We start from the raw sequence: 66,325 nt of genomic DNA on the forward strand, positions 1-66,325 counted from the left end.
GTACCTCTGAGGGCTACTGACATGAAATACATGATACATACATATATATACATAAACTTTTAAAACATACGCCTTTGTGGGCATCACCATCATCATATCGTACCCGGCCATAATAGGCTCGGTAAAACGTACCCGGCCATCATAGGGCTCGGTAGAATCGTACCCGGCCACGTGGAGCTCGGTAAAACCCAACTGATCAGTGGTTGCACAATAGGTGCCATACCCGGCCAACTATAGCGCGGCTCGGTAGAGTAAAATAGATACATATATATGATGCATGCTGGACTCATTGGAATCACATTTTGAACCTTTCGGAGTGACGTAAGGTCGGTATCCTTCGTACACGTTATTAGGATTAACTCTTCATCAAGAAACTTATAAGAATCAGGAACTACCAACAACATTGATAATATAAGAATAAGAGAAGTAACATCAATACCAATCGTTTCATAAGAAGGGCAGCAATGTAAGTACTGCTAGCTTCTAAGAGTAGAGTATCTTTGGGAGCTCGTTCATTACATTATGTACAATCGGAGTCGTGCAAAAGAATGAAGGGGATAGACTCACATACCTTGTATATACTGCCCAACCTCAAGCTATGCAAATATCACGACTCATTAGTCTACAATAAGACAAATGACACTATCATTATCGTTTAAGCGTCGTAACTATTATGTATCGACCACAACCTATTTTACGATGAAACGGACAGCACCTCCCCTATTTATATGACTTCCCACAAGTCAATACAATCACCAAACAGCCCAAACAACATCATTAATAATCATATTGAGCCTCCAAAACAGTCCACCAACCAACAACATTACTACGAAGCTTTTCGATATATATTTCACAAGTTCTAGCTTCAACGACTTAGCTGCAACTTGGATAATCTTAAATATATATAGAGTAATAGGTTCCTTACCTTTAAACAGAAAGAACAACTCCAATTTGACCTTAATTTTCCACGAAATATCCCTTCAATTCTGCCACAAGAACAAGGAAGCGAAACTAGCAATTAATTCGGGTTTTTCGGCACTAGAATTACTTTAGAAGACTTGAAATCACCTAGGGTTGATATTAAAAACTTGAAGGTGTATTTACAGGACATAAAACACTTAAAACAACCTCCCACACGAGCTGGAACAACACAAAAATCAGCAACAACAAGAAGAACAAGAAACTTACTAGCGCCACGGGATTCCCGACATTTGATTTGTGTTGTTTGCCCTTTGTTTGGGTCTTGGATCATGAGAGAACCTTGAGAGACTGTTTTTAGGGTTATAAGGTCTGAATATACTGAAAAATAATGACTTAAAACGGGGTTGAGGTATCTTATATATGTCCATATGTCTTAAACCGCCTTTGTGGGCCCCATAGAGAGCAGCTTGGCGCACTCTCGCGAAAACGCGAATATCTCTCTATTCCGAGATCGTATCAATGAACGGTTTAATGCGTTGGAAACTAGACTCATAGATCTTCAATTTGATAGGTAGATCACCTCATAATTCCAAGCACATTGGGAGAAAAATGCAGTAACATTTGACCTAAAGTTTAAGTAAAATTATAAACCTAAGTTGCGACAACTTTTATCAACTTTTGTTTCATAACTCGCTTGACTTCAAGACTTATGATGCGGATATTATATGATTCAAATACATTAAAACAAGACCTCTTGGGACAGTTAATCACCTCTAGTGTTACCCGAAAATACGGGTTACAACATCCTTGATTCGTTTAACTTCTAATATTTGTTAACCACTCTTATACACCCTTGTATCGTTTAAGACCAATAGGATTAACTTCTTATCATCTCAAAGATACTCTCTTCTTGGATTTACATCGACTAACTTACGACGTGATCTATGGTATGCGAATTTGGGTTGTAACAGTATCAGAGTATGCAGTTCGCTTCAGTGATTTGGACTGACATGCATCAGCCTTGGTTGCCACAATTCGAGAGAGGGTTCGTCTGTTTATTGCGGGACTCCACCCCAGTATCAGGCTTAGCATGGCCTGGGAGTTAGAGATGGATATTTTTTACCAACAGGTTGTGAGTATTACTAGGAGATTGGAGGGTATGCTTGCTCGGGAGAGAGAGGAGAGGGAGGCCAAGAGGTCTCGAGAGTTTGGCACTTACAATGGTACTCGTGCCCCAGCTGTAGTTCATCATGGAAGGGGCTATGTGCCCCATTTACTCAGCTCTTCCAGCCGTCAGTGATATTCTGGCTCATTCTAGGCCCCGGGAGCCTTGTTATTCACCGTGAGTATCTAATGCACCTCCTGCACGGGATGCTCTTAACGGTCAGTCTAACAGACCTGGACCGAGCTAGTCACGGCAGCCACGCCCTCCGAGAGCTTGTTTTGAGTGTGGCGACACTCGCCATAGGGATTGCCCCAAACTTAGAAGGGGTGCACCTCCACAGACTTCTCAGCCACCGCGTGCTCCACCGGGTCTTCAGGCTACGATTACAGCACCATTTACTACTCTACCTGCTCAACCAGCTTGAGGTGGAAGTCGGGGAGGTCGAGGTCGCCCTAGAGGGGGAGGCCAGGACATATATTATGCTCTTCCCGCTCGTATAGAGGTAGTTGCTTCCGACTCTATCATTACAGGTATTGTTCTTGTCTGTCAGAGAGATGCGTCGATTTTATTTGATACAAGCTCCACTTATTCCTATGTGTCATCTTATTTTGCCTCGTATTTGGGCGGATCTCATGATTCTTTGAGTTCCCCTATGTATGTGTCTACACTTGTGGGAGATTCTTTTGTTGTGGACCGTATGTATCGGTCGTGTTTGGCTGCTCTTAGTGATTTTGAGACCATAGTTGATTTATTATTGCTCAGCATGGTAGACTTTGATATTATTTTGGGCATGGACTGGTTGTCGCCCCATTATGCTATTCTTGATTGTCACGCTAAGACCGTGACGCTGGTTATGCCAGGATTACCGCGATTAGAGTGGAGAGGTACCATAAAGTATACTCCTAACAGAGTTATTTCATTTTTTAAAGCTTAACGAATGGTTGAGAAGGGGTGTGACGCGTATCTAGCTTATGTGAGAGATGTCAGTATTGATACCTCTACAGTTGAATCAGTCCCAATAGTGAGGGATTTTCCATATGTATTTTCAGTTGATCTTCCGGGCACGCTACCAGACAGAGATATTGACTTTGGCATTGATTTGTTACCGGGCACTCAGCCCATCTCTGTTCCTCCATATCGTATGGCTCCTCCTAACTTGAAGGAGCAGTTACAGGAGTTGCTTGATAAGGGCTTCATTTGTCCTAGTGTGTCACCTTGGGGTGCTCCGGTCTTGTTTGTGAAGAAGAAGGATGGTTCTATGCGTATGTGCATTGATTATCTCCAGTTGAATAAAGTCACAGTGAAGAACATGTATCCGTTGCCTCGCATTGATGACCTATTTGATCAGTTACAAGGTGCCAGAGTGTTTTCCAAGATTGACTTACGTTCAGGCTATCATCAGTTGAAGATTCGGGAGCCAGATATCCCAAAGACTGCTTTCAGGACTCGGTATGGTCACTACAAGTTTCTTGTGATGTCGTTTGGGCTGACCAACGCCCCAACATCATTTATGCACTTGATGCACAATGTGTTCTGACCCTATCTTGACTCTTTCATCATTGTGTTTATTGACAACATTCTGGTGTACTCCTGGACTCGGGAGGATCATGAACAACACCTGAAGACTGTGCTTCAGACTTTGAGAGAAAAGAATTTATATGCAAAATTTTTAAAGTGCAAGTTTTGGATAGACTCAGTGGCATTCTTGGGTCATGTAGTATCGAGTGATGGGATCAAGGCGGATCCGAAGAAGGTGGAAGCAGTGCAGAATTGGTCTAGACCGTCCTCAGCTACGGAGATCCGGAGTTTTCTTGGTTTGGCGGGGTATTACCATCAATTTGTAGAGGGTTTCTCATCTATTACAACACCTATAACCAGGCTGACCCAGAAGGGTGCTCCGTTCAGGTGGACAGAGAAGTGTGAGGAGAGCTTTCAGAAGCTCAAGACAGCTTTGACTACAGCCCCAGTATTGGTATTGCCTACAGGTTTAGGGTCTTATACTGTATATTGTGATGCGTCGCAGATTGTTCTCGACGTGATGTTGATGCAGGACGGTAGGGTGATTGCCTAAGCGTCCAAACAACTGAAGGTGCATGAAAAGAACTATCCCGTCCACGACCTTGAGTTAGCAACTATTATTCATGCCTTGAAGATTTGGGGGCACTATTTGTACGGTGTCCCTCGTGAGATCTACACCGATCACCGGAGTTTGCAACATCTGTTCAAATAGAAGGATCTTAACTTGCATTAGCGGAGGTGGTTGGAGCTAGTTAAGGATTATGATATCACCATTTTGTACCATCCCGGGAAGGCCAATGTGGTAGTCGATGCTTTGAGTCGCCGGGTAGAGAGTTTTGAGAGCTTAGCATATCTACCAGCAGTAGAGAGGCCATTGGCGTTGGATATTCAGACCTTAGCCAGCCAGTTTGTTAGATTGGATATTTCTGAACCGAGTCGAGTGTTAGCTTGTGTAGTCTCTCGGTCTTCTCTTCATGATCGTATCAGGGAGCGTCAGTATGATGACCCTCATCTGCTTGTCCTTAAGGTCACGGTTCAGCATTGTGATATTAAGGAGGTCACTATTGGAGATGATGGTGCACTGAGGATGCAGAGCAGGCTCTGTGTGCCCAATGTAGACGGTTTGCGTGAGTTAATTCTCCAGGAGGCTCACAGTTCGTGGTATTCCATTCATCCGGGTACTACGAAGATGTATCAGGACTTGAGGCAACATTACTGGTTAAGGAGAATGAAGAAGGACATAGTGGAATATATGGCTGGGTGTCTAAATTGCCAGCAGGTAAAATATGAGCATCAACGTCCAGGTGGATTGCTTCAGAAGTTAGAGATTTCGGAGTGGAAATGGGAGCAAATCACTATGGATTTCGTTGTTGGGCTTCCAAGGACTCAGCGAAAGTTTTATGCAGTTTGGGTGATAGTGGATAGGCTGACCAAGTCAGCTCATTTCATTCATGGATGACTACCTATTCTTCCGAGCAGTTGGCTCGAGTTTATATCCGCGAGATCGTCAGACTTCATGGCGTACCGGTATCTGTCATCTCTGACCGGGGTACGCAGTTTACATCACGGTTCTGGAGGGGCCGTATAATATGAGTTGGGTACTCGAGTGGAGTTGAGCACATCATTTCACCCTCAGACGGACAGACAATCCGAGCACGCTATTCATATATTAGAGGATATGCTATATGCGTATGTGATGGAGTTTGGAGGTTCGTGGGATCAGTTCTTGCCACTTGCGGAGTTTTCTTACAACAACAGTTATCAGTCGAGCATCCAGATGGCACCGTATGAGGCTCTGTATGGTAGGCGGTGCCGGTCTACGGTGGGTTGGTTTGAACCGGGCGAGACTAGGTTATTGGGTATAGACTTGGTTCAGGATGCTCTCGAGAAGGTTAAGGTGATTCAGGATCGACTTCGCACAACCCAGTTCAGACAGAAGAGTTATGCGGATCGGAAGGTTCGCGATGTTGCATTCATGGTTGGAGAGCAGGTCCTGCTCCGGGTGTCACCCATGAATGATGTTTTAAGGTTTGGAAAGAAGGGAAAGCTGAGCCCAAGGTTTATTGGACCATTCGAGGTGTTGCGACGTGTTGGGGAGGTTGCTTATGAGCTTGCCTTGCCTCCCAGCCTAGCAGGAGTCCATCCGATATTTCATGTTTCTATGCTCCAAAAGTATCACGACGATCCGTCTCATGTGTTAGATTTCAGCTAAATCCAGTTGGACAAGGATTTATCTTATGTTGAGGAGCATGTGGCTATTTTGGACAGACATGCTCGAAAGCTGAGGTCGAAAAACATTGCTTTCGTGAAGGTTCAGTGGAGGGGTCAGCCGGTCGAGGAGACGACTTGGGAGACCGAGCATGATATGGGCAGTCGTTATCCTCATCTTTTCACCACTTCAAGTATGTCTCGATGCTCGTTCAAGGACGAACGATTGTTTTAAGAGGGGGAGGATGTAACAACCCGGTCGATTGTTATGAGAGTAATAGCCCTGATCCCCTATTTATTATTTTCCCCATACCCTTTTTCTACTTATGTGACTTGCCGGGAGGTTTCGTTTGTAATTTCGGAGTGATTTGGGACACTTAGTCCCTAAAACGGAAGCTTAAGTCCTAGGATATTGATCAGAATGGAGTTTCGTCGGTTCCGTTAGCTCCGTTGGGTGATTTTAGACTTAGGAGCGTGTCCGGATTGTGTTTTGGAGGCCTGTAGCTGAATTAGGCTTGAAATAACGAAAGTTGAATTTTTGGGAAGTTTGACCGCAAGTGGACTTTTTTATATCAGGGTCAGATTCTGATTCCGGAAGTGAGAGTAGGTCCGTAATGTCAAATATAACTTGGGTGCAAAATTTGAGGTCAATCAGACGTAGTTTGATAGGTTTCGGCATCGGTTGTAGAAGTTTAAGGTTTCAAAGTTCATTAAGTTTGGATTAGTGGGTGATTCGTATTTTTGTCGTTGTTTGATATGTTTTGAGGGTTCGACTAAGATCGTATGGTGTTATAGGACTTGTTGGTATATTTGGTTGAGGTCCCGGGGGCCTCCGTTGAGTTTCGGATGCTTAACGGGTCATTTTGGACTTGTGAAGAATTGCAAAAAATTTTGGTTTTCTAGTTACTGGTTTCCTTCTTCGAGTTCGCGAGGGGAAACCCGCGTTCGCGAAGAGAAACTGGTGGCAGGTGGGATTTTGTACTTCACGTTCACGATGGAGGTCCCACGTTCGCAAAGCTCTGAGGCAAATGGTCTACGCGTTCGCGATGAAGGTCCCGCTTTCTCGTTGAGGAATTGGTCACCTGAGTCTCCCGGTCACTTTTTACCTACGCGTTCGCGATGTTGGTCCCGCGTTCGTATAGGGTCGAGCTGAGTGGCCTTCATGTTCGCGATTAGTCCATCGCTTCGCGATGAAAGATTTCGGGTTGGAGTAAGTGTGCTTTGCGAACGCAAGGGTTCTTCCGTGTTCGCAAAGAAGGGATGCCTGGGCAGAATATAACATTCCCAAATCGAGGGTTAAGCCATTTTTAGCATAACTTGAGATAGAGGGCTCGGATTTGGACGAGATTTTGAGAGATTTTCATAGATATCGATTGGGTTATGATTCTTCACTTGTTTTTGGTTATATCCCACTAATCTATCATTAATTCCATCCTTTAATTTCGGATTTGGGTTTAAAATTTTGGGAAAAATGGGAGAAAGTTCTTCAACTAAGTTTTTGGGTTTTGATTCGGATTTTGATGTCGGAATTGGATAATTTTGATACGAGTGAACTCGTGAGAGAATGGGTGTTCATATTTTGTGACTTTTACCCGATTACGAGACGTGGGCCTTGGTCGACCTTTTAGGGTGATTTTCGAAACTCTTATTAAAGTATTGATTTCATTAATTAGATGAGCCTATTATAGTTGTATTTATGATATGTAATTGTGTTTGGCTAGATTTGGGCCATTCAGAGGCGGATAATCGAGGAAAGGGTATTCTTACGGATTGATTGAGCTTGATTCGAGGTAAGTGGCTTGCCTAATCATGTGTGGGGGAAATCCCCTTAGGATTTGGTACTGTTGTGATATGTGAGCACCGTTTACGTGAGGTGATGAGTGCGTACACGAGCTATTTGTTGGAAAACCCGACTTTTACTGAGTAGCAACCTATTTTCATCTTAATTGAGTTATACCAGCATGTGTACTTTAACTGCTTATTTGAACTCTGTGCAGCATGCCTAGTTGATTTCCTATTTTTCCTTGATCTTTATTAGTTTTAACTGTAGAATTTTTGTTGTTAACTGTTGTATTTATCGGTTGAGCTGTGTATTTACTTTTAAGACTAAGAGGCAGTACCTCGGGAGTTCTCCCTGTATATTTACTTTTGAGATTACGAAGCGGTACCTCGGTAGTTCTCCCTGCATATTTACTTTTGAGACTACGAGGTGGTACCTTGTGAGTTCTTCGTGCATATTTACTTTTGGGACTACGAGGCGGTACCTCGGGAGATCCCCATATGTATTAACTTTTGGGACTACGAGGCAGTACCTCGGTAGATACCTCTGCACATTTACTTTTGAGACTACGAGGTGGTACCTCGGGAGATCTCCTCGCGTATTTACTTTTGGGACTACGGGACGGTATCTCGGGAGATCCCGTGCTGAGTATCTCATTGTACCCATGTTGTTAATTCTCTGTGAATTCTTTCTGTTAAATTCTCCGTTTTCTTCATTTTATATTTATCATATGTCTTATTATTATATCCTAGTGGGGCTTGGACCTGACCTCATCGCTACTCTACCGAGGTTAGGCTTGGCACTTACTAGGTACCGTTGTGGTGTACTCATGCTACTCTTTTGCACATGTTTTGTGTGCAGATCCAGATGCTTCTTATCAACCCCGCTATTAGCTGAGAGTGCTTGCTGTTGTACGGAGACTTCAAGGTACATCTGCCGCGTCCGTAGACCTCGAAGTCCCCCTCTATTCTCTCCCATGTCATTTACCTTTCGTACTTCTTTTATTAGACTCTGGAGAGATACTAGTTTCCTTCTGTAGCTTGTGACTTATGATGTTTTGGATTTTGGGAATACTATGTATTTCTAGAGTGTTGGTTATTGTACATGCCGAGCGGCATTGTTACCAATTATTTAGTTATCTCTTGCAGTTAGTTGTTAAGTTTTACTTCCATTTTTGTAATTTCCGCAATTTGGTAGGCTTACCTAGTCATAGAGACTAGGTGCATTTTCCAGAATTCTTGTCGAGGTTGACATAACCAAAGAACTACTGACCACAATCAAAGTCTAGGATCATAAAGGAAAAATGATCAATCAAGAGGTATGGTATGACTGGAAGCCTATCTACCGTCCGAAATGTATGCAAGTGGGTCATAATTGCCAAAAGGTTCGCAAACAACAAATAGTACCTCCTAACAAAGGTGCTCAACCAGAACAAGGGAAAATGCCACTAGCCAAAAACAAGCAACAGAAACAAGGGTGCAATGGAAGCCTACATGGGTTGATGGATATAGATCTCAAAGGGTGGAAACTAGTAACAATCAGCTAACTGAGAAGGCAAATGATGCACCACCACCAAATACTCTGCCAGTACAAAGAGGAGAGGAAGGTTGCATGGAAGTGAATGGTAGGTATGTAGCTAGGGACACTCAAAGACATGGACATGACAAAATGGTAGTTGTGGTACATAGTCCTACTGTAGTGCTTGGGTGTATGTTCGGGTGGAGTATCATATCACCCGAGAGCAATTCGACGCTTATTATGGAAGGTTGGTATTTTAAAAGTTTAAGAAATTCTTAAGTTTGACTTGAAGTGGATTTAATGTTATCAATGTCCGTTTGGGATTCTGAGCCTTGGAATATCTTCGTTATATCATTTATGACTTGTGTGCAAAAATTTGAGGTCAATCATACTTGATTTGATATGTTTCGACACAAGATATAGAATTTGAAATTTTGAAAATTTATAAGTTTAATTTGAGGCGTGATTCATGATTTTGATGTTGTTTGACGTGGTTTAAGGCTTCGACTAAGTTCGTACTATATTTGTGGACATATTGGTATATTTGGTTAAGGTCTCGAGGGCCTCGAGTGGATTCCATATGGTTAACGGAATTAATTTGGCCTTATGAAAATGCTGAACCAACTGACATCTGGTGTAACCGCACCTGCGAGGTTTTGGTTGTATGTGCGGAGCCGCATAAGTGACCAAGAGGGTCACAGAAGCTTCCAGGCACGAATAGGGTTGGGGCCGCAGAAGTGAGAAGGCGGACCACAGAAGCGGAGTCGCACCTGCGACGGATCGATCGCAGAAGCGTAAAGTGTGAGAGAGGGCTGCTTCGCAGAAGCGGCAATGTTGTCGCAGAAGCGAGTCCGCAAAAGCGGACCTTTTGACCGCAGAAGCGAGGGAAACCACAGAAGCGAGGAAGAGCATCGCATCTGCGGAGCCACAGAAGCGGCTAATGGACCGCAGATGCGAGAGGCCGCTGGGCAGTGAAGTTTTTATAAAAAAAGGGACTTGGCCTATTTTTCTTCCATTTTTCACTTGGTTGGGGAGATTTTGGAGAGCTTCAAGGGGAGATTTTCATCGAGCAACACAAGGTAAGTGCTTCCCACTACAAAAAGTTAGATACATGGTTTGTATATGTATTTAAACATAAAAATTTGTTGAAATTTGGAATTTTGGTAGAAAACCTAGAAATTGGTATTTTTAGATTTTGGCCACGAAATTGGACATGAAATTTGGGATAAGTTATATATTTTAGTTTGTGGTGTTATGGGTATAGTTTATCTTCGAAAATATTCAGCATCCGGGCATGTGGGCCCGAGGGCCGACTTTATTGACTTTTAGAGCAGAGTTGAGAGTTGGAAATTGTTTGAATTGATTAATTATGGGTATTAAAGTATATTTTGATTGGGTTGCACATTATTTGACTAGTTTTGGATCGACGTGCATCAGTTTGAGGTGTTAGAGAGGCTTTTGGAGCGAGGTAAGTCTCATGTCTAACCTTGTGAGGGGGAAACTACCCATAGGTGATATTTATTGTTATGTGCTACTAGTTGTGGGTGCTACGTATGCACGAGGTGACGAGAGTCTGTACGTAGCTAAAGCATATTTATGTTCGGGTAGACTTAGGATCTTATCATGAAATGTTTAAATTACTTGAACTCATTATGCTGGCTTAATTAATTGAAGTTATAATTGAAATTGATTTAGAAGTAAATATATGTACACTAGGCTAAGCCTTAACACTTTGAGTTGTGGGCGAGTTATTTGGGAAATGGTAAAGATTAAATTCATTTTGTGCTCATGTGCTGTATTGTAAATACGTGCCTCGTAATTTGGTAACTTCCTTCCTTTTCTTGTGGAGCAGGCCGAATGCCTCGGCAGTATATAGATACATCTATGGATCATGTCGCACGTCTCTTGGCAGTGTACACTTTATTCTGGATCGGGCCGAACGACCTCGACAGTATTATGTGTTATATCGCTAGTAGTCTGAATATTTACGAGCTAATCTTTCCACTGATGCCCGGCATTTTATGATATTTCCTATTTATTGGGTATTGACACTTGGCATGTTCTGGGATATTAAGAAAGAATACAAGTTTGAGAAAATTTATACTTTAAATGAAATAATTGGGAAAAATTATGAAAGTACAAACTTACTCCACTATTGTTGTGCACTCCACATATGTTATAATTTATTATATTATTTATTTGGACCTCTAGTAAGTATCGATGTCGGCTACTCATCACTACTTCTCCGGAGTTAGGCTAGATACTTACTGGGTACACGTTGATTTACGTAATCATGTTGCACTTCTGCACTAAATGTGCATGATCTGATAGGTTCATTCGATGACCATCTTAGCGCGTGGGCGCATATGTTGTGGACACTTTACGTGAGCTGCAACCTACGCTACACATCACAGTCCACCGAGTCTCCATCGTACTAATTATTTTATCCTGTCTTATTTATATTATGGACAGATGTTGTATTGTTGTTGTGCTTCTTAGAAAAAGCTAATGCACTTGTGGCACCGGTTTTTGGGGGTTCCTTCAGGTTATTCATTATTATGGTTCGTGTAAATATTTTTATTTACTCTGTAAATTCTATTTTATATTGTTCAATTAAGGAAAATTATGATTTCAAAATACAAAATGGGTAATTAAGTTGATCAATCACCGTTGGCTTGTATGACGGCGATGTTAGGCGCCATCACGACCTTTAGTGGATTTTGGGTCGTGATAGCTTGGTATCAGAGTGTTAGGTTCATTTAGGTCTCACGAGTCATGAGCAAGTCTAGTAAAGTCTTGTTGATCGGTACAGAGACGTTTGTACTTAACTTCGAGAGGCTACAGGACTGTTAGGAGCACTTCCCTTCTTGATTCCTCATCGTGCGATTTGATTCCATTGAGGCTAGTGCCTTTATTTCCTTCATACTCAATCTCATGCGACGTGAAGCGCTTGTTATCAGTTGGGCATCGAGAAGTTGTAGTAGTACTACATACGTGGTGCAGGATGTTTTTCCTACATGTTCGGGCAGGCTATTATCGTCGCCTTGCAGAAGGATGTTCTGTCATTTTAGCTCAGTAGTTGTATTTCCGTTGGTTTGAGGTTATGCACAGATTATTATGATATTCATGCATCGTTATCGCACAGTAGTGATGTAATGATGGGGCGCTCGTTTATGTATTGAGGCAGTGAATGACTTGAAAGGAGGATTTTTCAGTGCATGATTTAGAGGTTCAACATTTAATTCCAACAAAGGAAAGGCAATCGGACTATGGATGTTCAGGCTTTGGTTGATGGAGTAACGAAACTTGGTATTTTTTTGCGTGGTTGAATTTTTCTTATGATGCAGTGTCATCGTCCTTGTTTGAACACATTAAGATTCACCGGTGGTATGGTCTTCTTGATTTTGCCTTCGGGGCAGGATATTGTGAAATGGTGCATGAGGGGCAGTTGTCAGAGATAGAGAGGTGTAGCAGTTTCGGAATCTAAGGAGTGTTTCTAGTGTTGATGGCTCGAGAAATATGATCTTCTAGGAGGTTTAGAGTTGGTAGCAATTCATTAGTTTCGATGCTACAAGTATGGATTTGATTTGAAGCAACATTGGGGGAGCGAAGTATGAGGAAGGACACGGCGGAAGGTGTCTCGCGATAGTTGAATTACTAGCAGGTCAATTATGGATAACAGAGGTCAGGAAGTTGCTTAAAGGAGACGGTTTGACCGAAATGGGAGTGGCAGAGTAGCATATGGATTATGTGATAGAAGAGCCACGTACCTTGAGAAAGTGTATAACAGTTTGGGAGTCGTGATGAAAGGTGCTTTGGTCTACGAATTATAATTTGAATGATGGTTACTGTGCGGAGCAAGATTGAATATGGCAGGAAGAAGTTTGCTTGAAATAAAGAGGGGTGTGAAGATTTGATTATCGTTTCTGATGCAACATGGCTTTGAAATTGGAAGGTATTGTTGAACTTTCAGTGGACGTCAATGGGGAAGGAACATATTTATACAGTCTGTGGGCGAGCATGGGCTCAGGATAGTTTACTAATTGCGTGGTTGTTGTATCCAGTGCAGCGTTGTTGGAGGATGTCGGTAAGGAACTCCACAGGTAGGTAATTTTCTGTGAGCAGGTTAGCGGTTGCGTGACGTTGATGAAGCTTCTACGAAGAATACTACTTGCTACTCGGTATGAGGTCGAATATGTGATTGTGACTAATGATTCAGAATGTTCATGAAAAGCTTAACAAAGGACTTCTAAAAAGAAAATTGGCGGGTTAACGGTACGGGATCATGGTAAATAAGAAAGGGAAATCGTTGTGGGCTCTACAGTATGTGATGGTAGCTTAAAGCTAAATGGGGGAGCCCCACCGCTCACGATTGGATCTCATGGTTGTCTGCTTGTGCGGTTTATGGTTTATCGGTGTATTGATGGATTATATACGACTAAGGAAAAGGAAATGTCAAGAGAAAGTCGAAAAAGGAACTCGATGAATGTGTGCTATACTTCGCCTTATCGATTGAGGTGTAGGATTTGGGAAGACTCCGAGTCTATGCTTCTTATGGATGTAATGTACAGAGAAAAAAATTCAGCTGGTTACTTCTTTGGGAGTGTATTCATGTGCTAGCAAAGAGTAGATTAAGCACCATTTTAAGTTGACTATATCTTGAAAGGCATGTTCTGTCTGATTACATCTTCTCCAATATTTCTTGAAATCTAAATCGTTTTCATTTTTTGAATTTGGTATAGATCGATTATTCACCAAAGAAAAGTTCAAAGGAGTCCAATGAGTGAGGTATGTATATTAATCTTGAGCAATAACAACTCCCTGCACCTATATAGATTTAAGAAATGTGCTATGTGGCAAGTGTCTTGAAGAGTTTGTACTCTTAACAAATAATTATTTGGTTTCTTTGAATATCTGGCTTATGGAACTTTAGTTTGGTACTTGTAGTGTTATGAAGTGGAAAAAGATAGGTTCTATTGCATTCCCATTTTTCCTTTCTTTTTGTATCTTGAAGACTGTGTACTCTTAACAAATAATTATTTGGTTTCTTTGAATATCTGGCTTATGGAACTTTAGTTTGGTACTTGTAGTGTTATGAAGTGGAAAAGGATAGGTTCTATTGCATTCTCATTTTTCCTTTCTTTTTGTGATGAGCAATAAAAAGATGATAATGCTGAGATGATATTAAAAAAATTATTATATAGGTCCATATTTTATTTTTATAGTGGTGATGGAAATCGTATAAATGTATCTACTTCGTAACCGTGTATGTTCTTGATAACTAATGGACTTTTTAGTCATTTGCTACTTATATGATTGAGCTTATTTCTTTCTTTTACTCGAGGGTAAGTAAAATGTATCGAGTATCGACCAACGTTTTTGAAAACTATTTGCATTAAATTTCGGCATATCCATATAGTTGTCAGAGTTAGCTTATCAAAGAAAAAACAAGAATTAGCATTCCTCCAATTTTTTTCGTAATTGTTGACGACCGGTTTAATCTTAAGAATAGGGGGATCACATACTCTTTAATTTATGATGCCTCATTAGATTGTAATAATAGTGTCTTGGCCTTCAATGACATTGTTCCGTCTTCTTTAAAGCGGTGTAACTTGACACTTGGGTATAGTACTCTAGAGTAGTAATTTGTTTGTCCCTTGGGGTCTCTCTCTCCCTCTCCCTCTCCCTCTCCACCTCTCTCTCTCTAGCTTATCTTTATATCATGATTTTTTTCAAATTCTTGATGTGAGACTTGTATTAATTAATATTTTTGATATGAGGTTTAACACTAGTACCAGGATGGTCTTGAGTAGTTACTGTGATCGGAAATGGTGTTGCGAGTTGTGTAATATGTTATGTGACTATATGTGGGGTTATGGTCATGGCTTGTGTCACGACCCGAAATTCCCTCCTTCGGACCGTGATGGCGCCTAATATTTCAATTGCTAGGCAAGCCAACGTTAGAATAATATTAATAAATTTTAAATTATTTTTAAATTATTAATAATCAAGGAAACAAAAGCGAAAGCAAAGTTTATAACATAGTGAAATAATCCATAAAAATAACGGTGTCTAAATACTATCCCAGAATTGGTGTCACGAGTGCACGAGCTTCTAGAATAAATATAAATAAAGGTCTGAATAAAATAAAACTGTCTGAAAATAAACACACAGCTAAAGTAAAATAGACGGGGACTTCAGAACTGCGGACGCCATGCAGTTATACCTCAAGTCTCCTCTGAATAGCTAAAATCTGAGCAAGTCTATGGCACGCCGCTGGGACCAACTCCAAAATCTGCACAAGAAGTGCAGAGTGTAGTATCAGTACAACCGACCACATGTACTGGTAAGTGTTGAGCCTAACCTCGACGAAGTAGTGACGAGGCTAAGGCGGATCACTTACATTACCTGTACGCAATATTAGTAACAACAATAATAGAAATAAATGAGGTAACTCATTTATAATAATTGAATCCAACTCAACAGTCATAACCAATTATCATTTCCATCAATTTTGCTGCAGCGTGCAACCCGCTCTCACAATATATTCACATTCAATTCTGTTGCAGCGTGCAACCCGCTCTCATAATATATTCCTTTAATCAAATCTGTTAAAGCGTGCAACCCGCTCTCATAATATATTCCTTTAATCAAATCTGTTGCGGCATGCAACCCGATCCCCCAATATATATATGTATGTCGACTTTTTAATAAGTCTGTTGCGGCGTGCAACCCGATCCTCCAATATGGACTTTTCATAAGTCTAATGCGGCGTGCAACCCGATCCTCTAGTATGGACTTTTCATAAGTCTGTTGCGACGTGCAACCCGATCCTCCAATATGGGCTTTTCATTAGTCTGTTGCGGCGTGCAATCCGATCCTCCAATATGGACTTTTCATAAGTCTGTTGCGGCGTGCAACCCGATCCTCCAATATGGACTTTTCATAAGTCTGTTGCGGCGTGCAACCCGATCCTCTAATATATTCATTATAATTAATTCTGTTGCGGCGCGCAACCCGCTCCTCCAACATATTCATTTACCAATTCTTATAGAAGAAATTTCTCCAATAAATACAACAATTAATATAAAATTATAAGACAACAAACATACAATAATTATAATTTAATTATGAAACAAACAATGACAAATAGCAGATTATTATGGAAATCAGGGAGAAAATAGGCAGTTTAATATTTAATATGCTAAATGTCAAATAACAATTAAAACACATAATTCAAATAGTATTTAACAATTAATGCATGAATTCAAGAATTAATATTTGACAAAGAATAGGAGAGAAATAGTTATTATAATAATTAATTTATGATTTAAAACAATTTATGATTTTTCAAGTAAGCATGCAAATAATTAATTTGACGACGTATAGACATTCTTCACCTCGCCTATACGTCGTTACCTTGCAATACACATAACAATTAAATTAAGGATTCTATTCCCTCAAGTCAAGGTTAACCACGACACTTATCTCGCTTTGTAAATTCCAACCAATTACTCAACCACAACTTTTCCATTTAAATTTGACTCCGAAAGCTTCAAATCTATTCACAAATAATTTGATATATTCAATACTAATCATAGGAATTAATTCCATATGAATTTATAAATTTTGGATAAAAATCCAAAATTCATTTAAATATTCGACAGTGGGACCCACATCTCAAATTACGGAAAAATTAACGAAATCCGAACACCCATTCCGAGACGAGTCCAACCATACAAAAATTATCCAATTCCGATGTCAAATGGACCTTCAAATCTTAAATTTTCGTTTTTGGAAGATTTTATAAAAATATGATTTTTCTTCCATAAATTCACGGATTCATGATATAAATGAGTATGAAAACATGAAATATAATCAATATAGGATAAGGAATACTTATCCCAATATTTTTCCGTAAAAATCGCCCAAAAATTGCCTTACCCGAGCTCAAAAATGGAAAAGGGTTGAAAATGGGACGAATCCCATTTTCCAAAACTTAAGTTCTGTTTCTGGGACTTTTACCCTTCGCGAACGCGGTCAGTGTCTCGCGTTCACGAAGCACAAATTTGTGTTGTCCCATTTTACACTTCATGAATGCGAGGGCTACTTTGCGAACGCGAAGCTTGCCCACCTTAGCCTTCGCGAACGCGAGATGCCCTTCGCGAACACGAAGGCAATAATCCTAGCCAGCCTCTTTCCCTTCGCGAACGCGAGGCTTCGGTCGCGAACGCGAAGCTTTGAACCTCAGGCCTTCGTGAACGCGTTCACTCTGTCGCTAACGCGAAGTACAAAATGTGCCAGCCCCAATTTGTTCTTCGCGTTCGCGAGAGTATCTTCGCGAACGCGAAGAAGAACACACCAGAAGCCTGAAGTCTATAGAAAACTAGATTTCCTAAGTCCGTAAATGATCCGTTAACCATCCGAAACCAATCCAAGCCCTCGGGGCTCCAAATCAAACATGCACCCAAATCCTACAACATCATACAAACTTGCTTGCACGATCAAATCGCCAAAATAACACCAAGAACTACGAATCGGACACCAAATCAAACGAAATTTCCAAGAAAACTTTAAAACTAATATTTTTACTACCAGACGTCCGAATCACGTCAAATCAACTCCGATTCTCACCAAGTTCGGCATACAAGTCATAAATATTATAGTGGACCTATACCGAGCTCCAAAAATAAAATACGGACCCGAGGTCAATAAATCCAATATCAGTAATTTCTTAAAAATCATTAAGCTTTCAAGCTTTTAATTTTTCTTTAAAATTCCATATCTCGAGCTAGGGACCTCGGAATTCGATTCCGGGCATACGCCCAAGTCCCAAATCACGATACGGACCTACCGAAATTGTCAAAATATTGATCCGGGTCTGTTTGCTCAAAATATTGATTAAAGTCAACTCAATTGAGTTTTTAAAGCTCTATTTCACATTTTAATCTATTTTTCACATAAAAACTTTCAAAAAAATTTTACGGACTGCGCACGTAAGTCGAGAAATGATAAATAGTGCTTTTCAAGGTCTTAAAGCATAAAATTACTTATTAAATTTAAAGATGATATTTTGGGTCATCACAGCCTGATACAACTTGTTCAAAACTTATATAGTGTGTAGATGTGAGACTCGAGTCTTGTAAGAAATTCTGGATGTTGGAAATTGGGTTCTAAGTTTTACGGACTAAGGTTAAAGTAATGATCTTCAATTATGTTGTGTTGTTAGGCATATATGGAATAGAGTGGCGTGGTATCACCCCCGAGTATGTGCGTGGTAAGATGGAATAGTGATGTGATGGCTTGGAAATAACTCTTAGCACGTTCGAGGACGAACAAATGTTTAAGTGAGAGAGAATGTAATGACCCGGCTGGTCATTTTGAGTGTTGCAGTCCCGTTTTCCCATTTACTGCTCAATTTATGCTTTACAGTTATTATGTCACTTGCTCGGATAATTGGTTCGGGTCCGGTGAGGTTTCTGAATGAATTGAGACACTTAAGGCCCGTTTGGACATAAGAATTTTTTCCCCTTTTCCAAAATTGTTTTATATTTTTTCGAAATTAGTGCTTGTTCATAAAATTTCCAATTTTCACTTGAAGATACATTTTGAAAATTTTCAAAAATTTGAAAAACTCCAAAAACAGCTTTTCAAAATTCACTCAAATCACTCACAAAATTTTAAAAATAACCCAAAATTATATTCATGTCCAAACACAACTCTAAATTTCAAATACCATTTTCACTTGAAAAATATTTTCGTCCTATTTTGGAATTTTACAATTCTTATGTCCAAACGCCTACTTAGTCTCGAAGATGAAAACTTAAGTTAAAAATATTGACCGAATAATTGAATTATGTGTAAACGACTCCAGAATAGAGTTTTGATGATTCTAACAGCTCCGTATGGTGATTTTGGACTTAGGAGCGTGTCCGAAGAATTATTTGGAAGTCCGTAGTTAAATTAGGTTTGAAATGGCTAAAATAGAAATTTAAGTTGGAAATTTGACCGGGGAGTTGACTTTTTAATATCGGGGTCGGAATCTTATTCTGAAAATTTGAATAGCTTCGTTATGTCATTTATGACTTGTGTGCAAAATTTGAGGTCAATCGGACTTGATTTGATAGGTTTCGGCATTGAATGTAGAAGTTGAAAATTGTTAGTTTTGAATAGGCTTGAATTGGGGCGCGGTTCGTGTTTTAGTGTTGTTCTATATAATTTGATTCATCGACTAAGTTTGTGTCATATTATGGGACTTGTTAGTATACTTAGTTGGGGTCCCATGGGCTCGGATAAGTTTTGGAAGAGTTTGGTGATTTGAGCATAAGCATGTAATGATCCAAAGGTCCATTTTTAGTTCTAGAGATCGAAATTCGATTTCGAGACTTCCGGGATTTTGATAATGAATTATAGGAGTGATCTGAAAAGTTTGGTCTAATTTCATCAAGTCGCGATTGTGTTTTTAGCGTGAAACACAAGTTAATTGTTTAACGAGCGAAATTGGTATCGCATTGAGCAAATGAGCTTCGAATTGAGTTTCGATTAAACGACTAGGTTCGTATTATTATTTGTGACTCATAGGAACAAGAATCGTCGAATTCTGAGTTCGTATGATGGAGTTAGAGCCTTTTTAGTGAAAAATATAACTGCTGGTGCAAGTACTTCTGGTGTGGACTTTTAGTGACGGAAAATGGACTACAGAAACTTAAGAACAAAAAATGTTCATTTCCTTCATTTAGTTTTGGATTTTTGGAGCACGTTTTTTGGGCGATTTTGGGGATTTCTTCACGACTTCGACTTGGGTAAGTGTCCTATATCCAAAAGTGATTATATTCCATAAATCCATGGTTATATTCATCATTTATTTCGAATTTAAATGGAAGAAATCAAGATTTTTGTAAAACTTTTCAAGAGAAAATTTTAGATTTGGAGGTCGAATTGTTATCGGAATTTGATAAAATTGATATGGTTGTACTCATAATTGAATGTGTTATCGGATTTTGTGAGTTTCGTCGGATTCCGAGACGTGGGCCCCACAGGCGACTTTTGGGTGCAATTTTGATTTTTTATTGAAAAATTAGTATTTTCATATGAAATTAATTTCTATAATTGTATTGACTGAAACGAATTATTTGTGGCTAGATTTGAGGCGTTTGGAGGTCAATTCGCGAGGCAAAGGCATAACGGAATAAAGAATTACACAGTTTGAGGTAAGTAACATTACTAAATTTGGTCCCGAGGGTATGAAACCCTGGATTATGTGTTGTATGATTGGTTTTGGAGGTGACGCACATGATAGGTGACGGGCGTGTGGGCGTGCACCGTATGAATTGTGACTTGGTCAAATTAAATGAAATTGTGTAGTTGAATAATCTGTGGTTATCTGTACATTTTCCATATAGTAGAGAAATTGAAACACAAATCATGTTTAAATTATGTGTTGGCACTGTAGGGACCCACAAAGGTCATGTACATATTGAATTATTTGCTAAATTATTGTTTTGTACTCAGTAACGTTTACTTGTTTAGTTTATCTCAATCTCTATTGATATTATAGCACGTGAGTTGTCCGTGCGGATCCAGATATTATACTATAGCACGTGAGTTGTCTGTGCGGATCCAGATATTATATTATAGCACGTGAGTTGTCTGTGCGGATTATAGCGCTTGGGTTGTAGGAGCCCCTTCGGAGTCTATACTCACCCCCAGTGAGCGCAGGTACCTACTGAGTGTGAGTGCTGAGTGAATGGAATGGATGAGTGACTGTGGTCATGAGAGGATGCATTTGATTTCATTACTGTTGCACTTCAGCTGTCATATATCATTGTTTTATTTTTTGAAATTTTTGAGAGATATTATCTTATGATTCAATTGAACTTGACATGAAATTACTGTTTTGGCCTTAAATGTTGAACTTGAAAGCATGCCTACCTTATTATGTTGGAAATTACTGTAATTGGACTCAACTGTATAGCTCGTCACTACTTTCAGTTCTTTATTTAGACATGGTGAATCTACCATTTTGCACTTTGATCTCCATTCCTCATTACTTCTTCCTCTTCACTTTAATATTTTCCTTCTTTGCCAACTCCTCCACTCTCTCCATTATTTTCTTCGGTATCCCTTCGACCACAGCCTTTTCTGAATTTTCCATCGGATTACCTGACTCGTTGAATAATCCCGAAAGGTTCAATCCCGACGAAAATAAAATTAAATCGAACACGTTCATTGATGTTTTCTTAATATCATCATCATCTTCCAGCTGCTCCTCATATGCAATATCCTCTTGAAAGAATTTAATACGTTTAAGACTTTTTCTGAACCAGGGATCTTTGATGATTTCATCAATTGAGCTAATATAAACATCTCATATTTTTAGGTAGCAGACTTCTTTCACTTTTCAATCCTCTAGTTGGTTTAAGCAATGACAACAATTTAGAATATTGATAATTTATATTCTGATATAATTGGTCATTGCTTTCAATCAACATACTCTCGTAGCAAGAAAGTCAAGTAAACGTAACAAAAAGTATTAACTAAATATGACAACTTGGACAGTAAAATAAACCTCAAACGTAAAACATTCTTTATTTACAAGGTAATGTAAATTCAGAAGTCTCAAACATGAAGACACAAAAACTGAAAAGTAAAATACCCGCCATGTAAATCATACCTCCCAAACATTAAAGTTGCAAAAACAAAAGAAGTCCAGTGCTTAGGGAAATAAAGAGCGAAATATTTTACTTTACAATCACATAAATCAAGCATCCAAGCTACATCACATATATTTGAAGCTTAGGAATTCAATCTGAAATAGTGAACAATAACAAATATCTAGCTCAGACAAAAAAAGGATGTCCACATACAATGGACAATGACAGAGAGTCAAAGTGCACTTAACATTTCTGCAATGTTTGGAAAATTACCAAGCTTGAGAAGAATGGTCTTTTGAATCGGTTGGCGTCCAAGTCGAAAATCATTCGTTTTCATAACAAGCCAATCTCCTTTAGCATTTGTACCAATCATTGTGTATTCGCACAAAGTCCTGCATATCAACAATATATTATCATTAAAATCTTAAAATATTTCAAGTGGTAAAAGCTAAATCCTATAAGTCTTCATTGAAAATAACTTACAAGCTGCTGAGAAGCATCACAAACGTTACTGTAAAAGAGAAGGTGAAAATGCAAATTAGAGTCTCAACTGTGGTACTGATATGTTCCAATTCCAAAATATTTTCAATAAACTGGATTCCATTAAAAAATTTAATAACTAAATAACACACAGAAAGTACAACATTACATAAGTGGAACACCTATTCAAATTTTTATGACAGATCTTGCGCCATAGGACAAAATTTTCAAGTCCATCGTAAGAATCTAAGTTAGACATTGGATTAAGGCAAGTCAATTAAAGTAGAGACTTCGTATGGCTTTGAGCTTCAAGAATGATAATGTGAAGTAATAATTTATCAAAATAATCTTAATGTGCAATCACCATGTATATTAGCCAATAACATAATCAAAGTGATTCCGTACTGGAATCTTATTTTGAAGACAAGCAACAATTACAACCATACTTTATTGGCTGCATGCAGGGATCACTTTATTCAAAATTTAACATATATCAAGTAATATAACCTTTTCATTGTGAAACTATTCATAAATAAGATATCATGGCCAGCACCATAAACTCGAATAAATATTGCCTTTTAATGTCCATGTTGTTTGTTATTGCTTACAATTGGTGTTTCATCTATGATTGTTTCACAGTGTCTCAAGGTGAAACTTGTTTGAACCATTCAAAAATCATATCTATCCCCATTGATCCCAAATTGCTGACCAAATTGAATTTGAAGATCTAAATGATGCAATTGAATGCAATCATGTAGAAGAGTCTCTGTCAAATGATAATAATAAAAGGACTCGACAAAGATAAAAAGGACTCATTACAATATTTTTCAGATCTTCCAGTAAAACAATATATACACCAAACATACAAAAATTAAATTAAAATCTCATAATGTATTTAAGTAAAAGGGAAGATAACAGATAAACCTCTTTAATTGATAAAACAGACGTATCACCTATAGATCTGGTGCTTTTGGCACTTCTTGGTCTAAATTTGAAGTTGTACCCTTCTTGCTCTCTTCTTGCTGCCACCACGCAATAAGAACTTTTAAGAACAAACCGGAAAAAATGGAATAAAATATAAAAATGAAAGTTTCAATTGAAAATATCTTAGCAGCTTTGGGTGGTTAAGGACCAGAAGCAGAGGGAATACAATTTTTGGGTTTGACATATCTATAATAACTGAGATTATCTCTTGAAACCACTAATAGCTTGTGAAACTAATCCATAATTCGTCAACCTAATACGAGAAATAATAATCCCTAAATTAGTAGAGTCTTAATAATAATAATAATAAAATAAATAAATAAATAAATAAATAAAATTTAAAGTTGTTAATAGAAGAAACTTAAACATTCTAAAGGATGTGACGTTAGTAATGGAAGGTCACTATCATTGTTCCTATGTGACCACCTCAAATGCTCGGAGAAAGAAATGAGAGTGTGTTGGTTTCCCAAGTACACGCAAGTATACATAATCGTCAAGTAATAAAGTGACTTCGAAAGTCGGATATCAAACCCACAGAGACTTAGATTGATCGTTAACTAAGCAAACTAAAATCAATTAATTGTCCAAATTATTTAAGAGTGACGTTTTTCTATTAATCTACTATTGCGAAAATTAAACAAGTAACAACTAATTTATCAAGAATGCAAATGCGTATGATGAGATTTTACTTCAGAGGAGATGAAAATTTCAGGGTTGTGGTTGGTTTATCAATCCTAGTTAAATTAGAATTGGACCTAATAATATCTCAATCAAGTATTGGTCGTAGATTGAAGATCGAAATAAGGGTATGTTTGAAAAGCCACCAGGTAATTGGAATTGATGTAATTATTAGGGTAGTAGTTGCATAGCCTAGACGATCTATTTATTTGTCATAATGTAATTAATTACAAGTGTACTGTTTGGTTGCGCAAGTGTAATTATACAATTAGATTACATTTTAAATATAAAGTTAATTATCAAAAATTAAAATTTAAGATCAAATATATGCCTTTATAAATGATATTAAATTTGACATTTAAGATACATATTGTTTCTTGAAAATATTTTAATTACTAATCATATATTTGTAACTAATATTGTAAAAATAATTGACATATATTTTTTAAATTAATAATATTTTACTTTAATTAATTATAAAAATTAAATGTACATTTTTTGTAAGAACATCATGGACTGCATGTTTGATAAAAAATTAATATTTAAAAATATAATACCATAATATTACTTAATATTTTTACGAAAAAATAATCTATCAATTCTAGCTGAAAAATGGATGGCATGCAATTTGAATTTATAAGTCATTAAACATGGTAAGTGAAATTTATTACCCAAGATTTAATTTGTTCAATGGCGGTAAACACAAAAATTGCAAAAATATGATATTTTTTTTGGGATGGTCTTTAACTTTTGACTCTGCTCACCCAATGGACAAAAGTTGAACGTCAAAAGTTAAAAGTGTTGCTCATGAGGCAAGCGAGGAACAACACTAGTTAAACTTGAACTTCTGCTCATGACAAGCGGGGATAAAAATTCAAGATCATCCATTTTAAAATTATTTGTGTGCTTTATATATTCGTTTGAGCTGTGAGAACTGAGAAGAATGAAAGAACGAAAGTAAAAAAGAAGAAAATAGGTGGCATTACAATAAATAACAACAACAACAACCCAGTATAATCCCACTAGTGGGGTCTGGAGAGGGTAGTGACCCCTACCCTGGGGTAGAGAGGCTGTTTCCAATAGACACTCGACATCTTTCCCTCCAAGAACTCCCACCAACTTGCTCTTGGGGTGACTCGAACTCACTCACAACCTCTTGGTTAGAAGTGGAGGGCGCTTACCATCAGAGCAACCCACTTGTCATTACGATAAATGAGAAGGTTAAATCCGAATATAGGCGACTTTTCCAAAATCAAACTTGTTATATCAAACAATCTTCTTTTTTCATAGGCACGTAATTTGAGTGAATGATACAGGAAAAACCTTGGTATAATGTAGAGCGTTCGAAGTCTCCCGCCGTAAATCTCAAAAGCAACATCGTAGTCCCCAACTATCGATTTTAACATTACCGAATTTTCTTTTTCTATAAAGATAAAGTACTTTTTTTTTTCCGTCAGAGCTTTGGTATGTATAGAGCTCTCCTCAAGACTGTTCTATGGAATAATATTCGTCTTACATTGACTTCAAAAAATCTCCAGTATTTCATCTTTATTTAATTAATAAAAGAATAAAGTCACAATTGTTTCATAATACCGATTCTAAACTCGCAAACTAACATATAAGTATGCTATTTTAAACTAAGTTCAGATAATCGGATGTACTCCAATAGTAACAAACGAAAATTAGAGTTCATTATCAAAAACTGAAAGCCCTAAAGTTTAAAATTCATTTCTTTCATAGCGCACATAATCGATGCCATAAACCTAAAACCACGATATAAAGGTCAAATATCACATAAACAGTGAAACACACGCAAAACAACTAGAAAGCGGAAACAACAATATACGGGAAACCTACCATTACTTTCAGGGAATACGAAACATATCGTGATCGTGGGGAATGAATAATGATGTGGATGTGGATGTTGATGTTGATGGAGTAGTCGCAAAATTATATTAATCTAATTTGATCCAACTCCGAAAGCTTCTGACGGAGCTGCCAAAAGAAAGTTGCTTATAAAAGGAATTTGTTCAAAGAATTGGAAATAATAACTTCCTTTTGACCATGGGAACATTGATCTGGAAAAAAACTGTACAGTCTGGATAAATGAGGCTAAAAATCAAAACTTTATCAACATTCTGTATGTGTGCATCTACTCAATGATGTCCACGTCTAAGGGCTGAAAAGAATCCTCCAGCTGACTTCTCCTTGCAACGATCTGCTCTTTCATCTCCAACCTGACCCACATGTCGAGTGTTGCCGAGTTAATAAACTACTTCCTTTGTTACAGTTTATGTTATGAGAGTACTATTTAAATCCATCTTTGTGTGCAGAGAAATTATGAAAATTAAAAGCAAAGCACAAATGAGGATAGTTATTATTCTAGGGAAGCTGAAGAAGGGACTGCCAACTCTTAAGAAGTTCAAGGAGAGTGAACTCTTTTTTCCCCAGCCATTAATACAATTTATATTATCGGCATGAGGTGGCAATTTGACAGAAAATTGTAAATCGTGACCAAAAGATGTTCGGCCAAAGAAAATCAATACCCTTTTAAATCCCAGTAAATCCAATTTGTGACGTGTACTGTACATTTATCACCAAGAAAAATAATTATTAACTGGCCAATGCCTGAGCAGAGACAAATACCTCTTTTGCTATTTGCTGCAAAATATCTACTATTTCAGAAAAGTCAGGCCTGGATGTCGGGTCTTGTTGCCAGCATGTCTCTAGCAGCTCAGCAAGTCTGGGAGGAGTGTGCTTGGGTATAGTTGGTCGCAAACCCTGGCAGCAATTAGAAAATTAATATCAAATCATTTGTGCATATCTTTTCTATGTGCGCCCGCATGCATGTGATGAGCGCGCAATATGCAATCAACCATTATGGTCATACGATATTACAAATAAAATAAAATCAAATAAAAGAAGCATTACCTTCTGGACCACTCCAATAGCAGCTTGCAATGGGGTCAAGTACTCATATGGAAGCTGGTTAAACAAAATCAAGTGAATATAAGTATATACCAAGAAAACAACCAACAAAAACGGGCTAACCCAAAAATTTCCAATCACATATCAGTACCTTCCCTGTCAGCAACTCCCATAGCACAACCCCAAAACTGAATACATCTGCTTTGTGATCGTAGGGCTTGTGTTCTATTACCTTCAAGAAGAAAGATCTGAAATAAGCCAATGCAGCCATGCTAACTGCACAACTAGTTATATAAAATCTCATTGAGAAAATAACGGAAGTAACTCGCACATTAACTGATTTAAGTAACTGTCACAAATAACTAACTGATTGTTTTTGGCCGAGTTTCTATAACCCTTCCCATGCTCCATCTAGTTCAATTACTATTCAAGCAACTGCAGTGATGCTTACAATGACACAAATCTTATACAAAATAACAGGGAGTTTTTAACACAAATCTTATACAAGCAGTCATAAAATCATTGATCAGCATTGCGTGTACCCACTAAATAAGCTCAACCTCATTAAATTTCATCAATCACCACTGACACCTAGGAGTTACCTAACACATCTGGATCCTCTTGGCCAGTAACAACCAATGAAATACCTCAATTCTAAGCCACTCCAAACAACAAAAACACAAGATATCACCACTATAGTCAACATATTAAGAGCCAGCCATACGATGAAAGTTTGGGAGAGGATGGTTGAAGTGAGGGTGAGGAGAGTTGTATCTATTTTTGAGAACCAGTTCGGTTTCATGTCGGGTCGTTCGACTACGGAAGCCACTCACCTCGTGAGGAGATTGGTGGAGAGGTATAGGGAGATAAAGGACTTGCATATGATGTTCATTGACCTAGAAAAAGTATACGACAAAGTCCCGAGGGAGGTGCTATGGAGATGCTTGGAGGCTAAAGGGGTCACGGTAGCCTATATTAGGGTGATTAAGGACATGTATGATAGAGGTAATACCCTGGTTAGGACAACGGGAGGAGACTCGGAACACTTTCTGGTTGTGATAGAGTTGCACCAGGGATCAGCTCTTAGCCCGTTTCTATTTTCCTTGGTGATAGACGCACCTACGCGACACATTCAAGGGAGGTGTCATGGTGTATGTTATTTGCTAATGACAAAGTTCTGATTGATGAGACGTTGGGAGGTGTTAACAAGAGACTGTAGGTTTGGAGGGAGACCCTGGAGTCTAAAGGTTTCAAGTTGAGCAGGACCAAGACGGAATACTTAGAGTGCAAATTCAACGACGTAACCCAGGAAGCGGACATGGAGGTGAGGCTTGATACACAAGTCATCCCCAAGAGAGTAAGTTTTAGGTATCTTGGGTCAATAATACAAAGAAATAGGGAGGTTGATGAGGATGTCACACATCGTATCGTGTCAGGGTGGATGAAATGGAGTTCGCTTCCGGTGTCTTGTGTAATAAGAATATTCCATTAAAACTTAAAGGTAAGTTCTATAGAGTGGTGGTTAGACCGACTATGTTGTATGGAGTAGAGTGTTGGCCAGTCAAGAACTCTCATGTCCAAAAGATAAAAGTAGCTGAAATAAGAATATTGCAATGGATGTGCGGGCATACCCGATTTGATAAGATTAGGAATGGAGTTATTTGAGAAAAGGCGAAAGTGGCCTCCGTGGAGGATAATATGCGGGAGGCGAGTCTGAGATGGTTCGGACAAAGGAGAAACATTGATGCCCCAGTTATGATGTGTGAGAGGTTAGCAACAATGGGTATGAGGAAGGGTAGTAGCATGCCGAAGAAGTATCGGGGAGAGGTGATTAGGCAGGATATGACGCAGCTGGAGCTTACTGCGGACATGTCCCTTGATAGGAGGTTGTGGAGGTCGAGTATTAGGGTAGAAGGCTAGTGGGTAGTCGAGCGCGCTGCTCTTTCTTTTCCAGACCTATAGCATTAGTATTAGTATGGTATCCCTTTTACTCATAGACTGCTATCTTTACTTGTTGTTTGATTGGCATCTTTCGCTTTGGTTTTTTAATATACTGTTGTTGTTACTACTTGTGGCCTATGCTTCTTTATGTATATGTGATATTCCTATAAAGCGCATTTCATCTACTCTCTAGTCGAGGGTCTATCAGAAACAACCTCTCCCTCTCTGACCTTCCGGGGTAGGGGTAAGGTCTGTGTACACATTATCCTCCCCACACCTTCACTGGGTTTGTTGTTGTTGTGCATCAATCAACTGGGCAGAGAGTTGATATCAGTGCTTGTATCTCACAACACTCCAATGAAACAAAATTCAAACAAGAAAAAGCTAAAAGGTACAGTTTCAATTGCCTCTAATTCCAGTTATGGAAATATGAGAAAACTCATGCTCCATCATAAACTGTGTTTTGTTCCCAATTTAACCATTTTTGATAAGTTTGTATCTAGAATCTACAAGAAAGGATATTAGAGCTTTAGAAAGCACAAAACTTTTTCTGATACTCATCCCTTATGCAGTTGCAGCCCAAAATGGTGCAGTAAGGTACCCCACAGTCAGCTCTCTGATTCTAGTAACACACAATTCTGGTACTAAAAAAACAAAATATCCTTTGCCAAGATCACTAGAGACTTGCCATGCAGCAATTTAATAACGTAACATCTCGGCACATTATCTAGGACTCACGCGAGTTATTTGGATGGGGAGGTCCAGAAGGAAAGCTTGTGTCAGTAATTGCAGACTCTCTTACCTAACACAAGTCATGATTGGTAGTACTAGCTATCTAGTTCTTGGTAAATATGATGCAACATATACCTCTGATACTACACCTATCATATGTATGTAGCTCTTTCTGTATCTATTTAGAGGAACCATGTCGCATATTGCTTTCGTATTGGTCTGCCTTCACACATAACTTTAGTACCTTCAGCCTCCATTGTAACAACTGCTGTTACCTTGAATGGATTCATAATTGGTACCACAAGCTATCGAATTCTTTGAGAGATCAAATAGAGTCTACACGTCTTTGTATTATATAATTCTTATAATGAACAAATCTTAGTTAAGACTCCACCCTCTTGACATAAGGACTGCTCCCTCTCTCTATTCCTCTTCTTCCATCCCTTCCTTCTCTTAAATCACCTTCAACAGTCTACTCACTACTGTGTGTACAATCAATTAATACCGCCTAAATCCTAAACAATATAGATGGCTAAATTTAAGATCTGCACCAAAATTCTGCTCACTCATAACTAACTTCTATCTTAAGGCTTAAGCCTGGTTTGGGAGATTTCGGATTAAATTTCCTATCTTAAGATTTGAATGATAGGCCTACCTCCGGGGCCATCCATCTATAAGTCCCGGTTTCTGCCGTCATTACACCTGTTTGTGCCTTCACTCTGGCAACACCAAAATCAGCCACTTTAATGACCTGAAAAAAGACATTAGGTAAAACTTGATAAGCAACCAACTAATTTGGGTTAAGATTGGCCTAGACTAAACTAACAAAAGAGAGCTTGAATATAATTATTTTTGAAACCCACTTAAGAAAATAAAAGCGGATAAAAAGGTGTATTGGGTAATTTAACCCATAGTGAAGCATCAATGAGTAATTCTCAGTTGAAAAAATAACATGATCGATATATTCTGCGAGAAAATTATAGCAAACTATTGATTACAAACAGCTGAAAACTAATTTTAGACTCAAAATTTACCACTAACTGATTCAGAACATAAGGTGGATGAAGGACTAATGAACCCACACATGCCTACAACACATATTTTATTATGTCTAAGTACACTAACCAAATGATTTAAGTCAAATTAAAAGGGATTTCAAAGTGAAACTTAGTTGAAAACTAGAGTACAATTGAAAGAACATGGGATGAATGAAAGATTACACCCTTAATTTGGCACACTTTGAACTCCACTGTTATGAACTGAATTTCAAGCTGAAGCTTAATTGAAAGCTACAACAATGAAATTTTGGGATAAAAGATGGCAATTGCATCATTAATGCATTTCGCGCAATTTGGTCACCAATATTAGAATCTGGCTGTAAGGGAGAAGTGGAGTCGTTCTACAATCTCAGACACGGAGGTAACAGAAACTACAAATTGAATTACATCATGTCTGCCTTTTAGACACTGTTTTTCAGTCAAGGAGGCTTTGGACTTGCTAATGTTTTGTTACTTCCGCTTTAGCATTTAATTCTTTCCTATCTTTATACAAAAATAGCCTTAAGTGCCTCTCAGTTCTTTCCATCCTGGTTCTATCACTAAAAGACCACGATGAGGACAGATCGTCAGTGTGTTTCAACCTGCTTGTGTTCTCAATATTTTCAAGAAAAGCAATATGTTTTTCACGGACTCGAAATAAAACACAGTCATATCCTATTTCATAGATCTAATGCAACCACAATGATTTGCCTTTAGCAGATTTCCTATAGGCTGATAATAAAAACTTTGGAAAATGTCCCAAAGTTCAAGCAGCCCATTATCGCTAAGCAAAAGAGTGATAACAAAATGTTATCAGTGGTATATAAAATACGCAGCGCTCCGTATCCTGTGGTGGCATCTCCAATAACTTCCCTATAGTCGTTCAGAAATAAACCTCTTTCATGTGGTAGGGCCTTGTGTACTAGCTAATGGTTCTACATTTGCAAATGAAAATGGGAAATCAATATTTACAAGCATAGTTAGTTGGACATGATAAAAATTACTCTAGAAAGTTGATCAATCATCAATATACGTAACATCAGCGACTAAAAACATCTAGCAATAAGACAGCACACAAAGTATAAGATTTTCAGCCTTACTGAAAATTGCGTCTTACTTCATTTTCATCCATCAGTAGATTGGCAGCCTTCAAGTCCCTATGTATAATATTATTTTGATGCAGGTAGTTCATCCCTTTAGCTACATCAATCGCTACTTTAAGCAGGGTAGGTAGTTTAAAACTGCCCTTTCGTTTGTGTAAATAGTCATATACGCTTCCCCCAGACATGTACTCTACAGTCAAAGAAATGAAAGATAAATAAACATTAAGTGAACTCCTACTGAAACTGATACAGGAAATGGTTTTGAAAACAGTGATAGTCGGCGATTTTGAAACAATTCTGCAAGTTGGGTGATCTGAATACGACATTTACTACCTGTTACTATACACAAGTTGGGAGGCCTGGTACAAGCCCCTATGAATTGGACAACATTTTTGTGACGAACTTTTCTGCAAGTACAAAAGAAATACAGTATCAGAGGAAAGATAACGACTTGACATGGTGTGTAATCTTATACTTGTCCTGAAAAGTAAAGGATATAGCAATGTGACAATAATACCATATATTGTCTGAACATATTTTAAGCATAGAGAAAGAAATCAAAGATAATAGCCATAAGCTTCATAGGGAGGTATAACCAGACAGACCTCATGATATACACTTCTTGGGCAAACTCCGTCTGCAATTCTGTGTTCAAGCGCTCAGATTTTAGGATTTTGATAGCTACATCCTGACTGCAGTATGTACCTTTGTATCTGAAACAATTACCTAATTAATTAAGTCTCCAGGAAACTAAAATGGTCAGAGGAATGATATAGCTCATAACAAACTTACAAGTCACCATATGAACCAGATGCAATCTTGTATTCAAATTTTAAAAGCTGATGATCAATTTCCCAGACGTCAATGCCATCAAAAGGTATTGTCAAATGGTCAAATTCACGTTTGATCAAGTCTTGCTCCTGCTTTATGAACGATTGTGACGGGCTTGGCCATGATTTCTGAATGGAGCTACACCTCGTTAAATGATAAGTACACAAAACTTACAGACAACTGGCTAAATCTTATATTGCTCGTCGAGGAGAACAAGGAAATGACTAATCCTAGTAACTCCAAAAGTATAATCATTCAGAAAACGACCAGAAATCTGTTCTTACCAAAGTCCTTTGTACATTAGTTGGGATTTAACTAGTGCAGAAAAAACATATCCAGAAATCTCGGCAGAATATCAAATGTCATTATATAGAACAAAATAACAGGAAAGTACCTCATTTCTCAAGATTTCCCTCTCCAATGCAGTTCGAAGTCGCACAACTTCCTGATAAGAAACAGAAATAAATGTTCCATTGGACACATGACATCAGAAGGAATATAATAGACAACCCCGACCATGACCGAGAAACCATAACAGAGTGATTTTACTTTTTCAATTAGAAAAAAAAATAAAAATTGGCACCTACCATGGGGCTCACACTGAATGCTGGAATTGGTGCTACAAATATGAAGCATTGGAGCACAGAATTTCATTCACTTCTGTTTGAAATGTAAAATACTCCCAGTTTATGCACTGAATTTAGAGGTGCAACAGTGTAGCCTAGAACTCAACAAGCCAACTACAGAAAGGATTCCTATGCCGGAAAAAGTTAATTGGCGAACCAACACTTCAAAAAGATTATTTTACTGTAGACCTTTTAAAACTCATTTCCTAATAAGTGAAGTAGAGAATCATGACTGTGATATATACAAAGTAATAATCAAGAAAGCAAGACATAATCATTTCCCAAGGTAAGCTGAAAGCGGGACACTCTTATTAAATTTATGTCACATTTTTTCTTACGAAATAACAAAAAAACAAAACAAAAACCTAATGACATAATAATAGTTAAATGAAAGTGTATGATATACTCTCATTGAATTCAACATAGTTATACTCCAATATGTTTTATCATAGTCGATTGTCATACGTAAACCTTTATGCACTTTGATTTATTGAAATCTTAATGTTAAAAGTATTTATAACTGAATTTTCTAGATGTACAAGTACAAATCCTTTATATTATTTTTTAATCAGAATTATCAAATTCCTTTTAAATTATGTAGCCTAAATAATTTGATGAAATTCTCATAAACTTTACATAGTTTAAAAGTGGTTACTCAATTTTTAGTTGAGCTGAAAGCGACCATAATACAGAACTTTAAACCATGCATACATTATCTGTCACTTCTTGATGTTAGGTCACAAAATATAACAGGCACCTAAGCGAACCCAGATCAAAGTGAGGATATAACGTCAGAGATGTACCTCATAGGGCCAACCATCAACAACAAAGACATCTAGGGAGTAGCCATCCACAGTGGAAAAGGCATGCGCTTCCTGGATGTTCAGCCCAAGCTCAGCTAGTAATGAAGTTAACTGTCATATTCAAAGGTTCATTATTGTCTCAGATTTCCTTATCATGAGATATAAACTGATATAAAGAACTACTTCTTTTCTTGCAATACACAATCCTTTCTCACTGCATCACAATGCCAAGTAGGCAGGCAATATTTATCAATTTTGGTGTCACCAAATACAATTATGTCTGTTTTACTTGCACATTCCAAATCATGCATCATTTTGAAATCTGCAGCAAGATGAGAGTTGTGTTCTTTCATGAAACAAAGGAACAGACAAAAGCCTCAGCCCTTCATACATCAAGGTCCCTGAATTACATTTCTACATAAAGAATTAAATATTATACATGTTCATGGGTCAACAATTGGTTTCAATAATAAATGGACATTTTTTCAATGTCAAATAAAAAGCTTACCACATCCCACCTCTGCCAACAGATAGAGTACATTTCTATCAAGCAGATAGTGTATTGAATAAATAAGCACATCAATTACCTGGCTAAGAAGCTTTGGCTTGTCATCTGTTGAAAATGTAATTTCATGCATGGGCCTGCAAAATTATTTACAATTTTATGCTTCATAATATATACTCGTCGAAGCGGAATGCACAAAAAGAAAAAAAATTCTATACCGCGAAAAATTTGCACAAGGAGCAGCAGTATCTTCGTCTTGAACTTCAGATTTGATTGCTTCACAAGCAAGGGCTTCGAGATTAGGAGAAGAACCAAAGGCAGGTGGAGGATGGACACTATGTATCAAAATGGAAGCGGTTATTTAGCACAGTCAATGACAAGTAAGAATTCAAGATTATATTAAACAACAGAAAAAGGCTTCAATGAATCACTAAGTAACCAAAGAAATACAGCGTCCTATGGGAAATCGTTTTCAGGTAGAATGTCACGAAGGTGATACCTTCTGCTAACTTCCTTCTTTGCAAAGCTCGAATGAAAAGAATCTCTTAAGTTTCCATCAGGAACCGAAGCAACCTGCACAATGCCAAGTTTGATTCAATCCATAACTAGCATATACTGGGAATAATTAGGTACTGGACAAGCAACAATAAACAAAAAATACAAAGGACCAAGATTACACGGAGATGTGTTGGTCTATTGAACTAGCTAGTCAGAGTGAACGAACATCTAAAATATCCTCCTTAACTCCAGAAAAAGGCATGCTTGATTTAAATGTATGCGATATCAAGAGCAAAGCAACTAAAAGGTGTTATCTTGCAAGAGTAGTTTAATTACCTGCACCAACCGGACATCAAAGGCAGGTCTATTAGCTGGAACATGTGCAAGATGTAGCAATCGCTTGTGTGTGAGTACATCTTCTGCCCTTTCGACATTCACATCTATTGCGTACCTTAAATGCAAAAATAAGGTATTCGTTTATTGATCAATCAATTTTGGCGGCACATAAGTATGCACTTCTCCAAAAAAAAAAAGTATTCAGCGTTTCGCAACGTCGTGCATCTAAAACACGCACATTAATACATCTGCACAAATGTGAACTGCTTAGCAAATTCAACTGGTTCATCGAAATTTTAACAAGCTAAGATAGCAAACTTTTCGGCAAGTAAAACCTAAAAATTTAAGACCAGAAGAGGAAGCTGGAAACGATAACTGGCATTATCGACTTCTAACTTGATAAGAAGATTGAAACTGTCGACCAAAAATAATCCAATCTCCCAAAGGCACAACAAATGCGAACGACAACGGTACATTTGAGATCATATGTCAGTAGTCATATATTATCGTCTATAGAAAACCGCATAAAACGTATATAATTGTACGGATTAATACATAGAGAGAGGTAGAAAGGTAAAGTTACCGAGTAGGTAGACGATTGAAGTGAGCCCAAAGTTCATCGTCAAATCCAGGTTCTAAAGCCTCGACGTTGTTTGATTCCTTAAGCCTCCGTAAAACCTCATTGTAGACCTCCAATTTTTTTCTCTGATGACGACCACTGGTAGTCGCCGAATCCACCACTCTACTCCCACAACTCTCGTTATCCTCTATCGCCATTTCACCTCTCTCACTAGTCTTAAATTCCTCCGGAATGAAAAATAATGGCCGCGGTGCAGTTTACGTAAAGTGAATCTTCGTTATGGAGATGGAAAATTACAGAATTCAAATTCTACTTTATATCAAAGATGCATGTTTAATTTGTGAAAGAAAACTGAGAAGAATTATTAAGAAACAAATGGCGGTGGGGGGAGTGGTTTTGAGGAAGGTTTCATTCCCATTGGTCATATCGTTTTTCCCTCTCTCTGTGTGTGGGGGGGGTGGGTACATGAAATGAATCATGTATGTATGTATTGTATAACCCTTTTTTGACTCGGGGTAAAGGTGGGATTTTAATTGGCACAGTCAAGTTGACGTGGATCTGCTTATCTTCGATCTGCTTTTTTTGCGTGCTAATTACATTCCCCTTTTTTTTTTGCTTTGCTTAATATTCTTAGCTTTGGCAAAATTTAGGTGATGAATAAACCGACAAGTGGGTATTAAATATAAATAAAAAAGGATATTCTCCGGGAATAGTTGCTACTGTGTTATTAAGTATTAAGCCAAAGCTTCACCGCAACAATAGCCAATTAGAGCATTCACATCAACGGGGCCGGCGGATCCACCGTTGTTTCAGACGAACTGTACAAATGTAGGTGAAATTTCGATAAAGATGCAGTACTGATGTTATAAAGATTTACAAGTAATCGGTTATACTGTGCGCTTTTTATGCTGTAATCATGGATTGTTTCATTATTATATGATGATTTAAATTATGCAAGATTATAATAGGTAGATTGTTTATGGGTTAAATAATAATGAAATAATTGCTATGTGATGAATAAAAATATGTATTATCATGCGGTGAATAATAATAATATGGAAATTATTAAAAAAAAAGAATTGTCAAATTTGAGTTAAATCAATTTAATTAAAAGTACTTTTAGCATTAAATTCGTTGTCATCAGCAAGAATCAGTGGGGGATTTTGTTTTGTTTACAAAGTCTCATTCATTTATTATTAGCATCACCATTCAACAACATGCCGTCATTATCATGAATAAATTTTTAAATCAAATAACATAATTAAGGTGCAAACTAAGAGCTTTTTGTCACATTAAAGTATAACTAAAAATTTGAATTTAGCACGAATATATATGATTGTTCACAATAACCTTATAAAGCTTCACATCACTGATATCTTGTCATTGGAACAACTTATAAATTTTGTGTTAAAATACGTAATTAAATGACTGACGGACTTTTAACATATCAAAAGTGAAATTATTGAATTTATATTTCACCGAAGTGAAAAATAATTTAGCTAAAATTCGGTATCCTTCTCTATTCATCAGGAATAAACATTAGCTATTGAATGATCCTTTTAGGATTTTATAATAAGAGAGTTAAAGGTCAATGTTAGAGCTTCTTTTTGCTCGTGAACTTTTGGTCGAAACGAGTCTGCCGTATTGTCTGATAAGTTCATAGGAAAGATATGAAATGCAGATATGAGAAAGCGAGAGAGATACTGCATGCTTGTTATGCTTTATGGAATGAAATGGCTAAATACTCCTATTTCATGCGGATTCTCAATGATTATTTGCAAAATATTGGACTATTTTGAAAAGGTAACACAAAATCAAAATAAATTTATTGCTGCAATCGAGTCAGCAACACAAAAATATACTAGTTTTAGGGTACGTGCGTTGCACGTGTAAGACGCGTATGTTAGTAGAAAAATTGTATATGACGAGAACAAATTATGTATAATAGTAATTAATGTCCAAATAAATTTCAACATGCAAATAAAATAAAAATTGGGTGTAATTACATTAATATAATAGGTGAATTCAAATACTCCTATGTTTGATATCTTCTCAACCTGCAAAAGTCAACACTTTGATTAGTTAAGGTAGTGATATAACATTTGTAATTATAAATAATATATTTTATGATTTAATAACAGTTATATTGTTATATCTTACATAATATCTCTTTATAGACAATATTCAAAAGATTTATTTAAAAGAAGATTTAAAAGAAATACTTAAACCACTAATAAGGATTTAACATAATAAAAAATATATTTGCTAATGCACTGACCTATGTTAATCCAACCAGAATGCACGTACTACTAAACTATTAATTTTTATACTTCTTACCTTGTTACCTCTTCTAACCTAGTTAGGATCCTCCAATGTTGTAATTTTTTTTATGGAGAATTACAATCTATCATCACTAAATATTGACGAACATAAATTATTTCTTGGTGAGATAGGACTTTAATTTTTGACTTCCTATATTTATGAATTTATTTGAAGACCATACATTGAGCAAGATCGTATCAAATTGAGGACTAATATGCTTTTGTTCACATATACAAGAACATACCTTATTGCACAATAAAATTAATTTTTAATAGTAGCGTAAAATCAAATAAAGCTACCAGCTGAACCAGTAAAAACTGTCAAAATTTTGGGCATATGCAAGGACACCAATTGCCAAGAGCTATTCTTTAAGAACACAATTATAATATTGTGATATGTATAATATAGTAAATTAAAAGAAGTAATTAAATTTAATTTTTTCTCAAAAAATATGAGCAACTTGAGCTCGCATAACAAATAATAATTAAAACTATCAAACACAAAGTGAAAAATAATCTTAAATTAATAAAATATTCAATTTATATGAGTTAGAATGTCTAACCAATTTTATGTGATGAATGCAATGATCCAAAGAACCTGTACAATATTCGTATATGAGCCAATTTTAAACCAATGATCATATATGAGACATTGTAAATAAAATCACAATTGACACACTTTCTATATGCAATTGTTTATGAGTAATGCATTAAAGATCATTATTAAGTAAGTTCAAGAATATAGAACAAGGTAGAAAATTTACCTCAATTCACAAGCAAATTTACCTATACGAACGTTTGATACTATAAACAATTTATAATAAAGAATGCCGGTTAATGGCTTCTTTTATAAAGTGGTTAGCTCCTCCTTATTTTTAATGTTTTGGTTCTAAAATTCTAGAAACCTAAATTGAATCCTAAATATAAATAAAGTGAAGATACAACATTACCATAAACTACGGTCGATAAACTAATATTAAATTGAATCCTAAACCTACACAAAAAAAACACAATGAAAATTGCATCTTAAACATAACATAATTAAAAATAAAGAGTCCTAAAAGTAAAGGAAGAATTATAAAACTAAAGGAAACAAAACCAAAGGAAAAGAAATCGTAAGGCAAGAATCCCAATTAGTGTGAATTCTAAAGAACTCTAAACCTAAAAGGAAGCACACGACACTTTTTGATTTTGGGAAGAAAAAAAGAAATTAATGATTATAATTATAAATATATCCAACATAAAATGCACTTATAATCGAAGCCAGGTGCCCCTCGTATCAAGGCCCGAGCAAAACACATGCCCTAGGAGCCATTAAGACCACGCCCCTAGGTCTGGTTCGAGTTCAAAGACTCCGGAGAGCATTACCAAATGACCGCGCACGATTAACAAAGGGTCATGATATCCATGTCCAACCGGATACCACGACGTGAATCTCGGTCCGTATCGACAGCAGATTAGTGATTAGCGAAAAGGAAGATTTTTACCTTTCTTAGAATTGTGCTTAGAGTAAAACTCTCCTACTATATAAAGGGGAAACTGATTATTTAATAGACACACTATAACACGCATATTAAGACAATATACATTTGTTTTATGTGTTTCTAAAGGTATATCAAAATTCTTAATTTTGTTCATAGTTCTTCATAAGTATTTGGTTCCGAATCGAAGGCAGACTAATTGTTTGGCTCACAACCGAGCCCGAACTCGATACTACTACTGGTTTGGCCATATATTCTATCTTTAATTTGCTCATCTAACGCTGCTAATCACTTGTATTGAATTAGTCTACACATCCTTTAAATTGCGTATAAATTCAATTGTTATCCATTTTTAAGGGTAAACAATCCCAAGATACAACTTCAAAAGATCGTCATTATTCAAGTTTAGAAATGTCGTCGTAATTAAAAGTTTCAACGCAAAATCTATGTGGGAGAGAATTAGCACCCCTATGTTTGATTTGCATTCAGACTGAGCTATAGTAATTGTAGTTTTGTCAATATAATCTAGTTAATTTGAAGTTGAATTGCATTTGCTAACATAGGGCCTTTAGATCCAATTAAAAGACGAGATTTTTCTGGGTAAATAAATTTGACTTTCAAAACAAAGTGCCCTAAAACACTATTATTTCATTGTTGACTTTTGGTTTAATAAAGGAGAGTGGTACTCCATTAATTAGGAGGTTTAATGGAATTAACAATTATGGACATTCTTTTTTTCCTGGATGAAAGATTATGTTTGAGATGTCAAAATGCTTGTTATTTTGGTTTTTCTATCTATTTTTCCTCTTCTAAATTTTTTGTTTGCTGTTTGACTCTCCAATATCATACATAGATTTATAACGGGAAGATTTTCATACTCACATTATCATATTTTATTTTGACGATCAAATTTGACAATTTTCCAATTTCAGATGCTCAATTGTAATTTTGTTAAAAGTGTAAGGTCCCCCAGTATCGAGAAAAGGGGCTTTCATCTACCTTTTAAAACTTCTTTTATTTTACGGAAAATCAAGTGCAAAGTTATTCGAGACAAAAAGAACAGAAAACAATGACTCGATAGTCGATACTATGAGATTTGTATTCAACTTGCAGTTTTTGATTCTATAAAATTCTAAGGAACAAAGAGGCGATGATATGTGTGGTCTTTAGGCTTAATTAATCATATCATTACAGAGGTATAACTAGAATAATCCAAAATCTCATGCCAAAAAAATGGACTTGATTCTTAAACTCGAGATGTGCGCATAACAAAAGGAATAAACCCTACCTATAGATTAATCAAATGAGAAATTCTATAATAAATGACACTAGTACAAAGTAGTGTATGATTCAATTAACAATTACATGTACTCTGTCACGCGTATAAAATTTTACATTCAAGATAAATTTCTCATGTTCACAAGTACTTTGACGTTCATTAACTCGTTAGTTTAACTTATTTGTCATATATAACAGTCACGATTAAATAAAAAGCATTAAGCGTGACAAACATTAATAAGAATTTGACCTTTTCGACTTATATTAGTTGAACGAGTAAAAATCACATGTGAAACTACTTGTTGCATTCGATCATTAACATAAACCAATTATCGTGAACACATAATGGATGCGGTTTCCCCTTTAAGATGTGAAGTTGAATTGAACTTTTTCGAATAAAATTTGAAATTTTATTTGCTCATCACAATCCCAATCAGAGGAAAGAGATGTATAATGTATGTATACAATATTTGGCTTTGACTGTTCTGAAACAAGAAAAAGGGAAATGAAGAGGAAAGAATATTTAAAAGTGAACATGTTTTTTAGGTCAAAAATGGTGAAACAGTGTCACAACTTCACAAGTCCTCTGATAGACAATTTAGTGGCTACTAAATCACAATTTAAACTGGAATTTACAATTCGAATTTCAATAAACTTTTTTCTAATATCACTAATTTAAAAATTCTGAGAAAATTGGAGCTCAAAGATCTACGTATTATTTGTCGACACGAGCAAAACATATAGACAAGTGTTGTAATTCACCAAATCTCCTAAACAAAGTAAACTAGTAAAGCTGTACAAATAAAAAAAAATCTCCTAAACAAGGTAAAGCTATAAAGACTTTACAAAAATTTAATGCCAAGCAACAGCTGTCGAAATCTCTACTGTTAGTTCAAAACTGATGATTAATTATATACTTCCTACTAAGGATTAACTTTAATAAAAATGCCGACTTCTTCAACTTATAACTTTGGAGGGAGGGAAGCAAACAAATTTAAGAAGAGGTTAATTAGGGTTAATTCTAAGATTAAAGTGGGAGTACCGAGCACGTGGATGGATGAAAGGCTGTACGTGGCTGACATTCATGACTAAGAGGGGAGCACGCGAATGGATGAGGAAACACACGTGGCTAACCTAAATATATACGTAGAATTTGAAGTTTTTTAGTACAAGTTACGAATTTGTTACCAAACACATAACTCATAATAATATAGTTACTTAATAGACAATTAAATATTATAAGTTGTTGAAAATTAAACCAAGATTAATTAGTATTCCTACGTTGTCTAGGATTTGATATTTACTAATTTATTTAATTTATGTTTAATTAGGATACACAATCAAAATCATGTAGGAATATATTTTCTAGATTCTATTCAAATCTGGTTTTGTAGTATTATAAATAGGGATGCTACTGCATATTTTTAGTTGTAGAGAGGTAACTATGATGTAGAGAGATTCAAGAGTTTATGAATTATGAAAAAGCCTCCTACCACGTTCTCTCGCTAGTTTAATAAATTTCTTCTATATAGTCTTTGTTAAATTTTTTGCTTGTGCCTAAATAATTTTTGGGGTATTTCAATCCTTCAAATTGGTATTAGAGCTTGTGTGAGATTCTGTCAGAGCGTGTGTGAGATCCAACAAAAAAATATGGATACTCTATTACCTAATTGTCCCGTTTTTATGTTTGATGGCAAAAGTAATTTCGAAACTTGGTATCAACAGATGAAGAATTTTTTTAAGGCTATTGAATTATGGTCCACCGTTGATGAAGGATTTGAGGAATTCCCGGAAGGCACAACATTGACGGATGATATAGCTACGAAATTGGAGGAGAAAAGATATTTAAATTATAAGGCATGCTACTATCTCGCCATCAATGTCGAATTGCACGTATCTAAAAAATATTTGCATGCAAAGTCATCAAAAGAGGCTTGGACAATCTCAGTGAAGTCATATCGAAATACTGTTGACATAAAAAAGGAGAAACTCCAAGAATTTAGGAGTCAATTTGAGTTGGCTCGTATGAAACCAACATAGTCCGTTAAAGAATTCGTTGCAAGAATTACTGAAATAGTCAATGGTCTAAGGACCAATGGAAAAGTATTGGACGAAGTTAAAATTGTTGAGAAAATATTGGAGTCTCTCAGTTGAAAGTTTAACAACAAGAAAGTTACTCTTGAGGCTACCAAAGATCTTGGCACTCTCAAACTTGATGATTTAGAAGGTGAATTGGTGACATACGAGAGATCACTGAATCAACATAAAGATGAGATATTAGATGATGTACCGCTAGAAAAGGATGATCAATCAAAAGAAAAAGAAGGGCACACCAATAATGGCGGAAATAAATCAAGAAGACCAAAATTCAAAAATAGATGAGAAAATAAGAGAAAGTACATGTAATTTTTGTTGTGATAGAGATTCCATTAAAAGCGAAGACAAGTCAAATAATGTTCAAATTGATCTTCCAAGAATTTTTGCGATTGTTCAAAAGGACGATTTGGTTGCAAGAGATGCCCATCCAAAAGGGATTGGTGTTTTACAAGAAAAGTTATTTGATGGTATTGAAGATGAACATAGCAACGAAAAAAGTAAAACGATTCATCAAGAGAAAGTTTCTGATAATCTACCAAAGATTGAGGCAGAAATAACTTGGGATCGAGAACCACAACAACATATGATTATAGATATTGAAGATGCAATCAATTTCGTGCCATTGTTCGAGATTGCATGTTTCAAGCAAGAGAAAACGTTTATTGGTGGCATTACTCTACATCCTATAGAATAGCAAATTGGAGTTGAATGGTTGAGCAAGTCCAACTACAAGGCAACTAGAGAAGTAGATGGTTTCAAAGTAAAGGAAAAATATGTTGATGATATTTTGAAGGAATTTACCATGGTTAAAGACAAATCATATATGGTCAATATTGAAGGGAATTTGATGTTAACTAAAGACGATACTCGCGACTTTGTTGATGCAACATATTTTAGAGAATTGGTGGAGAGTTTAAAGTATTTGACTTCTACAAGGCTTGATGTTACTCATGGCATGCTCAAGTTTGAAAATCTTGATTTAAGGGTGGCTGTTGGAAATTAAACCAAGATTAATTAGTATTCCCACGTTGTCTAGGATTTGATATTTACTAGTTTATTTAATTTATTTTTAATTAGGATACACAACTAAAATCATGTAGGAATATGTTTTCTAGATTTTATTCAAATCTGATTTTGTAGTATTATAAATAGGGATGCTACTACATATTTTTAGTTGTAGAGAGGTAACTATGATATAGAGAGATTCAAGAGTTGTTGTGAAAAAGTCTCCTACCATGTTCTCTCCCTCGTTTAATAAATTTCTTCTATATAATTTTTGTTGAATTTTTTGCTTGTGGCTAAATAATTCTTGGGGTATTTCAATCTAATTTCCCGAAGAATAATTTAGGCACAAACAAAAAATTATTCTTGGGGTATTTCCAACATAAGTATATATTATCCCAAGAAGTCTTTGTTGATTATATTTAATTTCATTCTCTTGAGACGTGGTCTTTCGGAAATAACATCTTTATTCTCTGGGGTAGGTGTAACATCTGATACACTTTATCATTCCCAAACCTCATTTATAAAAAATTACTGAATTATTGTTATTATTGTTATATATTTTTAATAATTTTTTTAATATAATACAATATTTAAGCAAAAATTATCGGATTTATCCGATCTCATACTAAATACTCCAATTCTGCATTGATGACCTTTGGGAGTCCCGAAAGGTCATTTTTACAGTGGTGTAAGTGGAGACCTGTAGCCGGTGGAATATGCGGCTTTCCCAAGCGTAAAGACTAAAGTATAAAGGAGATAAGTGTACGAACCTTATCCGGTTAATTAAATGAAATTTCTTTTTCGATATGCTAACGTGGAATAGAGTCAGAGATTCATGAGGTCAAATTATGTATGGGCAACATAGAACGGTGACTTGATGTTTTTCCAACGTGCTTTTAATTAGCTGGCTACTGGACGAAACACGAGTCGATCCCATCATGTCATTTTTTTCTTTTTGATTAAACGACCCCACATTGTCTAGTAACCCCACATTACTTAGTACTACAATTAAATTATTGCTCTATCTGTATCAATTTAGACGAGATAGTTTGATTCGTTACAGAGTTTAAGAAAAAAAAGATTTTTAAAACTTGTGATTTTAAAAATTTAATGGGTAAAAGCTTTGTATGTCAATGACATTTATGTGATTATAAAAGATTCTCATTAAGGGTAAAATTGGTAAAATGAAGAGTTTAAAGTTGAATTATTTTCAAATTTAGAAATGTGCCATTTATTTTGGAACAGACTAAAATGAAAAGTAGCTCATCTAATTTGAAACGGAAGAAGTATTAGTCTTGAATTCTTTTTATTGTATTAGTATTTTGAATATACATACATACATATATATAGAGAGAGGGGAACCGATTCATTAATTTAGTGGTTTTAATCTTATAATAGGGTGTGTTTTTACCCGGAGACTAGTCAGGAATAAAGTAATCTAACTTTGGGTCCTGATTCACGTAGTGTGGCGACTCATGTAATATTATCTTACATTCTTACCTAATATATACTAATATTAGTACGAACATGCATTTTCAAGAGGACCACATAATCCTTACATAAGGTTTCACACATTTTCATGTCGTGTACCTTTTATGGGCTGTCATATATCTCCTTCACAAATGTTTCACAAGATTGGATCTTTTTTATTAATTATTCAACTCAAATGTTCCAGCTTATGTATATTATAGGAGTTAACTTTTTTACTGCAAACAATGAGGGATTAATGGGAGGTCCAAAAGACATTGAAACTTAAAACCAGTAAATTGATTAAATGCTAGTTTCATATTATTTTGATAATCTTGAAAAGCTTATAACTAAGTGAATGAAGGCAAGAAAACGGTTAAAAGGCAATTTTCTATTTATTGCTGGGGTCACAACTCACAAGTCTCTTGCGCTTACTTATGGTCCCTGCTAGTTCAAGATTTGATTGATTTGCATGGATATCAATAAAAGAAAGCGAAAATGGTAATGCAACAGTGAATTGGAGTTGGATATTAGTTGCAAATTATAATGATCAATCATTTTCTAAGAGACTATGTTTAACACAAATTAGTGATAATTAAGTTGAACATTGCGAGGCTCAGGATTACTGAAAAAATGGACCTAGCAATGATTCATCATTTTCTGAGTTAGGAGTTACGATTTAAGACCCACTAATTCACACAATTTATGTTCTCATATTATTTCTCATTATTGATCAGATTTTGTTTGAAACAAATAAGCACAAAAAGAATAAGAAAAAGAATTAAAAATAAGCACATGTTTGCACTAAGGATGTTATCTTTATTCACTCTAGCTTGTCATATATAAGATGATAGCAATATTTAAAGGAAGAAAAGAAATGTCTTTTGACAAATTTGACAAAATTAGGGTTAGGTTGAGGCCAAAAGATTGTTAGGTCGTGCCTTCAGGCTTCAATAATTGTTAGTAGATCTAGTTTAGGTTAGGTCGTTCTCTCCCTTCAATTTTTTAAACTAATAAGACTAACTTTTTTCTTTAATTTGATAAAAGGATTAATTAATAAATCTAAACAAATAAAAGAAGATACTCACTCCGTTCACTTTTACTTGTCCACTATAGACTTTGCAGATCATTTAAGAAATAATAAATAAAGTGCATAATTTATTATAATACACATATTAATTAATGTATATTTTTAATAAATTTGAGAAAATTATTTAAAATGGGTAATTAATACGGTGAGTATAACAAGAAAAAAAAAATTGTGAGAGAGTAATTAAAAAGATACATAAAAGCCTAATTGTGAGTTATTTCCGCTGCACAATTAGGAAGCAGTAGACCTTGTGTAGGTTCATTGAATCTAGACGAGTTCCTTAAGTACATTGAATATAGGCACTATTTTTACAAGTACCATTTGATTTATTTATTCACATTATAAATTTAATCCAATAATAAAAAATAAAAAAATACTACGACTGCTAGAGTGCTTATCTAAAATCCTACTTAAAAATGTATATTACTATATTAATCAGTCACGCACGTTAATTCTTGCCCAAAAAAAAAAAAAATACCAGCAGCAACAACAACAGTGCACATTTAATTTCTTAGTTTGATGCATATATATAAAACAAATTCATAAAAGTAAAACATCGATATTAAAATGAACGTCAAAGGTTTACTTTTGTTTTATTTATTTATTTTGCAATGTTCGGATCACAAATTCAAAGATAAAAAATTAATAAATACTAAAGCATGGCGAACACTCAAAATACAAGCAAACTATATCAACTAATCTGTCGTCTACATCTTTGTTTTTCCGAATCTGGACATGTAGAATTGTAGATGTTTCTCTAAAGCTATTTCTTTAGTGGGATAATATAGGAAAATGGAATTGAAATTTGTTTTCCGAATCTGGACGCGTTCAATAATACGCATGATACGCGACATCTTTCCTTTCTTTATTTAAGATTATCTGGAATGACAAATGCTCTCTGTACATCAAATATTTAAATCGAGTTAGTACAATCTTGAGATGTCAAACGGTAAGTGATCAAAATTTCAGACTCTAACTTTTTAAAAATATGGCCTCAAATATGAGTCTTCCTAAATTTCTATTTAGCAGTTTATATTGCACGTTTAAATTTAAAATTTTAGAAAAGAGGGTGCTCCCAAGGTCAAAGCCATTATATTTAGCATTTACCTGACAAATTTAGAGTCTGAAAAAAAATAATCCAATATCAATTCAAGATTAATGAAAAAATGTGGATGCACAGCTGCTAGCGAGCTAAGAAATAAGGAATTGGATTAATGGAGAAACAAATAAAGAATAACACAAGAATTTATAAGTTATATATGTACGCTAAAATATAAAGAATTATTGCATTGTCATTGAAATTTAATAAGATTATTACTCTATATTTTCATATTACCATATTAAGGCGCTTGAAAATGCGCATACAATTGAACTCTTCGAATACGATAATATATGAATTTAATGTAGTTTAGAAACAAAAAATATCTTGAGATGGAGAGGATGGTACACCATATATATATATATATATATATATATATATATATATATATATATATATATATATATATATATATATATATATATATATATATATATATATATATATATATATATATATATATATATATATATATATATATATATATATATATATATATATATATATATATATATATATATATATATATATATATATATATATATATATATATATATATATATATATATATATATATATATACAAGCATATTTATAGGCTTCATTTTTAATTAGCTTAGACAGCTTTTAAGTAGACAAGGATTATGCTTCAGATGAAAGTAATATATGGTCCAACATATGCTCACTCGTGATTATGCTTCCCATTGGTTGCGCCTCAAAATATTAAATATTAAAATCCAACTCATATTAGATTTTCTCTGAAATGCGAAGAATTGCTTTACAATTCAAACAGAATTGCTAATTACAACATTATGTTGTAAGGACCTTAAATAGTAGTACTATATTTCTCTTCAATTCAGCAGTGACCGGCAAAGCATTGTGCGCATTTATAATTCAAGTACAATTCCTATTTCTTACCATGTATACAAAGTATAGCTACTAGTTTTTTTGAATTCTTAATATTTGAAAGACCGAGTTTAATTTCAAGAAAGTTGTACTTTTTTTTTTTTTTTTTTTTGGCTGCAACAACTTTGGAAACAAACACTAATTTTAAAAACCCAAATACTAACTGTTTTTCTGCAAAATTCAAACAAACGCCAATAAGCCACTCGGGACCCCCCTCACTTAATGATATCCGTAGATGTAAAATTATGGTGAGTAAAGGTGTTAAAAGGGACAAAATAGAGCTGAAATCATTTCAAAGAAAGTTAAGTCGAATGACCTATAATTTATTCGGATCCATGATGACTTAGCAAATTATGGGTACAATAGAAAAAAGTTATCTATATTGAAGATATAGTAGAGAATATATTTTAATCATGTTAGCACTTTTAGGATGTGCACATCCTATGTTTTTCTAGGAGTTGTTTAGCCTTTTCAGAAATTTATGCATCAATAGAAAATATAAACATCTAGTAATTTTTATTTTTATTCTATACAACATTGGCCTAAGATGAGTTTAGATTGAGTAACATGATCATAGAGAATTCATGTGGTTAATCTAAACTTATTTGGAATTGAAACGTAATTGTTGTAGTACTTATCTAACGATATAGCTATGCTATTCACTCTACAATTGCAGCATAGGAGGGGCACTGATCCAACATGAAAGCAAGTTAACAAACCTTGGTAGGGTTAAAAGTTGCAGGCCTGCACGACTTAAGCAGGATAACTCTAAGGGCTCGTTTGGTACGAGAGATAAGGGATAATTAATCTCGAAATTAAATTTGAGATGAGTTTATCTCATGTTTGATTGGAATAAAATCGTGGTATAACTAGTCCCGAAATTATATTTTTTTTTATCCCTATGGAGGATGGGATAACTAATCCCAGAATAACTAATCCAGAGATAATTAATTATGAGATAACTTGTTTCCCAACCAAACGATCCCTAAATCTATAGTATGTCTGTTATTTATTAGGCAGAGCCAGAATTTGAAGTTATTGGGTTCGGAATTCTTACATTTTTATGTTACTGGATATCTAAAGTAAGAATTTGTACTTATTAAATGAATTTCTTAAAACAAATTCGTTATCGAATCTCTAGCTCCGCCCGTCTATAGACCTTCAATATCAACCACAGGCTATAGATCCTTGTTGTCAAGGAAAGTGACAGCTAATTATCACGTTTTGATATTGGCCTTATCCATAGGAAACATGCATGATGACAAGGTTCCAATTGTTCTCTTCAGGGCCATAACCTCGTGAAGAAGAGGATATCCTGCAATTCCAACACCTGCACATCTAAAGGACAATCCTTTTGGTGTTACGGCTAAAAGCCACTTTTTCTGGACAGGATTCAAAGCAAGCAACAAATACTAACCTCCAGTGTTACATGGATAAACAGAAACAGATATGACAAAAATACGCAAAGAGATGAGCTAGATTTGCCCGCTTTCGTTCTTGTAGACCGTTTTTCTTCTTAATTGCAGTAGTGCACTAGGTGATGCTCATCAAATGTATGCAAAGATTCACTGCTTATTATAACATCAAAGCTTTAATTTAAACAACTGAAATCACCATTTAAACTGATAAATACCAACATAAGCATTATCTCGACAAACTGATTGTTATAAGGGTAGGCCAAGCCAGGTACATAACGTCATATTGCGACAATCTATACAACATTCGAAATCAAGAATTGTCAAATATTTAGAAGTTACAACAGTAGAGCTAAGTACGAATCTGGAATTGTAACAATATATACAAAAATAGAACTGTTGATTTATCATAGATTTGTATAAAATAATTGGCATCTTACAGCATGAGGTTATGCGATGTTTTCCGCTTCTTGAATGTCCTCATCATCACCCTCATTTTCTCCATCAAGCCATTGTTCCAACTCATCAACTTCATCATAATCATGCATATAAAGATTGTCTGAATTATCCCATTGATCAGTCGTCCCCAGCTCCTCCCCATGAAAAGCTACATGCAGAAATGGTCTATTCCGGGATAAAGCATCCAGCACATCCCTGCTGACATAACTCGATACTCCCAACCATCTCAATCTGGGAAAATAAGGCTTCTTTAACCATTGGAATGAAAGCTGAGTTATACCCCCACAATTATAGAGATCCAACAGCAGTAAACTACTTCCATACCACCCTTCTTCATCAACCTTCATTGATGCTAAAACCATAATTGAAGTATCACTTATCAAAGGACATTGACGCATTCTAAGCTCAAATAGTGGAATACGTCTTTTAGCGAGCAAAAGTACACCAGCATCAGATAGGTTCGGAATGTTTGACAAGTCCAATTCTCTCAATTCACAATTAGAAGATTCATCAAAGAGAAAGGTAATGCAATTGTCTGTTAGTCTCTTGCACCCTCGTACAGACAATGATACAAGCGAACTCATTGCCCCTTTTGATAAATGGGACAATCCCGAATCACTTATATCAGAACCATCAATCAGTAAAGCCTTCAACTTAGAAAGATTGCTAATGGTTCGGAGGGCTTCATCCCCAATATTCCTACAGTCCCTCAAGTCAAGCACACTAAGATTTTCATTGGAAACCAATCGTGCAACACCATGGTTCGTCAAAAGATTACACCATCTTAAACTAACATGTGTCAAAGTAAGCGAAGTTGCAGCAATGTCGTGAAATACAAGATCAGTCAAGTGGGGCCCGTGATAGATCCTCAGCTTATATATTTTAGCACATGAATGCAAAATTGTTCTAAAACCAGTGTCTGTAACCTGACAAAAACCACCAAGATAAATACTTTCCATGTCTGAGCATCTATCAGCCATAAGAAGAATACCGAGATCATTAACTCGCTTGAAGTAAGCTGGAAAAATCTCTTGACTCCTCACCAATGACAGATGTTTCAATCTCCCATGCAGATTAATTTGTTGAATACCTGCATTGGTAAGATCAAACGCCAATCTTGGTTCCATAATTGGTGAGTCTCGAAGGTCCAAATGTGTCAAACAGTTGAGATTTGTAGTTATTGTGCTGACCATGGTGTCAGTAATATAATCCACTGAAAGACATAACTTCTGTATTCCTGGTAATATGGATGGCCGAATATGCTCAATTGACTGATAAGGTACCACAGGCGGGCTAAGCAATTCTGTCACCATTACTGAAGAAATATAACCCACTTCAAGGGATAACAGAGTTGCTGGGGCGATAGCCCACACACGAGCAAAATTATGCCGCAAAAACATTGAGACATCAAACATCAGGATCAGAGTCTACAAAGCAAAACAACATGCTCAGCGCAACCTGTATCAGTAAAAGCATAAAAGGAACTGCAATAAAGACTCAGATCTCCCAAATCTTCCATCCTAGCTGCAAGGAAGGTGGGTGGTAAACAAAGATCAATTGATGAAAATAAAGGTCTGTTCAGGGAACTTTTGCCATTTGCTTTCTCTGTGAGTATTTTAGGCTTTCAGTTTTTCATTTATTGTTTTGAATTGGTAAATTTGCAGAGAACTATTTATAAACAGAAAGAATATCTTCACCACTCCTACTCAGAATGGACCTTATTGTTGCTCGGCAGTTTAGGAGAAATTAGAGGTTAAACGTATTCATGATGGAATCTCCTTTCTCTAAAAATGAAAGCCCGACTTTTCAAAATCAGTGGAGATCAAGCGCATTTAAGTGCATTTAACATGTGGTGCCTTAGAAGACCAAAGACGAGACCACAACACTACACTCAGTCCTTCAACTCAAAAGCCTTTCTCCAACTCCTACTTAAAAATCACTTCACTATAATCAAAACACAACCTGTGAACTGTACACATACACCATACCTAAAAGCAGGAGTAAAGAATACAACAACTACTATATGCCTCAATTCAAAGCAAGTTGGTGATTGGATATATGAATGAAGAAAACAATATCCAGCCAAGCTAAAGCACGGTAACAGCCTTTCTATTTCTTTAAAATAAAGGCACAACAGTAACCCTCTAAGTCACTTGATCCGGTAACTGGCAATCCCTCGTGACAGTTAAAAACAAGAGTTTTCACCATACTCTAGTCAGTTAAATTAGTAAGGTTCACTATGATCAAGGAGAATTGTCACTACCTGGTAAAAGAAGTATGTTGGTAATGATTGTCAATGCTTTTTTATTATTCTGGTTTCATCATTTTATAGGCTATATATGCCTGGACAATTTTATTAACTTGACCCACATCGTGTTAGCAGTAATCCTAAATGTAGTTACGTACGTGAGATGCTTAATTCCCTAAATACAGAGGAATAGTGAGCAATGAGAGAAGCGTAGAACAAAAGAATAACTCCTTACCAATAACACAATGACCTAGTTGACCTTTCCAATTTATATGTTGTGGAGTTATAAGGTAATTTTTCAACGCAATAAATGAGGCAGACTTCACAAGAAAGTCGGACCATATCTACCACTCTTCAATAAAAATGGTTGTGGGAAATCAAGGTACATCTAAATTATTACTCTCTGTTCCACTGCAATGACTCTCTTTTATTTTTGGTCCACTCAAAAAGATTGACAAGTTTGACCTTCAAAACTCTTTAATTTTGACATTTCTATTTTATGGTGCTTTATGTGCAAATGTTTAGGCGAAGATGTGAACCACCTTCTCCTACATTGTCAGGTGGGAACTCATTATGTGGCGTGAGATTTTGAGATTGTTCAAGCTATAATGGACGATGCTCGGCACATGAAGGAGGCACTCCCAATTGGACATTTAGAAGAAGGAAGAGAAATCGGAGAACCTGGGATGCTGCCCCACGAGCACTCATGTGGGTCCTGTTAAAGGAGAGAAATAAGAGAGCTTTCAAAGGGATAAATAATGACTATGTATGTTTGCGGAAGAGCATCTCATTCCTAGTTTTTTTTTATATAGAAGATTGGGTTTCGTTTGTAGAGAATCATTTTATTGTAGATTCTCAACTTTGATATCCTACTTGTATACAGGAAATTTTCTCATTAATAAAATTATTAACCTTACTAAAAGAATCTTAATGATGCGCTCTTATAAAAGACCACAAGATTCTAAAAATACTTTTGGTATGTCATATATATTTAGCTTATGTATCAAAGTCTTTTTCTTAAACTTCGTGTTAATTCAAACACTATAATATAAAATTAATCAGAGGAAGTAGTACAGATATATTCATCACCAGAAAAAAGTATGGATGACTGGCAGTCTCACTTGATCATTTATTGTTATTTGTTTAATTCAATGTGTTACTTTCTCTAAATTACAATATTACATATTGTCATTTGAACAAATTTAACAATACGCCTATAACTTCATTATACAAATAACTGGACCCATCTATTTAATTTATTCAGAAAACTTTTATGATTTATTCCCACTCTCTCTCAAGAAAAAGTTAGGTCTGAAGTACGAAATGCTTCAGTCTTTCTTTAAAACCTGAAGAAAGAACGAAAAAGCAAAAGAAATCTCAAAATTCGAATGGTGAAACACTGGAATGATTCCTAACCCCCTCCCTTTTTTATCTAGCCAATTCTTATCATGAAATTGGATAAGGTATCTGCACCATTGGTTACGCTTAGCACAAACCACTGTGAAGTGAAAGAACTAAAACAGACTTGTAGCGACTCATCCAGGATCCACCCTAGCAAAAAGGCTATGATAGAAACCACGAAAAGGAAAGAACTCTGACGGGATATGTTCTATGAAAAAGCTAAATATTGATATTGCCTACAGCTGCACCACTTTTAGTGCTATACTCTTTTTTGCTTGAGTTAAACTTTTTCCGCTTGTCAGATAGGCTGTTCACACAATATCTTAGCTAATGTTCTTCGATTTACAAAGATGCTGATTAACCTATTTATTATCCTAATAAATTAAATATTTTTTATGCCACAAGCCCATTTGTTATCCTAATAAATTAAATCTTTGTTATGCCACACTTTCAAGAAGCCTTACTTCCAGCTGAGTGCATCCGCCAAATAAGACCTCTAGATCAGATACATCAATTGATCTGCCTCTCTTCTCCGCCAAAGAACTCAGATAAAGAAACCTGAAGATAAAAATAAAATGTACTAACAAACAAGCTAATAATCAACTGAATAAAACATCCAAATGAATTTTCTTTATTCTTGTGATTATACAAGCTCAAACTTTGGTTTCTACAGAGAAAAAGTTAAGAAAAGCTTTGGGACGAAGAGATAACCTGAGGTCTTTACAGTGCTGCCCAACCTGAGACAGAAGCCTTCCGCTGAAATGGGCGCACTTATGGAGGCAAAGCTCTTGTAAAGTCGGCTGAAGAAGATAATCAAGGGATGAATCATCAAGTCGCGTGCAATCCACCTTCAAGCTATGAAGGTAAGGATTGGGAGGTAGCAACGGCCTTAACAATTCAGCAGACGGAGCAATATCCTGATAAAAAGAAACTAATTTAGACAACAAGATCATGATAAGTCATGTACAAAAATATTACTCCAGAATAGACTTACAAGGAGATGGAAACTGGGAATGAAGCGAAGCATGTGCGAGGCACATGAATGAAAGGCCTTGCAAGTGCATGCCAGGGAACGGATAGAACCTATGTCCAGTTTTGTCATCACAGTGGCAAGTAGTGCTGAGGGAAGATGGTCCAGGCTCATCTGCCGCTGTGTGCCAGGGTCTGACGACCTTGCCATTTTTTTCTTCTTGGTTAGACCAGACTCCAAGCTAGCAACAAATTGAGTTGACGGGAGGATGAGATCTAAATTGTGGATAAGGCTTGAAACTGGAAAAATTGCCTGTTGCCCCAATCACCTTGTTGTTGTTGGCAATCGAAAGGGGACCTCAGATGCTCTTCTCGGCACAGGCAACATCTTTTTGTGTTTCTCTTCTGCTTTTTCAGTTGAAAGACAAAGCTATTAGGAAAATGCATAAAATGGAGGTTACATACTGTAACCTCCATTTAAGAGAAGCTTCTACCAAATTTCAAAGGAGCTAGAAACAGTCCAATTCTCCTCCAAATTTTGCAAATTTACATTTTCTTTTAGTTAAAGTATCAAACTTGAAAACAAGAAGACAATGTATTTGATTTTTAGAAATAGCTACTAACATTGAATCTAAACGTACAGAAGAGGAAAAGGGTAATGGGGAAATTTGAATCAAGCTAGTTCTTTTTCCTTAGAAAATTGTTATCAAATAGGAGCCCTAGTTATTAATGAAATTTCCCCAAAAGCAAAGTCAAATTAATTTCTTGCTTTTCTATTTATGTCAATCCCTTTTTCACAATAGTTTAGTACTAATTTGTATAAGCAGATTAGCTAATAAAATCTTATAACATAGCAAGGTCACAATGCTAAATTTTCAACAAAAATCAACTGAACCCTAATCTCTAAATACAAATTCTGCTCACAAGTTAAGAATCTCAAGTTATTTCACTTGGAAATACACATAGGAGTTACAGTCTGGTGGGGAAAAAAAGCCCGAAAGACAGGAAAAGAAAACGTACGACAAACTTTTTACCGGATAAAGATGTTGTGATAAGCTCACCGGAGAAGATGGACAGCGAAAATTCCCAGTCGCCGAAGGCCGAATCGTGTTGGGCGGAATTTAGCGGAGTTGGGCCGGTGGAATCGGAGAAGAGGGAGGCGATTCGCGCTATTTGACCTCTCTTGATGCTGCTGAATGGAAATGGAGTGAATTTTATGTTTATTTTTGTCTTTCTTTAGAATTAAACAAAAATTTGCGTTTAAGAGTTTTGTTTTTGTTTTTGATGCAGTGTGGCCGGGGCTCGATTATTCGACTTTATATTGGTCTTATATTAATTTGGATTCCAATGGGGTAATAAATTTTAGAGAAGGAAAAAAAATTAAAATATTTTCATCACTCTAACTTAACATGATGTTAATAAAAGGTGAAAGTACCTAACCAGCTTTTTTAGCACTTTTTAACTTTTGAAAGTGCTTGTGAATCAAAAAAGGCTTAAAAAAGTTAAAATATGCTTTAAAAAAGGGACAACCAACAAGTTGGATAAACCCAACTTTTTCAAATTGACTTAAAAGCCATATTTGCTTTGACCAAGAATATTATATTCTTAACCCTTATAATTTTTCTTAATCTCGAAATTACCCTTCAGTAGAAAACCCTAAAACATACTATCTATTTCTTTTCTCTATTCTTGTTGCAACCTCTACTTTCTTCTTCCTCTTCTTTTGTAAATTTTCCCAGCTTCAACTCCAATTTTGAAAGCCTCTTCGGTCCACGTAAGTTTAATCTTCCTTTTGAATTTTAATTCCTGGTGTGTTTTCAAAGTTTTAGAATTATGAACAATATTAACAAGTCTTGGTATTAATTTGTACTTTCATGTCCCAAGAGATGGCTCGCTAAATGCTCAAGGATTTTAATTTTGTTTATGCACTTGCATTTGGGATCTGCTTCTTTTGCTAAATAGAAAATTACAATATGCTTGAACTAGGGTTTAGAAATGTGCTAAATAGAAAATTGATGACATCATAATCTCCACTCTTTACGAAGAAAGAATAAAAGCGTTTAGGATTACAATAAAGAAATAAGAATATATAAGATAAATTGAATTGTCATACTTGTCAAAAAGTTCATGATTGTAAATAAGTATTGTTCTTGCTGAAGCCGTTTAATGTGAGAGGTCGTTGTAATTCTGGAAGCCAGAGGATAACTTTTTGTACTGGAATAAGCTAGTTCAAAGTAGTACTATTTAACTTACACCTACATAAATATATAGTTGTATTTAAAAGAAACTTGACATGTATCACATTCCAGCTAAGTTTTGTAGTAGTACTATTTAACTTACACCTACATAAATATATAGTTGTATTTAAAAGAAACTTGACATGTATCACATTCCAGCTAAGTTTTGTGTTGCCTTCTTTTGTTCATCAGATTTTGCTTTTGGAATGGATGTGATCCGGTATTTACTTGTTTGTTTAATTCTTATTAAAACCATCAAGGCTATTGGCCTCATTTCTCAAATATAACAGAAACCAAACATAATGCTTCATTAATAAACAAAAAGACAAGTGGCCATCTTTGCTTGAGAACTGCGAATAATTCCTTCACAAACCTTAAAGTAAACACCTAAATGCATTCTTTCTGTCAAACACAAGGCTCTTTTAGGCTCTCTTTATGTAACTTCAGTCTTAGCTTCTTGGTTGTTCTGCTTTCTTCAAATTATTTACATTCAATCATGCCGGACAATGCTAAGTGGTACGATGATATACATATTATATTTCTTGAGTTGTGTGAGCAAGAGGTTAGAAAAGAAAATAGACCAAACACTTACTTAAATAAAAATGGGTGAAAAAGTATTATTGATGAGTTCTGTAAGAAGACGGAAAAATACTATAATTAAAAAAAATGAAAAATTATTGGAATTACATGAAAGGCGAATGGACACTTTTTAAGTAGTTGATGAGAGGGGAGACATGTTTAAGAGGTGGAGAATGTAACGACCCGACCGGTCGTTTTGCTTTTTAGATCCTCGTTCCCCTAAATAAGATACTCCGTATGCGCTTTTACTGTTTTATGACTTGCGGGGATGGTTATTTCGGGATTTGGAAGGGTTCGGGTTGAAATCGAAACACTTGGTTCCTTAAGGTTGGCTAAAAAGGCTAAGTTTGACTTGAGTCAATGTTTTGAGTAAACGACCTCGGAACTGAAATTTGACGGTTCCAATAGATGCGTATGATGATTTTGGACTTGGGCATACGTTCGGATCGGGTTTTGGATGACCCGAGAGCGTTTCGGCGCTTAATATTAGAAGTTGGCACATTAAAGGTTTTAAAGTCCCTTAAGTTTGGTTTGAAGTAGGATTTGGTATTATTGAGGTCTAATTGGGATTCCGAGCGATGAAAGTGTTGATCTACAGAATATTGATCACCCCAACTATGCCTTGTAAAAAGGACTAAGCGGTCGCTGCAAATATAATCCGGTTCATGTCCGGAGTCGAATCCCACAGGAAACTAACCTATTTACTACAACTTTTAACAATGCTAATAATAAGCTCAGACAATTTCCGGATGCAAGATTTTTAATAGAGCATAAGTGGAATTTATTTATCTAATGAAAAAATGACAATAAAATTAACAATAATCAAGAATAAGGTTGAATTCAAAGGTTAAAAGGATCTAGGGCTATTGATTTCCCCAATTGCCGGACTAATTCCTGACACGTTAGCTATAATCTCACTGTAATACTCTATGAGGATTATGAGTTCCGGGCTACCGTAATTATCTCTCAATCAATTACGATAATTTACTAGAAGCATTCTCTCGAACTACTCTAGTTAACAATTTATGCAACTTAGAATTATCCCACCAAAGTTTCGTTATCTCTAACCCTGCTTTTAAATTCAAGTAATTAATCTCTTAACTTACCCGAAAGTAGTGTTGTTCAACAATAATATAACCAAGTGTTCTTTCTCAAGCAACACAAGATAACTAGACACGATTAATCAAGGGTCCTTTCAATTAATCACAAGACAACACATAGTTGAACAATCATAGAATAAGAACGACTCAATTATATTTAAACATAGTCAAAATTTTATCCAACAATTGGTTTCATCAACCCTAGATGATGGGTTTAGCTACTCATACTAATGGATAAAAATTTACTATAACAATTCATAATCAACAATGGAAGTAAGAAGAAGAAGAAGATGATGAAAACTTTTAGAAAATTCTCCGTCTTCTCTCTCTCTCTTTTTCTTGGCTCCAAAATCTCCTAAAAACAGCCCTCATTCTTTTCTGGGCGAATTAGGCTTCATATAGGTTTAGGTTAGTTGCTTAGAAATTACATAATTGCCCCTGAGTTGTTGGCCTCTGTCCGCCCGTCCGCGGCCGCGAATTTCAGCCAATGTTCTGCCTCCAGTGCGTGGTCCAATTCGCGGTCAACTCCGTGGCCGCGAACCTGGAGAGGACCCCCCGCTTGCTTTTCTCGCTCCTTTTCGACCGGGCTAACCTTCGATTGGCCTTCCACACTCCATATTGACTCCAAAACACTCTTTAGCTTCCTCCTAGCTCAGAGTGGCTCCTGCAAAGCATAAAATTCTTAATTAGAGCATTTTGTTATCTTTTAGCATTCAAAAATCAATAAAGTGCGGCTAAATTAGAGTATAAATAGTGTCTAAATTGCATAAATATAGCCTACTATCGACACCCCACAATTAAACCATTGCTCGTCCCCGAGCAATCAAACCACACTCTACAGAGGCCTAACTTCATTGAGCGACTTCCCTAACTCGTCACACCAAGAATATTTCACATAGTTTGAGTATACATTAGTGTAACATCTACACCTCAAGAGTAGACTCCCGCGAGCCACGCAATATTCCTAACTGGCTTACTTACTCTATTCAGAGGTCCAGACTTACCTCTCCTTCGTGAATCAAGTACCTGCTCACTACAAAAGAGACTCATTCCACAATCAATAAAATTCCTGCACACTGAGGAACTTCAAAATAAACAGAATTCACTCACCCTCAGAAATGATATTCTTGTGCCACAGAAAACGCTCCATAGGCTTGCCCGTAGTGTACTACTCTACTACTTGAGCTTGTTCAGTCTAGGATCAAGTAGGACTTTATTTGGCTGTAATGTATGTTGTGGGTCAGGTAGGATATGTTTGGATATAATAGTGACTACACCTTCCCAATCACTTTAATACATATATTTTATAATCAAGCCCACACTTAAGTTAAACCAATATTTCCACCTTCAGCACCACGTAAATTACCCCACACTTCTTTGAGCACAATCACCTTAAAAGCCACCACAGAATATTACTAATCAACATAATACACTATTACCACATGATACATTTTTTTTTCCGAATAAATAAGGTGCACCTTTCTCCTAATTTTTCTAGTTCCACTCAAAAGCCCCACCAACTACCCCACACTTTATCCTTTATAGATTCATAGTAATTCAAGTGCTTACGGGAGATAAAGGGTTCAAAAAGATGGTTAATTCAAACAAGGGATAAGGTTTGTAATGTGGTTGCCAAGGAAACAGGATTACAGGCTCAACTGGGTTAACTACGGTACATAACAAATAGGTGGGTGGAATATTTATATATATGGTTCAACAAAGAATTGCCTATATCACTTCCCAGACTAAACAAGACTATTATTTTGCTTTGCAGATACACAGGGCAAGTTCTAGGCATCAAATATCATGCACAAAACACAACAAGCCTCACACACACATGGCATATGACTCACTCCAGATCGGATCATCAATCCCTTAGATCAGAGTATTTAAGCCAAATTAAGAACATACAGTTTAAGGCATTCTTACAAGAGTCAACAAATAAGCCTCAGCGTCACACTAAGTACCCGCTATATTCAAGGAATTACGAAGTTAAGAGATCCTATTCTAATCCTGCCCATACCCCATAAGTTCCTAACTAAAAAATAAAAACTAACTACACCCGGTTCAAATAAAACCCTTGAAAAAGAACCGTGGTTTAAAGAAAAATCAAGGGGGAATTGATACACTACTATAAAAGAAAATCCATGCTCGCCGCATCATTTTTTATTACTTTTAACATTTTTTTTCTTTCGACTTTAGTCCCTCAAGAAACCCGTCGAATGATATCCATCGTCGAGACAAGTCAAAAATGATTTATGTAAATAAACTACGAAACTATTCTAAATACAACATACAACAAAGTATCCCCCACCCCACACTTAAAAAGATGGCATGTCCCCATGTCATACAAAATAAAGTAATGCGAGGTAAAGCAACTTCCTTGGTCGATCAGTCTTGATCGGAGACAATGCCATGGTCGAGATGACACGCCCTCCCCAGCGCACGCAGCCAGCCCATGATTTTCTTCTCTGATTTCGCATTTTGGGTGGCCAAGGCATCAACTCTAACCCCCAATTCCGTGACGGAAGTGTACAACCCTGCCATATCCTATTCTAAGGCTGTCATCCGTGTACTCTATCTGACCTGGGGTGGTCCTTCAGCTGCTGCAGCTTGTTCCTGTAGGGGTGAGGCAGGTTCAACCTCCTCCTGCCCTTCATCGCCCTCCTCCGGCGCATCAGAATCGTCACTATAAGTTGCCCCAGGTGCCATCGGGTCTTTCCCGATGGTCACTTTGTCTGCCTGGAACTTTGCTTCTTTCTTCACCATGCCATCCGCATTTGGGTTCTCAGGCACCCTTGCTGCCCGGCATAATCTAGTGACCAGAGAGGGGAAAAAGAACCCATACCTCTTATGTGGTGAACGGACAAACATCTCAGATTGAATAACCTTAGCCACATCAAAATCGTGGCCATTCACGAAGCACCAGATCAAGGCAGCTCTCGGACCATTTACCTCTGTGGTGTTGTGGGACGGCAGCAAGCGACTGTTGATGATGTACAACCAACACTTTCCTTCAAAAGTGAGTGAGGCAGAGTGTAGCTTCGATCCCGGCACAACCTACACTACCTCTTTGTCTGATGCATAGATAGTTCTGAAAAACCTGTTCCGTGTGATGGGTTCTCGCTTGTAAGTATCATAGAAATCCTCCTCCCCATTAAATACAGGCAATCAATACACTCTCTTGATGGCTTCTATCGAGGCATCCACTTTCGTGTGTCGCACAGTGCATATTCTATCCTCATATTCGGGGCAGTTGCCATAGAACTCCCGGACAAACATCAAGTTACCCTCCTCCGGCTCTTCAAAAAGCTGTCCAACCTGCTCCTGATCAACTCCCGATACATATTAGGGCACTCATCCTGGAGGGACGCCTTGTCAATACCCCTTTCCGGTACAGGTTTTTTAATGGCCTTCAAACTAAAACGGTCTTGGGCAGCTCTGGAGACAAACCTGGTACGATCAAACTGAGCTGCACTGGCCGGTGCCCATGCCCGGGATGAACCTCCATGACCACTTGACGAGGCTACGGTGGTGCGTCTCTTATTTGAAGGTGTCATGGTACCTACACAACAAACACTACTCTGAGTAATCGGCGAAATATGGGAACCAATGGCGGTTACTCAGACTTCACTCGCACAATTGGTCACAATTTACATTCAAACTCATTGTGGCAATTCAACAAACACTTAAGGTGCATATAACCCCCAAGTTACCCAAAGCCCCAATTAAACTTCCATTCCTCACAAACTCAACAATGTCTTCCCCCAATTCAACTAAATCTATTAGCCTCACATGCCACATATATACTATAATCCTAAACCAAAACAAGAGTACCCATGATTCTACTATCCTACACATACAATAGCAAAGAAAAAGAATGGAAAAAATAAAAAATTGAAAACAAAACAAATTCTAAGAAAGAGGAATAGAATCATGTTACTTATTTGGAGATCTTGGGAGGAACGGAGATTGGGGATTGGTTGAGTGGAGAAGAGGAGGAAGGAGAAGAAGATTTGTTGATGAGAGAAATTTTGAGGGAGAGGAAGAGGGGGCATGTGTTTTTGTTTTAGGGGAAGGGGGAACGGTTTTAGATTTTGTTAAGGGGGAGGGAAAAAGAAGTAGGGGAGTGGGCGGTTAGGGGGGGTGTTAAGTTAAAAAAAATCTACTTAATAGGGAAGAAAAGAAAAGAAAAGAAGATAAAAGAAAAAGAAAAAAAAATAATAATAAATTCTGAACCTGGTACCGCCTCATCCGCGCTCGACTCCACGGTCCAATCCGCGGCCGTTGATGAGAAATAGTGAGGGGAACAAAATTCGCGCCCCAATCCGCGGTCAAGTCTGCGGGCGCGGACTTGCGGCAGTGAAGGCAGTAAAATTCGCGGTCGACTCCGCAGTCCGATCCGCGGGCGCGGACGGAGGGGCAATGGTCTGTGCAAAATTCGCGGTCCAATCCGCAACCGCGGATATCGATCTCCAGCATATTTTTTGTCTTTTTCGCACTTTTACCTATCTCCGGGTTAATTTCGTCCCCCGAATCCTTCCGATGCACATAATTGTATCCCTGCATATTAGTAGCCCGGTCAATGCCGTTCAAAATCAATTACAAAAATAAGAGTAAAGAAAAATAATGGGTTGCCTCCCAAAAAGAGCCTGAGTTAACGTCGCGGCACAATGATTTACAACAAAGCATGGGTTGCCTCCTAGTACGCGCCTAATTTAACGTCGCGGCACGACGCAGGTTTTCATTATTACTCTTCGCTCGCGTATTGGGGCTCTTCCAAAGATATCACCACTCTATCCCCTTTTTCTTAGACCATTCCAAGGTAATGTTTCAACCTTTGCCCATTCACCGTGAACTTATTTGTCCCATCTTCGGATTCAATTTCTATAGCTCCACTTGAGAACACTTGCACCACTCTGAAGGGTCCTGACCATCGGGACTTCAACTTACCCAGAAACAATCTCAATCTTGAGTTGTATAACAACAAGTGATCTTCGGGTTTGAAGTTTCGATCTAGAATGTGCTTGTCATGCATCATTTTCATCCTTTCTTTGTACAATCTTGCATTCTCAAATGCATGGAACCTGAATTCCTCGAGTTCATGTAACTCAGTGACTCTGCTGGTGCCTGCGGTCTCCATATCCAAATTGAACTGCCGCAGTGCCCAAAGGGCTTTATGTTCGAGCTCTACCGGAAGATGGCATGTTTTTCCAAACACCAAATTGTATGGTGACATACCAATTGGAGTTTTGAATGTTGTGTGGTATGCCCATAATGCATCATCCAGCTTCTTTGCCCAATCAGTCTTTGTCGCATTCACTGTCTTGGTCAGGACACTTTTGATTTTCCTGTTGGACACTTCAACTTGCCCGCTCATCTGTGGGTGGTACAGTGTGGCTACCTTATGGCGAACTCCATACTTTTCCAACAGTCGTGTGAGCGCTCTATTGCAAAAATGGGTTCCACCATCACTGATTATAGCTCTCGTGGTGCCAAAACGTGTGAAGATGTTTTTCTTTAGGAAGCTTGTCACCACTTTTGCATCATTGGTTGGGAGAGCCACCGCTTCGACCCATTTGGAGACATAGTCAGCTGCTACCAATATGTATTTGTTACCATACGAGCTGACGAAAGGCCCCGTAAAGTCAATCCCCCACATGTCAAAAACCTCCACCTCTTGAATTGTGGTCATCGACATCTCGTGACGTCGAGATATGTTGCCTGTCCTTTGGCACTCATCGCAACTTTTTACCCAAGCATGGGCATCCTTGAACAGAGTTGGCCAATACAACCCCGATTCCAACACTTTTGTTGCTGTCCGGATTCCTCCAAAGTGTCCACCATATGGTGAAGCATGTCAAGCCTACAAAACAGAAGGTTGATCTTTCTCGGGGATACACCTCCGGATCTTGTTATCTACACATATTCTAAAAAGTAGAGGTTCATCCCAATAATAAGATCGACAATCGCAAAAGAACTTTTTCTTCTAAATCGAAGAGAGTTCATAAGGTACAATATCGCTTGCTAAATAGTTAGCAATATCAGCATACCACGACTCCTCCTTCATTGTCACAGTGAGTAACTGTTCATCCGAGAATGTCTCTGTTATATCTTCAACCTCCATCTTCTTTTCAGCTCCTTCCAACCTTGAGAGGTGGTCTGCCGCTTGGTTGTCCGTCCCTTTTCTATCACGGATTTCCAGATCGAATTCTCGTAGCAAAAGAACCCAGCGGATTAAGCGTGGCTTTGACTCCTTTTTTGCTATCAAGTATCTAATTGCTGCATGGTCAGTATAAACAATAACTTTTGAACTAATTAAGTACAACCTAAATTTGTTGAAGGCAAACACTACAATCAACATTTCCTTTTCCGTTACGGTGTAATTGAGTTGTGCACCGCTGAGCGTCCTGCTTGCATAGTAAATTGGGTGCATCATCTTGTCTTTTCGCTGCCCCAAGACTTCTCTTATAGCATAATCACTGGCGTCGCAAATGAGCTCGAACGGTTGCTCCCAGTTGGGTGCAACAATGATGGGTGCAGTTACCAGTCTATTCTTCAGCTCCTCAAATGCCAACCTGCAATCATTAGAAAACACAAAGGGATGATCCTTTTCAAGAAGTTTACATAAAGGGTTAGCAATCTTGGAAATATCTTTTATGAATCGCCTGTAGAAACTTCTCACTACCTTGACCGAAGTGGGCGGTGGCAATTTCTCAATCATATCAACCTTAGCATAGTCGACCTCAATTCCCTTACTGAACACTCGATGCCCCAAAACTATTCCTTTTTGTACCATAAAATGGCATTTTCCCAATTTAGCACCAAATTTGTCTCCACACATCTTTTGAGCACTCTTCTTAAATTGTGAAGACAATCTTCGAATGAATCTCCCACCACAGAGAAATCATCCATAAACACCTCCATAATGTCTTCAACCATATCGGTGAAAATGGCTAACATGTACCGCTGGAATGTAGCCGGCGCATTGCAAAGTCCAAAAGGCATTCTCCGAAAGGCAAAGATGCCATATAGACAAGTGAAGGATGTTTTCTCTCTGTCTTCAGGGACTATTGGGATCTGATTGTACCCCGAATATCCATCCAAGAAACAGAAGTGAGACCGCCCAGCTAACCTGTCCAACATTTGGTCAATGAAAGGCAATGGGAAATGGTCCTTCCGGGTGGCTGTGTTCAATTTCTGATAGTCCATGCAAATCTGCCACCCCGTGATTGTATGAGTCGAGATCAACTCGTTATTCTCATTTTGTACGACCGTCATTCCTCCCTTTTTCGGCACACACTGAACATTGCTGACCCAGTTGCTGTCAGAGATGGGGAAGATGATAC

At 36.8% G+C, this 66,325-nt stretch overlaps 2 protein-coding genes across 6 annotated transcripts; both read right to left on the reverse strand.

The window, feature by feature from the left end:
* Positions 1-25,930: 25,930 nt before the first annotated feature.
* Positions 25,931-36,295, reverse strand: LOC107812040 (serine/threonine-protein kinase STY46). Of its 3 annotated transcripts, none has more exons than XR_012702838.1 (16): positions 35,829-36,295; positions 35,246-35,360; positions 34,911-34,984; positions 34,630-34,746; positions 34,494-34,548; positions 33,907-34,017; positions 32,872-32,922; positions 32,439-32,605; positions 32,252-32,359; positions 31,980-32,053; positions 31,661-31,836; positions 30,162-30,257; positions 26,985-27,081; positions 26,837-26,890; positions 26,552-26,686; positions 25,931-26,142 (listed from the first exon to the last, which is right to left on the reverse strand). XR_012702838.1 is itself a non-coding variant. In XM_016637064.2 (16 exons), exons 1-16 carry the CDS (start codon positions 36,020-36,022, stop codon positions 26,062-26,064), a joined length of 1,689 nt encoding a protein of 562 aa, XP_016492550.1. In that variant the 5' UTR covers positions 36,023-36,295; the 3' UTR covers positions 25,931-26,061. The 3 variants fall into 3 exon arrangements, 2 of the variants coding, with proteins under 2 accessions (XP_016492550.1, XP_016492551.1); XM_016637064.2 differs by having other exon boundaries at positions 26,985-27,065; XM_016637065.2 differs by having other exon boundaries at positions 26,985-27,065; positions 35,246-35,349; positions 35,829-36,006.
* A 13,854-nt stretch (positions 36,296-50,149) lies between these two features.
* LOC107812038 (F-box/LRR-repeat protein 10) lies at positions 50,150-56,354 on the reverse strand. 3 transcript variants are annotated; one of them, XM_016637061.2, is made up of 5 exons: positions 56,122-56,354; positions 55,086-55,465; positions 54,803-55,008; positions 54,556-54,649; positions 50,150-51,869 (listed from the first exon to the last, which is right to left on the reverse strand). In XM_016637061.2, the coding sequence occupies exons 2-5, from the start codon at positions 55,269-55,271 to the stop codon at positions 50,433-50,435; spliced, it is 1,923 nt and encodes a 640-aa protein (XP_016492547.1). In that variant the 5' UTR covers positions 55,272-55,465; positions 56,122-56,354; the 3' UTR covers positions 50,150-50,432. The 3 variants fall into 3 exon arrangements, with proteins under 3 accessions (XP_016492547.1, XP_016492549.1, XP_016492548.1); XM_016637063.2 differs by having other exon boundaries at positions 55,086-55,468; positions 56,122-56,345; XM_016637062.2 differs by having other exon boundaries at positions 56,095-56,345.
* Positions 56,355-66,325: the final 9,971 nt, after the last annotated feature.

This window comes from Nicotiana tabacum, chromosome 19 (assembly GCF_000715075.1).
Source record: "Nicotiana tabacum cultivar K326 chromosome 19, ASM71507v2, whole genome shotgun sequence".
NCBI classification, from domain to species: domain Eukaryota; kingdom Viridiplantae; phylum Streptophyta; class Magnoliopsida; order Solanales; family Solanaceae; genus Nicotiana; species Nicotiana tabacum.

Coding starts and splice junctions, on each gene's coding strand:
- LOC107812038 (XM_016637061.2), bottom strand. CDS start 55,271: ATGGCAAGGTCGTCAGACCCTGGCACACAGCGGCAGATGAGCCTGGAC. Junction 55,009..55,085: donor TTCCCAGTTTCCATCTCCTT/GTAAGTCTATTC, acceptor TCTTTTTATCAG/GATATTGCTCCGTCTGCTGA. Junction 51,870..54,555: donor GCGGATGCACTCAGCTGGAA/GTAAGGCTTCTT, acceptor TTTGCTTTGTAG/ACTCTGATCCTGATGTTTGA.
- LOC107812040 (XM_016637064.2), bottom strand. CDS start 36,022: ATGGCGATAGAGGATAACGAGAGTTGTGGGAGTAGAGTGGTGGATTCG. Junction 34,985..35,245: donor TTGATGTCCGGTTGGTGCAG/GTAATTAAACTA, acceptor GGCATTGTGCAG/GTTGCTTCGGTTCCTGATGG. Junction 26,143..26,551: donor TGCAGCAAATAGCAAAAGAG/GTATTTGTCTCT, acceptor CATGTGGGTCAG/GTTGGAGATGAAAGAGCAGA.